The sequence below is a fragment of the Triticum urartu genome, chromosome 2A (genome assembly GCF_056163025.1).
Source record: "Triticum urartu cultivar PI428250 chromosome 2A, HENAU_Tu73, whole genome shotgun sequence".
In the NCBI taxonomy this organism is placed as follows: domain Eukaryota; kingdom Viridiplantae; phylum Streptophyta; class Magnoliopsida; order Poales; family Poaceae; genus Triticum; species Triticum urartu.
The window spans coordinates 488,806,840-488,878,928 of NC_141874.1; the positions used below are offsets into that span (position 1 = coordinate 488,806,840).

Here is a 72,089-nt window from a genome sequence, read left to right on the forward strand (position 1 = left end):
TGAGTAGGGATTGCCATGCAACGGATGCACTAGAGCTATAAGTGTATGAAAGCTCAACAAAAGAAACTAAGTGGTGTGCATCCAACTTGCTTGCTCACGAAGACCTAGGGCATTTTGAGGAAGCCCATCATTGTATATACAAGGCAAGTTCTATAATGAAAAATTCTCACTAGTTTATGAAAGTGACAACATAGGAGACTCTCTATCATGAAGATCATGGTGCTACTTTGAAGCACAAGTGTGGTAAAAGGATAGTAGCATTGCCCCTTCTCTCTTTTTCTCTCATTTTTTTGTTTTTTTTGTTTTTTGTTTTTTTGGGCCTTCTCCTTTTTTATGGCCTGTTTTTTCTCTTTTTTTAGTTTTCGTCCGGAGTCTCATCCCGACTTGTGGGGGAATCATAGTCTCCATCATCCTTTCCTCACTGGGACAATGCTCTAATAATGATGATCATCACACTTTTATTTACTTACAACTCAAAAAAAATTACAACTTGATACTTAGAACAGGATATGACTCTATATGAATGCCTCCGGCGGTCTACCGGGATGTGCAATGACTCATGAGTGACATGTATGAAAGAATTACGAATGGTGGCTTTGCCACAAATTCAATGTCAACTACATGATCATGCAAAGCAATATGACAATGATGGAGCGTGTCATAATAAACGGAATGGTGGAAAGTTGCATGGCAATATATCTCGGAATGGCTATGGAAATGTCATAATAGGTAGGTATGGTGGCTGTTTTGAGGAAGGTAAATGGTGGGTTTATGGTACTGGCGAAAGTTGCGCGGTACTAGAGAGGCTAGCAATGGTGGAAGGGTGAGAGTGCGTATAATCCATGGACTCAACATTAATCATAAAGAAGTCACATACTTATTGCAAAAATCTATTATTCATCGAAACAAAGTACTATGCGCATGCTCCTAGGGGGATAGATTGGTAGGAAAATACCATCGCTCATCCCCGACCGCCACTCATAAGGAAGACAATCAAAAAATAAACCATGCTCCGACTTCATCACATAACGGTTCACCATACGTGCATGCTACGGGAATCACAAACTTTAACACAAGTATCTCTCAAATTCACAACTACTCAACTAGCATGACTTTAATATCACCATCTTCATATCTCAAAACAATCATCAAGTATCAAACTTCTCATAGTATTCAATGCACTTTGTATGAAAGTTTTTATTATATCCCTCTTGGATGCCCATCATATTAGGACTAATTTCATGAACAAAGCAAAATTACCATGATGTTCTAAAGACTCCCAAAATTATATACGTGAATCATGAGAGTTCAACTATTTCTTCAAAATAAAACCACCGGCGTGCTCTAAAAGGATATAAGTGAAGCACTAGAGCAAATGACAAACTACTCCGAAAGATATAAGTGAAGATCAATGAGTAGTCGAATAATTATGCAAATATGTGAAGACTCTCTAACATTTAATAATTTCAGATCTTGGTATTTTATTCAAACAGAAAGCAAAACAAAAGAAAATAAAATGACGCTCCAAGCGAAACACATATCATGTGGTGAATAAAAATATAGCTCCAAGTAAAGTTACCGATGAACGAAGACGGAACAGGGGATGCCATCCGGGGCATCCCCAAGCTTACGCTCTTGGTTGTCCTTGAATATTACCTTGGGGTGCCTTGGGCATCCCCAATCTTAGGCTCTTGCCACTCCTTATTCCATAGTCCATCGAATCTTTACCCAAAACTTGAAAACTTCACGACACAAAACTTAACAGAAAACTCGTAAGCTCCGTTAGTATAAGAAAATAAATCACCACTTAGGTACTGTTGTGAACTCATTATAAATTCATATTGGTGTAATATCTACTGCATTCCAACTCATCTATGGTTCATACCCTCCGATACTACTCATAGATTCATCAAAATAAGCAAACAACACATAGAAAACAGAATATGTCAAAAACAGAACAGTCTGTAGTAATCTGTATCAAATGTATACTTCTGGAACTCATAAAATTCTCAACTAAATTGGTGGACCTGAGGAATTTTGTATATTAATCATATGCAAAAAGAATTAACTAAATAGCGCTCTCCATTAAAAAAATGGCAGCAAATCTCGTGAGCGCTAAAGTTTCTATTTTTTACAGCAAGATCGCAAAGACTTTCCCCAAGTCTTCCCAAAGGTTCTACTTGGCAAAAACACTAATTAAAACATAAAAACTCAATCATAACAGAGGGTAGATGAATTATTTATTACTAAACAGGAGAAAAAAGCAAGGAACAAAAATAAAGTTGGGTTGCCTCCCAACAAGCGCTATCGTTTAACGCCCCTAACTAGGCATGATGATTTCAATGATGCTCACATAAAAGATAAGAATTGAAACATAGAGAGAGCATAATGAAGCATATTACTAACACATTTTAGTCTAAACCACTTCCTATGCATAGGGATTTTGTGAGCAAACAACTTATGGGAACAATAATCAACTAGCTTAGGAAGGCAAAACAAGCATAACTTCAAGATTTTAAGCACATAGAGAGGAAACTTGATATTATTGCAATTCCTACAAGCATATACTCCTCCCTCATGAATGAATTCAACAATATAACTATCACATAAAGCACTATTTTCATGATGCACAAGCATATAATTTTTATTACTCTCCAGATAAGCAAATTTCTTCTCATGAATAGTAGAGGGAGCAAACTCAACAAAATAACTATCATGTGAGGCATAATCCAATTGAAAACTAAAATCATGATGACAAGTTTCATGGTTATCATTATTCTTTATAGCATACATGTCATCACAATAATCATCATAGATAGTAACTTTGTTCTCATAATCAATTGGAACCTCTTCCGAAATAGTGGATTCATCACTAAATAAAGTCATGACCTCTCCAAATCTACTTTGATCAATATAATCATCATAAATAGGAGGCATGCTTTCATCATAATAAATTTGCTCATCAAAACTTGGGAAACAAAAAATATCATCTTCATCAAACATAGCTTCCCCAAGCTTGTGGCATTGCATATCATTAGCATCATGGATATTCAAGGAATTCATACTAACAACATTGCAATCATGCTCATCATACAAAGATTTATTGCCAAACATTCTAATGCATTCTTCTTCTAACACTTTGGCACAATTATCGGAATCCTTATTTTCATGAAATATATTAAAAAGATGAAGCATATGAGGTACCCTCAATTCCATTTTTTTGTCATTTTCTTTTATAGACTAAACTAGTGATAAAACAAGAAACAAAAAGATTCGATTGCAAGATCTAAAGATATACCTTCAAGCGCTAACCTCCACGGCAACGGCGCCAGAAAAGAGCTTGATGTCTACTACACAACCTTCTTCTTGTAGACGTTGTTGGGCCTCCAAGTGCGGAGGTTTGTAGGATAGTAGCAAATTTCCCTCAAGTGGATGACCTAAGGTTTATCAATCCGTGGGAGGCGTAGGATGAAGATGGTCTCTCTCAAACAACCCTGCAACCAAATAACAAAGAGTATCTTGTGTCCCCAACACACCAATACAATGGTAAATTGTATAGGTGCACTAGTTCGGCGAAGAGATGGTGATACAAGTGCAATATGGATGGTAGATAAAGGTTTTTGTAATCTGAAAATATAAAAAAGCAAGGTAACTAATGATAAAAGTGAGTGTAAACGGTATTGCAATGCTAGGAAACAAGGCCTAGGGTTCATACTTTCACTAGTGCAAATTCTCTCAACAATAATAACATAATTGGATCATATAACTATCCCTCAACATGCAACAAAGAGTCACTCCAAAGTCACTAATAGCGGAGAACAAACGAAGAGATTATGGAAAGATATGAAACCACCTCAAAGTTATCCTTTCTGATTGATCTATTCAGAGTCCGTAGTAAAATAACATGAAGCTATTCTTTCCATTCAATCTATCATAGAGTTCGTACTAGAATAACACCTTAAGACACAAATCAACCAAAACCCTAGTGTCACCTAGATACTCCAATGTCACCTCAAGTATCCGTGGGTATGATTATACGATATGCATCACACAATCTCAGATTCATCTATTCAACCAACACAAAGAACTTCAAAGATTGCCCCAAAGTTTCTATCGGAGAGTCAAGACGAAAACGTGTGCCAACCCCTATGCATAAGTACACGAGGTCACGGAACTCGCAAGTTGATCACAAAAACATACATCAAGTGGATCACGTGATATCCCATTGTCACCACAGATAAGCACATGCAAGACATGCATCAAGTGTTCTCAAATCCTTAAAGACTCAATCTGATAAGATAACTTCAAAGGGAAAACTCAATTCATTACAAGAGAGTAGAGGGGGAGAAACATCATAAGATCCAACTATAATAGCAAAGCTCACGATACATCAAGATCGTGCCGACTCAAGAACACGAGAGAGAGAGAGAGAGATCAATCACATAGCTACTGGTACATACCCTCAGCCCCGAGGGTGAACTACTCCCTCCTCGACATGGAGAGCGCAGGGATGATGAAGATGGCCACCGGAGAGGGATTCCCCCCTCCGGCAGGGTGCCGGAACGGGTCTAGATTGGTTTTCGGTGGCTACGAAGGCTTCTGGCGGCGGAACTACCAATCTATTCTGTTTTCTGATGTTTCTAGGGTATATCGATATATATATATATAGGCGAAAGAAGTCGGTCGCGGGAGCCACGAGGGGCCCACGAGGGTGGGGGCACGCCTTGGGGGCAGGCGCGCCTCCCTGCCTCGTGGCCACCTCGAAGCTTCCCTGACTTCTACTCCAAATCTCCTGGATTGCTTCCGTTCCAAAAATAACTCTCCCGAAGTTTCATTCCGTTTGGACTCCGTTTGATATTCCTTTTCTTCAAAGCACTGAAATAGGCAAGAAAACAACAATTTGGGCTGGGCCTCCGGTTAATAGGCCAGTCCCAAAAATAATATAAAAGTGTATAATAAAGCCCATAAACATCCAAAACAGATAATATAATAGCATGGAACAATCAAAAATTATAGATACGTTGGAGATGTATCAACGTCCTCTACTTTGTTGTTGTAAGTTTTACGTGGCTGCTACGGGCTTCTAGTAAGAACCGTTCTTACCTACGCATCAAAACCACAATGATGATTTATCAAGTTTGTTGTTTTAACCTTCAACAAGGACCGGCCGCAGTCAAATTTGATTCAATTAAAGTTGGAGAAACAGACACCCGCCAGCCACCTTTATGTAAAACTAGTTGCATGTCTGTCGGTGGAACCGATCTCATGAACGTGGTCATGTAAGGTTGGTCCGGGCTGCTTCATCCAACAATACCGTCGAATCAAAATAAGACATTGGTGGTAAGCAGTATGATGATCACCGCTTACAACTCTTTGTGTTCTACTCGTGCATATCATCTACGCATAGACCTGGCTCGGGTGCCACTTTAGGGGAACATAGCATGCAATTTCAAAAAAAATCCTATGCTCATGCAAGATCTATCTAGGAGATGCATAGCAACGAGAAGGGGGAAGTGTGTCCAGTACCCTCGTAGACCGAAAGCAGAAGCGTTTGACAACGCGGTTGATGTAGTCGAACTTCTTCTCGTTCCGACCGATCAAGCACCGAACGTACGACACCTCCGAGTTCTGCACACGTTCAGCTCGATGACGTCCCTTGAACTCTTGATTCAGCAAACTGTCGAGGGAGAGTTTCGTCAGCACGACGGCGTGGTGACTGCTACGTCTTCAGCTTGTGTTGGTTTTCCCTGAAGAGGAAGGGATGATGCAGCAGAGTGGCGTAAGTATTTCTCTCAGTTTTTGAGAACCAAGGTATCAATCCAGTAGGAGGCCACGCTCAAGTCCCTCGTACCTACACAAAGCGATAGCAACTCGCAACCAACGCGATTAGGGGTTGTCAATCCCTTCACGGTCACTTACGAGAGTGAGATCTAATAGATATAATATTTTTGGTATTTTTGGTATAAAGATGAAAAGTAAAAAAGTAAAAGCAAAGTAAAAAAGCAAAGCAATATTAAAGTAATGGAGATTGATATGATGAGAATAGACCCGGGGGCCATAGGTTTCACTAGTGGCTTCTCTCAAGAGCATAAGTATTCTACGGTGGGTGAACAAATTACTGTTGAGCAATTGACAGAATTGAGCATAGTTATGAGAATATCTAGGCATGATCATGTATATAGGCATCACGTCCGTGACAAGTAGATCGAAACGATTCTGCATCTACTACTATTACTCCACTCATCGACCGCTATCCAGCATGCATCTAGAGTATTAAGTTAAAAACAGAGTAATGCCTTAAGCAAGATGACATGATGTAGAGAGATAAATTCATGCAATATGAAATAAACCCCATCTTGTTATCCTCGATGGCAACGATACAATACATGCCTTGCTGCCCCTTCTGTCACTGGGTAAGGACACCGCAAGATCGAACCCAAAGCTAAGCACTTCTCCCATGGCAAGAACTACCAATCCAGTTGGCCAAACCAAATGGATAATTCGAAGAGACTTGCAAAGATAACCAATCATACATAAAAGAATTCAGAGAAGATTCAAATATTATTCATAGATAGACTTGATCATAAACCCACAATTCATCGGTCTCAACAAACACACCGCAAAAAGAAGATTACATCAAATAGATCTCCACAAGAGAGTGGGAGAACTTTGTATTGAGATTCAAAGAGAGAGAAGAAGCCATCTAGCTACTAACCATGGACCCGAAGGTCTGAGGTAAACTACTCACACTTCATCGGAGAGGCTATGATGATGTAGAAACCCTCCGTGATGACGGCCCTCTTCCGGCGGAGCTCCGGAATAGGCCCCAAGATGGGATCTCGTGGATACAGAAAGTTGCGGCGGTGGAATTAGGTTTTTGGCTCCTGTTCTGATCGTTTGGGGGTACGTAGGTATATATAGGAGGAAGGAGTACGTCGGTGGAGCACCGAGGGGCCCACGAGGCAGGGGGCGCGCCCTAGGGGGGGCGCGCCCCCACCCTCGTGACCTCCTCTTTGACTCCCTGGAGTAGGGTCCAAGTTTCCTGGATCACGTTCGGTGAGAAAATCACGTTCCCGAAGATTTTATTCCGTTTGGAATCCGTTTGATATTCTGTTTCTCTGAAACATTGAAATAGGAAAAAAACAGCAATTCTGGGCTGGGCCTCCGGTTCATAGGTTAGTCCCAAAAATAATATAAAATTGGAAAATAAAGCCCAATGTAGTCCAAAACAGTAGATAATATAGCATGGAGTAATAAAAAATTATAGATACATTGGAGACGTATCAGGCATCCCCAAGCTTAATTCCTGCTCGTCCTCGAGTAGGTAAATGATAAAAAGAGAATTTTTGATGCGGAGTGCTACTTGGCATAATTTCAATGCAAATCTTCTTAATTGTGGTATGAATATTCAGATTAGAAAGATTCAAGACAAAAGTTTATATTGACATAAAAATAATAATACTTCAAGCATACTAACAAAGCAATCATGTCTTCTCAAAATAACATGGCCAAAGAAAGTTATCCCTACAAAATCATATAGTCTGGCTATGCTCCATCTTCACCACATAAAGTATTTAAATCATCCACAACCCCGCTGACAAGCCAAGCAATTGTTGCATACTCTAACTTTTTCAAAACTTTTTCAATCTTCACGCAATACATGAGCGTGAGCCATGGATATAGCACTATAGGTGGAATAGAAGGGTGGTTGTGGAGAAGACAAAAAGAAGGGGAAGATAGTCTCACATCAACTAGGCGTATCAACGGGCTATGGAGATGCCCATCAATAGATATCAATGTGAGTGAGTAGGGATTGCCATGCAACGGATGCACTATAGCTATAAATGTATGAAAGCTCAACAAAAGAAACTAAGTGGGTGTGCATCCAACTTGCTTGCTCACGAAGACCTAGGGCAATTTTGAGGAAGCCCATCATTGGAATATACAAGCCAAGTTCTATAATGAAAAATTCCCACTAGTATATAAAAGTGACAACATATGAGACTCGCTATATGAAGGACATGGTGCTACTTTGAAGCACAATATATGAGACTCGCTATATCATGGTGCTACTTTGAAGCACAAGTGTGGAAAAAAGGATAGTAGCATTGCCCCTTTTTATTTATTTTCTTTTTTTGGCCTTCTTTTTTTCTCTTTGGCCTTTATCTTTTTTTTATTTGGGTCAATGCTCTATTGAATGATGATCATCACACTTTTATTTATTTACAACTCAATGATTACAACTCAATTCTAAAACAAAGTATGACTCTATATGGATGCCTTCGGCGGTGTACCGGGATATGCAATGAATCAAGAGTGACAAGTATGAAGAAATTATGAACGGTGGCTTTGCCACAAATACTATGTCAACTGCATGATCATGCTAAGCAATATGACAATGATGAATGTGTCATGATGAACTAGATGGTGGAAAGTTTCATGGCAATATATCTCGGAATGGCTATGGAAATGCCATAATAGGTAGGTATGGTGGCTGTTTTGAGGAAGGTATATGGTAGGTGTATGATACCGGCGAAAGGTGCACGGTATTAGAGAGGCTAGCAAAGGTGGAAGGGTGAGAGTGTGTGTAATCCATGGACTCAACATTAGTCATAAAGAACTCATATACTTATTGCAAAAATCTAGAAGTTATCAAAGCAAAGTATTACGTGCATGCTCCTAGGGGGATAGATTGGTAGGAAAAGAACATCGCTCGTCCCCGACCGCCACTCATAAGGAAGACAATCAATAAATAAATCATGCTCCGACTTCGTCACATAACGGTTCACCATACGTGCATGCTACGGGAATCACAAACTTTAACACAAGTATTCTTTAAATTCACAACTACTCAACTAGCATGACTTTAATATTATCACCTCCATATCTCAAAACAATTATCATGCTTCAATCTTTTCTTAGTATTCAACACACTCAAAAGAAAGTTTCACAAATCTTGAATACCAAGCATATTATTATTAAGCAAATTACCATGCTATTAAGAGGCTCTCAAAATAATTTAAGTGAAGCATGAGAGATCAATAGTTTTCTTTAAAACAAATCCACCACCATGCTCTAAAATATCTAAGTGAAGCACATAGAGCAAAATTATAACACTCAAAAGATATAAGTGAAACACCTAGAGCAAAACTACTTAGCTCAAAAGATATAAGTGAAGCACATAGAGCAAAACTACATAGCTCAAAAGATATAAGTGAAGCACATAGATCAAAACTACATAGCTCAAAAAGATATAAGTGAAGCACATAGAGCAAAACTACATAACTCAAAAGATATAAGTGAAGCACATAGAGTATTCTATCAAATTTTAATTCATGTATGGCTCTCTCAAAAGGTGTGTACAGCAAGGATGATTGTGGAATACTAAGACACAAAGACACAAATAATACAAGACGCTCCAAGCAAAACACATATCATGTTGGTGAATAAAAATATAGCTCCAAGTAAATTACCGATGGAAGTGGACGAAAGAGGGGATGCCTTCCGGGGCATCCCCAAGCTTTGACTTTTTGGTGTCCTTGTATTATATTAGGGGTGCCATGGGCATACCCAAGCTTAGGTTCTTGCCATTCCTTGTTCCATGATCCATCAAAAGAATTCACCCAAAACTTGAAAACTTCACAACACAAAACTCAAAATAGAAAACTCGTGAGCTCCGTTAGCGAAAGAAAACAAAAGACCACTTCAAGTTACTGTAATGAACTCATTCTTAATTTATATTGGTGTTAAACCTACTGTATTCCAACTTCTATATGGATTATAAACTATTTTACTAGCCATAGATTCATCAAAATAAGCAAACAACACACGAAAAACAGAATCTGTCAAAAACAGAACAGTCTGTAGTAATCTGTAGCTAGCGCAAGATCTGGAACCCCAAAAATTCTAAAATAAATTGCTGGACGTGAGTAATTTATCTATTAATCATATTCAAAAATAATTAACTAAATAGCCCTCTTCAAGGAAAAATGACAGCAGTTCTCGTGAGCGCTAAAGTTTCTGTTTTTTACAGCAAGTTCAACAAGACTTTCCCCAAGTCCTCCCAACGGTTCTACTTGGCACAAACACTAATTAAACACAAAAAACACAACCAAAACAGTGTCTAAATAATTTATTTATTACTAAACAGGAGAAAAAAGCAAGGAATAAAAATAAAATTGGGTTGCCTCCCAACAAGCGCTACCGTTTAACGCCCCTAGCTAGGCATAAAAGCGAGGATAGATCTAGGTATTGCCATCTTTGGTAGGCAATTCTTCGATGATGCATCTATTTCCCTTAGGAATTTCTTTATTTCTAGTGATTATTAAACTTTTAGGCACAAGATCGAAAAATTCATTTGTAGCAATTGGTTCCTTAATGATATCAAAAAGATTGGGATGAATACTTATAGATTTAAGATCCGCAGTTTCCTTAGATGGTTCACCCTTATTTTTAGGAACATACATAAGCTTGGCAATTTTAGTAGGAGGACTTGGAGTATTCTTTACGGAAGATAAAGCGGTTCCCAAGTTTGTAATGATACCCTCAAGTTTATCAATTCTAGTAGAATCTAAGTTCATCTTCTCATTAACTATGGGTTCCTTTTCCTTAATATTTTTCAAAGTCATTCCTACCTTAGATCCATATTGAGTAATTTGATTGTGGATCTTTTTATCTAGATTTTCAATTTATTCAATAGTAGCAACTTTATTTTCAATAATTTCAAGTCTTTGCATAACATGCTCCAAAGCTAACATGGTTCCATTAACCAAAAGAGGTAGTGAGCCAAATAAATTTAGCATAGCATTATAAGAATCAAAATTATGGCTACCCAAGAAGTTCCCTCCGGTAATGGTATCGAGGATATATCTATACCAAGGATTAACACCTACATAAAAATTACGGAGAAGAACTAAGGTAGATTGCTTCTTGGTAGATCTATTTTGAGCATTGCAAATTCTATACCAAGCATCTTTTAGATTTTCTCCCTCCCTTTGTTTAAAATTTAGAACTTCACTCTCGGGAGACAACGGAGAAGATATGAGACTAGTCATGACGACAAGAAAACAAACTAGCACACAAGCAAACAAGAGCAAACGGGCAAAAGAGGCAAATAGAGAGAGAGGATAGAGAGAGAGGGCGAATAAAACGGCAAGGGTGAATTGGGGGGAGAGGAAAACGAGAGGCAAATGGCAAATAATGTAATGCGAGAGATAGGGATTGTGATGGGTACTTGGTATATTGACTTTTTGCGTAGACTCCCCGGCAACGGCGCCAAAAATCCTTCTTGCTACGTCTTGAGCTTGCGTTGGTTTTCCCTAAAGAGGAAGGAATGATGCAGCATAGTAGCGTAAGTATTTCCCTCAGTTTTTGAGAACCAAGGTATCAATCCAGTAGGAGGCCACGCTCAAGTCCCTCGTACCTGCACAAAGCGATAGCTACTCGCAACCAACGCGATTAGGGGTTGTCAATCCCTTCACGGTCACTTACGAGAGTGAGATCTGATAGATATAATATTTTTGATATTTTTGGTATAAAGATGCAAAGTAAAAAGTAAAAGCAAAGTAAAAAAGCAAAGCAAGATTAAAGTAATGGAGATTGATATGATGAGAATAGACCCGGGGGCCATAGGTTTCACTAGTGGCTTCTCTCAAGAGCATAAGTATTCTACGATGGGTGAACAAATTACTGTTGAGCAATTGACAGAATTGAGCATAGTTATGAGAATATCTAGGCATGATCATGTATATAGGCATCACGTCCGTGACAAGTAGATCGAAACGATTCTGCATCTACTACTATTACTCCACTCATCGACCGCTATCCAGCATGCATCTAGAGTATTAAGTTAAAAACAGAGTAACGCCTTAAGAAGGATGGCATGATGTAGAGAGATAAATTCATGCAATATGAAATAAACCCCATCTTGTTATCCTCGATGGCAACGATACAATACGTGCCTTGCTGCCCCTTCTGTCACTGGGTAAGGACACCGCAAGATCGAACCCAAAGCTAAGCACTTCTCCCATGGCAAGAACTACCAATCTAGTTGGCCAAACCAAACGGATAATTCGAAGAGACTTGCAAAGATAACCAATCATACATAAAAGAATTCAGAGAAGATTCAAATATTATTCATAGATAGACTTGATCATAAACCCACAATTCATCGGTCTCAACAAGAGAGGGGGAGAACTTTGTATTGAGATTCAAAGAGAGAGAAGAAGCCATCTAGCTACTAACTATGGACCCGAAGGTCTGAGGTAAACTACTCACACTTCATCGGAGAGGCTATGATGATGTAGAAACCCTCCGTGATGACGGCCCTCTTCCGGCGGAGCTCCGGAATAGGCCCCAAGATGGGATCTCGTGGATACAGAAAGTTGCGGCGGTGGAATTAGGTTTTTGGCTCCTGTTCTGATCGTTTGGGGGTACGTAGGTATATATAGGAGGAAGGAATACGTCGGTGGAGCACCGAGGGGCCCACAAGGCAGGGGGCGCGCCCTAGGGGGGGCGCCCCCACCCTCGTGACCTCCTCTTTGACTTCCTGGAGTAGGGTCCAAGTCTCCTGGATCACGTTCGGTGAGAAAGTCACGTTCCCGAAGATTTTATTCCGTTTGGACTCCGTTTGATATTCTGTTTCTCCGAAACACTGAAATAGGCAAAAAAACAGCAATTCTGGGCTAGGCCTCCGGTTAATAGGTTAGTCCCAAAAATAATATAAAAGTGAAAAATAAAGCCCAATATAGTCCAAAACAGTAGATAATATAGCATGGAGCAATCAAAAATTATAGATACGTTGGAGACGTATCAGTGACGGTGATGGTGAAGTGATCCACGCAGGGCTTCGCCTTCGCCTAAGCACTACGACAATATGACTGGAGGAGTAAACTGTGGATGGGGGCACCGCACACGGCTCACAGATGTTTGTGTGTCCTCTAGGCGCCCCCTCCCTACATATATATATTGGGTTGAGGGGGGAAGAGGCAGCCAGGGGGCGCCCAAGTAGGCCGAGTCCTACTTGGGCTCCCACCCCAATTCGCCCCCATTCATTGTTTTGGCACTAGGAGAAGGAAGGAGGAGGTGGCACCCTCCTTTCCTTTCTTCCTTGAGAAGGGGGAGGAAAGAGGGGCTAGCCCTCCTCCCTTGCCTTCCCTAGGGCTGGCCGACCTGATGGAGGGGCGCACCAGCCCCCTGTGGGTTGGTCTGTCCCTCCCTAGGCCCATTAAGCCCATATAGTTGGCCGGGGGTTGCCCGGAACCCCTTCCGATGACCCAATTCATACCCAGTACCCCCGGAACACTTCCGGTGTCCAAATACTATCGTCCTATATATGAATCTTTATATCTCGACCATTTTGAGACTCCTCGTCATGTCTGTGATCTCATCCGGGACTCCGAACAACATTCGGTCACCAAATCACATAACTCATATAATACAAATTGTCATCGAACGTTAAGCGTGCGGACCCTACGGGTTCGAGAACTATGTAGACATGGCCGAGACACCTCTCCGGTCAATAACCAACAGCGGAACCTGGATGCTCATATTGGTTCCTACATATTCTATGAAGATCTTTATCGGTCAAACCGTAATGACAACATACGTTATTCCCTTTGTCATCGGTATGTTACTTGACCGAGATTCGATCGTCGGTATCTTCATACCCAGTTCAATATCGTTACTGGCAAGTCTCTTTACTCGTTCCGTAATGCATCATCCCGCAACTAACTCATTAGTCACATTGCTTGCAAGGCTTATCATGATGTGCATTACCGAGAGGGCTTAGAGATACCTCTCCGATACTCGGAGTGACAAATCCTACTCTCGATCTATGCCAACCCAACAAACACCTTCGGAGATACCTGTAGAGCATCTTTATAATCACCCAGTTACGTTGTAACATTTGATAGCACACAAGGTATTCCTCCGGTATCAGGGAGTTGCATAATCTCATAGTAGTAGGAATACGTATTTGACATGAAGAAAGCAATAGCAGTAAAACTGATCGATCAACATGCTAAGCTAACGGATGGGTCTTGTCCATCACATCATTCTCCTAATGATGTGATCCCGTTCATCAAATGACAACACATGTCTATGGCTAGGGAACTTAACCATCTTTGATTAACGAGCTAGTCTAGTAGAGGCTTAATAGGGACACGGTGTTTTGTTTATGTATCCACACATCTATCAAGTTTCCGGTTTATACAATTCTAGCATGAATAATAAACATTTATCATGATATAAGGAAATATAAAATAGCAACTTTATTATTGCCTCTAGGGCATATTTCCTTCAGTGCCCTCATAAAGGAGCAAACCCGGGCGGTATGTGCCCCTTGCATATTATCCCCAAAGAGAAGGAGGCTGGTGGCGGTTCAGACAGCTCTGGCAGTGAGCAGACCCGGCTCGATTCATATTGCTTCTTTGACCGCTACTTCCGTGACGAAGATGGCGATGTCTAGGGCAACCGTAGGTGAACTTTCTCGATATCTCTAGTTTTTAGAAAATTAAAATTTCTTGCTAGTTCGATGGAATGTATGAGGAGACCCTATGCTATATGTGATCTAAGGGCAACTCTAACCGATCCCTTATAACCGGTTAGAGGAGTAAAACCTGGACCTAGCAGATTCCTTATCCTTCGTAAGGGAGTGAAATTGGTCTTGCTCTAGTGGCAAAGAATTGGTGAATTATTTACTCCAATGTCGTTGAATGAAATGTGTTTCGATGGTTGAGTATGTGACGCAAATGGGAATTTTATTTTATTCCACTAAGTTTAGGGGATCGGCTAGAAATGGTCAAAACTAAGTGGAGTAAATTTACTCCACCGTTTTACTCCTCTATTTATAAGGGATCGGTTAGAGTTGCTCTAAATGAGCTCGATAGTTCAAACCTTTAGAACATGCCAATTCTTGATAGTTTGATGGAATGTAGATGAATCCCCTCCGCTATATGTGATCTAAATGAACTACGTGTGTTTATTTTTACGCTGCGTGTGTTTATTTTACATTGCATGTTTATTTATATCGTTGCGTGTGTTCGTTTTACATTCCATGAGAGTGTATGAATTTAAGGCCCCGCTTGGATACGGTGTAAATTTATACACCTGGATTTAATCTACAGGTGTATTTTACCGGCTGCTGTGTTATTTCCTCCTAAATTGAAAACGACGGCTGGAGGTCTATTTTGATTACAGGGGTATTTAGGAGCAAACCGACAATCCAAGCAGAGCTTGCTATGAGGAAGACGGTTGTAGACTTGGACATATGAGATTTGAGGGGCGACTCACTTTTGACGGGTACGGTTGTAGATGCTTTAACAGGTCACCCGTAGTATAGTGTGGTCGCAGGATCATGAAAACTGAATCAAGGCACACAAAGAACAAGGAGTACTACATAACTGATGAACAAATTGCCAAATTTCTCCTTTTCAATTCAATGCCCATGTCCCGTCTCCAACACAGCACACGAATGAATTCAACATAAAACATCTCTATTTCCACCACACCACAGGAGAAAATCTCGAATTGGAACAGAATTACAAAATGAAAGGCGAGCTAGAGCTTAATCTGCGGCCCATATCCCATCCTTCACCTTAGGAGCAGTTTCTCAGGACTCGAATGGACATATACCAGAACCAACAGCAGTAATTTTCATACTAGTAGAAGCAGTAGTAGTATAGTTCGAGAAGAAGAGCGATGATTTGATAACCGGCCATTGATCGCGGAGTGCGCAGCTGCAACAATCCAAAGACGAGGCTAACTCGTCGCCACCGCCGATCCACCTGCCGTCGCGGATGCCGACATGATGGTTTTGCTGGACGTGGAGCTCGTCGGCCTCAGCGCCCTCATGGGGCTCGCCAGCGCCCACGCCCAGCCCCGGTGGCTCCGTGTGCCAGAAACCCTCGTGTTGCCGCCGGCGCTGGCGCTGCTCCCGCCACTGGGCGCGGAGAGCCAGTAGGAGGATGAGGCCGGGGGCGCGGCGCCGATGCCGCCGAAGAACCCGGCGCACTTGATCCTGTGCTGCTGCGTGTACTCGTAATCCTCGTCGCCGTCGCCGGCGTCGCGGGCGCCGCCAAGGTGGCCGAGCGCGCTTCCCTTGGGCTTGGGCTCGCGGTGGGACTCGACGCGCCGGAGCGCGCAGTCGCCGAAGCCGGTGGAGAGGCGCTCCAAGAAGTCCCCCGAGAAGCTGCGGCTGCCGCAGCCCACGGAGCGCGACCGCGCCACCTTTCTCCCGAACGACGAGGACGACGACCCCTCGCTGCGGCGGCCCGGGCTCTCAGGCTCCTCTATCGCCTCCAGCCTCCGCCCCAGCGACGCCGACGTCGCCGAAGCCACCGACACCGACTTCCTCCTCGTGGACGCGGCGCCCTCCCCACTGGCCAGAGACGACGACCCGCTCCGGTGGCCGCTGGAGGAGGAGGGGTAGAGGAAAGACCAGAAGCTCTTCTTGCGGGGGCTGTCAGAGGTGATCCCGGACGACAGCTGCGGCTCTTCCGGCCGCGGCGCCACGGACTTGCTCCTCCTGAGCCCGCTGGCCACCGGGGCGGGCGCCGAGGAAGATGTCTTGCCCTTGTGCGGCGGGATCGCCATGGCAGAGGCGGTGGAAGGATAAAGATTTTCGGTGGCGAGCCTGTTGGGCGGAGGGGTGGTCGGCGTGACGGAGGAAGGCGGCGGGTGGAAGGGGCTGGACTTGGAGGAGGAGACCAGCATGCCAAGCTTCTCCTGCAGGCAGAAGGCGCAGATGCCACTGCCGGCAGCCACCCCCGCGGCCGCCGCGGCGCCGGGCGGGTAGGGGTGCTCGCTACAGTAGGCCACTTCTTGATCCACCGCAACCGCCGCTGCCGGGGCCGCCACCGTCTCCGCCGCTTTCTCCTCCATGCCCGCCCTCCTCACCTCCTGTGCTACGATCTTGGTAATGCTGTGCCGGATCTTGTCTCAGTTGCTCTCCTGATGCCGATCTGCCGCGGCGGCCGGGCCGAAGGTGGAGGCGCGCGGACGGGAGCGGGGAGCTTGGGGGACGGAGAGGGGCACGAGCGCGCAAGCGGATGCGGATGCGGTGGCAGAGGAGAGCATGGATGGGAGTGGCAGGGGGCGGCGTGGGGGTGCGCCTTATTTTAGCGCCACTCCCGCCTGCGTCTTTTTGTCCGGTTCGCGCGGCCCTAGCCGTGACAAGGCTCGGTCATCGCACCGCACGTAGAAGAAGGAAAAAAAACAAGGGCTCGGTCAGGGCGGGCACGTGGGGGTGGGCAACCCTCTGCGACCGCGCGCGTGGCTCCACTCCACTTGATGCGCGCTCTGCCTCTCTCCACTGGTAACAACGGGTCTTAAGCAGAGTGTCAAGTAAAAACAACTCGGAATTACTGGTGCCGTGCCACTGGGACGAGACGAGACCATGCGTGATTGCACGTGCGATGTAGCAGTACATCTATCCTGCGATAGGTTGATGAAAATTACTACTGGATAATCGTGGTGCGCAGTGGGAAAAGGGTTTACGTTACGCTTCCCGCCAAAACATATTACACGGCACGCGATGCCGAATCAGGAGCCGCGCCTCTGTTCCATTGACATTGTTCATTCATCGGTGTCGTCGTCGGCCGATGCCCTTGCCTGTTTTAACCGGCAGTGATTGCTACACGTACGATGGTCATGGTTCTTGTCCGACGTGTGTCCGTTCCATGATTCCGTTTTCTAGCGCGACAGACGGGGCCGGACGTGTTTCCCCTGTTCCAAGAGAATGTACAGCCAGCTACAGAGCTACTCCACCATCACCATGGTAGATCCAGCACAAACTCAGCAGCGTCCCATGCCTGCTGTTTGCGAGCAGTGATCAGAGCACGACGGACGGCACATGACATGAGGCCTGTACACTGTAGTAGTTTTGTTCTTAACTCTCTCCACATCACAGCTGGAGCTGGTGATGGTATATAACACGCAACAGCCGGCCATGTTGCTGCTGTGAGTGAGGAGTGGATCGATGAACCATGTGCCAGCATGAGCATCCGAGGTCACTTTCACTGGCTTCATTTAGAAATCTCGAGCTCAAGAGTATACTACTTGATCTCCGTAACAGACGGCAATACGTTGTGACAGAGGGGCGGCTTCCTCTGATCAAGCAGATGATCTGGAATGGAAACGTCTAGTCTACTATCCTTGGTCAAACATACGCGCCTGAAGAATCTCCAGCTCGGGGGAGGGCTTTATCTCTCGGTAGCACCAGGGTGGCAGATCGATCCCATGATTTTGGTACTAGCCTACTAGAGCGCTCGTTAACATGTTCGTTCAGCCTTGCGTGGATGGGCATGGACGACGATGTGCTGCTGGAGGCCGCGAGTAATTTGCGGTCGGCATGCCTTCCCGCAACCGCAAATCCATGCCATGGGCACGACGCGCGCACATGGCTCCGCACGGCGTCCATCCATGCTCCGCCCGTTCGCATCAAATGCACCTGTACCTTGCACACATCGCCTGCATTTTATTTTTATACCGAGGATGAGGAGGATGAGGAAGGGTGCTACGCGCGGATCTGATTGAAGCGGCCCATGGCTCCATGCACATCGGGGGAGGCACCCGTCTGATGGACTTGTCGTTACCGCCGGGGGGGCACCTCCACTACCTGCTGCCGCGGCGGCACCGCACCGGCGTACTAGTACGTGCGTGCGGTGGTGCCGGCACTCATCATGCCCGCTGGGCTTGGGCTTGCACTTGCACGCGTGCGGTGGTGCCGTGCGTCCACTCTTCCCGGTGCCGGTGCGGTCAGCTCCTGCAAACATTTTGGTGGATCTTGCCAGGGATCGTGCATGCATGGCTCCGCTCCGGGTGACAACAGCGTAAAAGTAAGCAGCAGGAGTGCAGGATGGCAGGTGGCAATTTGAATTGAATTCAATTCAATCCAGTGGTCTGCTCTGACATATGGATAACCATCAATCATAACCTTGATAACCCGCCTGCTTTCGTTTGAGCACGGCCAATGAATTTGGCCCCTCAAATGTCACAGACGCGTCCTATTAGTGTTTGGGCGATTCAGATTCGCTGACTCGCCGTGGCAAAGGTAGCGAAGCTACTGTACCGCTACCTTTGCCCGGTCTCGTTCGTCGGATTGAAAAGTGGCGGATCAGATCGGATGCTAGTGTGACCAACAGTGATTTGTGTGAACAGTTGTTTATGTGAACAGTAATCAGAACAGTGATTTGGCTAATCTCAGCCTTCGATTCTTGATCCTACGGCAAAGTCAGCGGGGACTTGCTGTGGCTAAGTCAGCGAATCCGAATCCGTGTTTGGGTGTGTTTGTTTTTAAGCCTCTGTGTTGTTCATGCATGCAGCCATACGTCCACTTTTCTCCCTGTATATCTGGTCATATGCATCTTACCGATGAGATGGAGAGAGAAAGAAAAAAAGAATTTAAAAAATGTAGCATAGTGAGCGGACACGCCCAGTCATCACATATCCTCTCATGTATCGGCTGGGTAGGAAGGTAAAATATTTATTCTATGGAGAGCCATAACCCGAACAGGACCATTGTTCAAGTTGTTATTTTTTTGAGGAAAAAGTTGCTATATTTTACTATGGACATTTGATAGGATTTAAAACGCCAGCACAAGTAGGTAGCTTAAATTGGAAAGTATATCTGCAGCTGTGATGATTTTTTTAATGTTATTTGACACGTCAACCGAAAGGTTTTTCGATGATTAATTCCACCCTAAGTGAGGTTTCCCACTTGATATGTACACTTAAATTATTATTAAATCTGCTTCCAATTTACTACTACCTCTCTCTCAGTTTACAGGACGTGCGCGTGCCCCTAGATCGTCAATTTGACCAACCTAATACAAGTCATATATTACAAAAAATATATCAATATAAACTTCAGATGTTCTATTTTCAAACCGTATAATTTTTGTGTTATATAGTTTATATTAAGGTGATAAAATTGGTAACCTAGATATACGCGTAGGACTTGTAAACTGAAAGGGAGGTAGTAGTATGCATAGCACCGCTATAAATTTGATTTTTCAATGGGTAATCTTGTCTCATCTATCATTGATTGAAGAAGGATTGCAACTGAACCGTATCACTGACATTTCTCAGTTGCTGATCCTTTTGCTGTTTATGTGGATTCCTAGTATCTGTTGATATAACTGCGCTATGAACTAGTGTGAGTTCGCCCTTACATGTACCATCCCCCATTCCCATCAATACCAATTCTACCAATTGCCCCAGCAAAAAATAAAAATAAAACTACCAAGCGCGTACTGAAATATGCAACTATTTCGGGAGAAGGTGCAGGTACTACTGATTTTTTTTTCACTGGTCAATACGTCTGTTGTCACAAGAGACTTAAATCTTACAAGCACAATAATGCTCTTATACTTTATACACGGACATGATATCTAACACTTTTTTTAGGAAAGACCTGCTATCTACCACTTGACCACTGAACTTTCTAGCTGCGTGTTTAGTGAAAATAATACAAATAATATAACACTGGTATCATTTTTATGCCAAATCTACTAACATTCAGCAACTCCTATTCAGTAACGTTTTTTTTACATCAACAAATTAGAGGTGGCATCTAACACAAAGCAGGTCTGTTCAGTCTAGTTCGATAGTTATCTCGCAACAAATATATTCCCAGTATTGCACGGTGTAAATCTCTGATCATATTCATTTTCTCTGATCATATTTGTTTTCATTTTCATTTTCAAATCTCTGATCATACTCAAATCAAGAGCTCACACTCAACGAGGATAAATGTAACTCAATGATCTTATGAACCTACAACATTTACAATCATTATTGCAAGCCAAAAATAAGATCTAATGAGTCAGGAAAGTATTCTTGCCTTTGCTACTGTGGTAAGGTGACTTGTTCGCCAGCGCTTCTATAGGTACATTGAGCTGCGTAGCCTTCCTGTGCATGAGGTAGCGCAGTGCTCCAGTCGGCATTCTTGCCAACCATCCGTTAGCACAACAGAGCTTAATGCATTTTTGAAACAAGAGTACAAAACACACCACACATACTAAGAATGATAACCACAGATAATACACACGTCAGGCAGTATATCGCGGCACAGAAACATGCATTTGTGCATGTGCAATTGCTACAAATAGAATAAATAACAATACAACTAGATCATTTTGTAACAATTAGCGGCTCAGCACAAGCATAATGTATACTCCCTCCGTCCGAAAATACTTGTCATCAAAATGGATAAAAAAAGGATGTATCTAGAACTAAAATACATCTAGATACATCTCCCTTTATCCATTTTGATGACAAGTATTTCCAGACGGAGGGAGTATATAACATTGAAATTTCTTTTAATTCATCTTCAATGTTCTTATAATACTCCTGCATGCCCCTCATATTTGATTTCCCTGGACAGTATGAATCTCGGCAATTAAAATATAGCCCTGACATGCGATCCAAAATTTCCATTACTCATAATTCGTCAGTAGTCAGTAAACCCCGCAGTTCTACACTGTTATTTACGTCCCCAAGCATTGTGGGTGGTCATGAACGAAGTAGTTTGGGGCCAGAATTTGAAGCTACCCATGAAACAATTACATCCACAAGTGCATTGACATCCTCGGGTACTTGTGTTCGCAGAACGCCAGAGTCAGTGCCAAAAGTGGTACCTACCTCCTTAGCAACAGCCTCCCATGGTGTGCCTGTTGTGAGATTTGCCAGGAGTTCACCTCCACGGCTCACTGCATCAGCCATTCCTGGTGGAACGTCAGGAAGTACCTGAACCAACAACACACAATTACTTTGCTGAAACCAGAGCAACAACTCATACAACGACTTCTAATCTTCAGCAGAACTATTAATATTTCGTCTGGCATATATGGCTTTGTCGAGGAGTCCAAAACAGTACTTGTATGAATCCCGACAGAGAAAAAAAGCACCTGTTGCAATGGAAGGCCATGATCCCCAGGAAGTGAGCGAATCGACATATCAAGCTGTGAGCTAATGGCAGATTCAGAGCTTAGCACTTGTGCAATGATAGAGGTTTCATCAATTTGGTCATCTTCGAACTTTACTAGGAGATTTCGAGATATTCCGTAGTAGGATTTTATCTGTCCAAAAAAGTGGTGAATCAGCAAGTATATAGCAGTTGTAAAATGACGAGTTCAAACATCTACGTACAACATATCATGTACTCCCTCCGTCTGAAAATACTTGTCATCAAAATGGATAAAAAGGGATGTATCTAGAACTAAAATACATCTAGATACATCCCCTTTTATTCATTTTGATGACAACTATTTCCGGACAGAGGGAGTAGTTTACTAAAAGTAAAATTCGAAGTTTCAGAATTAACAAAATGTCCAACTCAAACTTGTGGATATTGTATACTCCCTCCGTCCGGAAATACTTGTCATAGAAATGGATACAAATGGGTGTATCTAAAACTAAAATACATCTAGATACATCCATTCTTTGGACAAGTATTTCCGGACGGAGGGAGTATTAGACAAATGCTAAAATTAGGACCATCATTTTGGAGAATTGTTGATTCCTTGTAAAAGTTTCTGGACACCATATATGTGGCCTACATTGTACATTGTTGTAAACAAAACTTCTTCTGCTTACTGCTAAGATAATAAAATTAATGTTTTGTCAGATAATTCACAATTGCAAATCGACAGCTACTGATAAGGATGCCTCCAGTGTCATACAACAACGGAGACATTATGAAATAATGTTAGCAAATTTCATCTCTACGTGATGTAATTTATGTATTTCTATGAAGTATAAAGTTAATAAAAAGCATCATGTTAGAAGGGACTTACTATATACTTTTCACTACCTAACCTAAATTTAATGCAAACAGTTCAAATGCTATAACAGAAGAGTTTGAACATACCAGCCGGCGTGTCTCCTCTGGTTTTGGGATGAAGTCTTCTCGGCCCTTTACCAAGTCCATATACAGTGGAGGAAGTTGTTGAATTAAGGGAAGAAGTTGCTTAACAACAGGAGGGCCTAGATTCTCAATTTGCTTAATAGCCGCTTCAGCCTGTTTGTAAGAATTATGATCAATTTAGCTCAAATGTTTAGAAAGAGGGAATGACATGATATCTACCCAACTATTCTTAATGTGAAAAAGCAGCATGTGTTGTGTATTTGGGAGTGTGGCACTAACAAAAATATTTAAGAAAATAGCTCAAATGATACATACACCATCATGCTTATTATAATATTCTTGATTCCTTGTTAATTGTTTAGACTTCCTGTGTTAGCATATGCTATTCTTGTACTTCCTTAGTACGATGGCCTTCACGGTACGGAAGAAAAGTTTGCTTTCCTCAAAACAAATATACAACAACAACAAAGCCTTTAGTCCCAAACAAGTTGGGTAAGGCTAGAGGTGAAACCCATAAGATCTCGCGACCAACTCATGGCTCTGGCACATGGATAGTGTTAGAGTTATAATATAAGTCATGTACCCCTTTGTATTTATCCCGTTGTATGAGGGGTTTCCTGCATATGTTCCACACCTGTACATGTATATATATATCGGCCTATGGCCTCATGGGAATACAAGTTGCATATTCCTAACATGGTATTAGAGCTAGGTCAATTTTTTGCACGCTGCAACTCGTGCATTTGATCTGTTCGCTCGATCTCCTCTCCGTCTCTCGATCGAAGCAGGGGGTTCGTCTCAGCCGCCCCCACTCTCCTCTCCAGCCGCCGGGCGTCCTCCACGCCGCCCATCCCGCCGGCGCCTCTCCAGCCGCCGGGAGTCCTCCACGCCGCCCAGGGAGCCCGGCTGCCGGCCCGTCCCGCGGCTGCCCACCATCCCGCACGCCCGTCCCGCGGCTGCCTGCTCGCCCGTCCCGCGGGTGCCCAGGGAGCCCGTCCCGCAGGCTCCCAGGGAGCTCGTCCCAGGTGTCTCGCCCGATCTGGTTCCCTCTCCAGCCGGCTTCCGAAGCTCCCGTAGCCTGCGCCTGATCCCGATCTGGTTGTTCTCGCCGGATCCCAAAAAAAAAAAAAAAATTGTCTGCTGCATCGGGTTTTGTTGCTGTCCCTCGCTGTCCGGTGATCTTTGATGGTACTAACTACACCGAGTTCACTGGCTTCATGCGCATTCACATGCGTGGCATTCGTCTTTGGGGTGTTCTTTCTGGCGAGGTCTGCTGTCCGCCACGTCCAGTTCCTCCGGTGGCCCCTACTCCGCCCACTCCATCGGTTCTTCCCACGGATGCTAATCAGGCCGCCAAGGATGCGGCTAAGGTTGCTGATGAGGCTGCTGATCGTGCTTATGATGAGAGGGTTTTGGCTTATGAGGAGGCTCTTCAGTTGTATCATGGTGCTCTGTCTGCTTACACCCAGTGGCTTGATGATGATGCTCGTGCTGCCGCTGTTCTCACTGCTAGTGTTCTGCCTCAGTTTGCTTCTGAATTTCTGGGTCTTTCTACTGTCTTTGAGATGTGGACCCGTCTTCGTGAGCGCTATCAGCCCTCTGGTGATGCCTTATACCTCTCTGTGATCCGTCAGGAGCATGCTCTTCAGCAGGGTGACTCTACTGTTGATGACTTCTATGCCCAGAGTTCTGCTATCTGGCGTCAGCTTGATTCTCTCCGTAGTGCTGGGTGTCGTACCTGCCCCTGTTGCCAGGCTGTCCAGGCCAATTTGGAGTTTCATCGCGTCTATGAGTTTTTGTCTCGGCTCCGTAAGGAATTTGAGCCCCGGCGTGCTCAGTTGTTTGCTCGTGGCCGTATTTCTCTCATGGAGGCGCTTTCTGAGATTCGTGCAGAGGAGACTCGCTTACGTGGTGCTGGTTTGCTGGAGGTTCCCTCTGTGCTTGCTACTCGTGCTCCTACGCCACCTGCTCCATCGACCACTTCTCGCTCGAGTGCTCCGCCGCTCTTGCCCACTCCTTCTGGAGGCTCAGGTCGCCCCCGTCCACACTGCGCCTATTGCAACAATGATGGTCATCTTGAGTCTCAGTGCTACACGAAGAAGAAACACCTGCGCAAGGCTCGATCATCATCTTCAGGGACTTCGTCGTCTACCTCGACAGCCTCAGCCATTGCTTTGACTGAGCAGGATATTCTGAGACTTAAGCGTCTGCTCGCGGCTTCAGGTTCTTCCTCGACGGGTGCTGCCGGTTCTGTGACTGATGCTTCCCGCACTGCGCACTCACCCTCTCCACAGTCAGGTACATCCCCATGGGTTCTGGACTCTGGAGCTTCTTTTCATATGTCTTCTCATTCTTCCACTTTGTCCTCTCTTCGATCACTCGATTCTCCTATTCATGTCCTCACTGCTGATGGTACTCCCCTTTCTGTTGCTAGTAGAGGCAATCTTACTACTCCTTATTCTGTTCCTGATGTTGCTCATGTTCCTCGCCTTACCATGAATTTATTTTCTGCTGGACAACTTACGGATTCTGGTTGTCGCGTCATCCTTGACGTTGACTCTTGTTCTGTCCAGGACCGTCACACGCACACTCTGGTTGGGGCTGGCCCTCGCCGCCGTGATTCTCAGGGTCTTTGGGAGTTGGACTGGCTTCATGTTCCTTCTGCTGCCACCACCATCGCCAGTTCTCCCGCTTCTGTTGCCTCCGTCACTGGTTCCTTCCAGCAGTGGCATCATCGACTTGGTCATCTGTGTGGTTCTCGGTTGTCTTCTTTAGTTCGTCGAGGCCTTCTGGGGTCTGTCTCAGGAGATGTCTCTTTAGAGTGTCAGGGTTGTCGTCTTGGCAAGCAGATTCAGTTACCATATTCACATAGTGAGTCCGTGTCTAAGCGTCCTTTCGATTTAGTCCATTCTGATGTCTGGGGTCCGGCCCCTTTCGCTTCGAAAGGTGGTCATAAGTACTATATTATTTTTATAGATGATTTCTCTCGTTACACATGGCTTTATTTCATGACTTCTCGTTCTGAGGTTTTGTCTATTTATAAGCGTTTTGCTGCCATGGTTCATACTCAGTTCTCTTCACCCATTCGTGTTTTGCGTGCTGACTCTGCTGGCGAGTATATCTCTAAGATGTTGCGTGGTGTTCTTGCTGAGCACGGGACTCTCTCTCAATTCTCTTGTCCTGGTGCTCATGCTCAGAATGGTGTGGCTGAGCGAAAGCATCGACATCTTCTTGAGACGGCTCGTGCATTGATGATTGCTGCCTCTCTCCCGCCTCATTTTTGGGCTGAGGCCGTCTCCACATCCACCTATCTTATCAATATACAGCCTTCCGCTGCTCTACAAGGTGGTGTTCCTTTCGAGCGACTTTTTGATCGTTCTCCCGATTATTCGCTGCTTCGCTCGTTTGGTTGTGTTTGCTATGTTCTTCTTGCCCCTCGTGAACGCACCAAACTGACCGCTCAGTCTGTTGAGTGTGTCTTCTTAGGCTACAGTGATGAGCATAAGGGGTATCGTTGTTGGGATCCTCTTGGTCGTCGGATGCGTATCTCTCGAGATGTGACTTTTGAAGAGTCTCGTCCCTTCTACCCACGCCCATCTTCCTCGACTTTTTCAGTGCAGGATATCTCTTTCCTCACTTTTCCTGACTCCCTTCTCACCCCTGCTGACACTGTACCTCTCCGTTCCACTTCCTCTCCTTCTCCACATCTAGTTGACTTGCAGCCACCATCCTCCCCGGTCTCCTCGCCTAGCATGTCACCGGGTTCTCCACCCTCATCTCCGGTGACTTCCTCCCCGGTCTCCTCTCCCAGTCTGTCACCGGATTCTACACCTTCATCTCCGGTGACTTCTTCGTCACCACCCCCTGATTCTACCTTGCCGATTCCTCCTTCTATTATTCCATCTCTTCCTCAGTATTACACTCGTCGTCCACGACCGGTTGATGCCTCTGTGGATGGGTCGTCATCTTCCTCTCAGCCTACTTATGGCTTGCGTTCTCGTCCTCGTCCGCCTGTTGATCGCTTTGGCTTTCCCACCGCTGGTGCTGCTGTTCTTGAGCCAACTTCTTACCGTCAGGCTGTTGTTCATCCTGAATGGCAGTTTGCGATGGCAGAGGAGATTGCTGCTCTTGAACGCACTGGTACTTGGGATCTTGTTTCTCTTCCTTCCGGAGTCCGTCCGATCACTTGTAAGTGGGTCTACAAGGTTAAGACTCGCTCCGATGGTTCTCTTGAGCGTCACAAAGCTCGTCTTGTGGCTCGTGGTTTTCAGCAGGAGCATGGTCGTGATTATGACGAGACTTTTGCTCCTGTGGCTCATATGACCACTGTTCGTACCCTTCTTGCTGTTGCCTCTGCACGCCACTGGTCTATATCTCAGCTTGATGTTAAGAATGCCTTTCTTAATGGTGAGCTGCGTGAGGAGGTGTACATGCAGCCACCACCTGGGTATTCTGTTCCTGATGGCATGGTATGTCGTCTTCGTCGCTCTCTCTATGGCCTTAAGCAAGCCCCCCGCGCCTGGTTTGAGCGCTTTGCCTCTATGATCACTGCTGCTGGTTTTTTAGCAAGTGCTCATGATCCCGCATTGTTTATTCACCTTTCTCCTCGTGGTCGGACACTTCTTCTTTATGTTGATGACATGATCATCACGGGGGATGACCCCGAGTATATTGCCTTTGTAAAGGCCCGTCTTAGTGAGCAGTTTCTTATGTCTGATCTTGGACCTCTTCGTTACTTTCTTGGGATTGAAGTCTCTTCTACCTCTGATGGCTTTTTTATATCCCAGGAAAAGTATATCCAGGATCTTCTTGCTCGTGCTGCTCTTACTGACGAGCGCGTTGTTGAGACTCCTATGGAGCTCAATGTTCACCTCTGTGCTACTGATGGTGATCCTCTCCCTGATCCGACGCGTTATCGTCATCTTGTTGGCAGTCTTGTCTATCTAGCTGTCACTCGTCCGGACATATCTTATCCGGTTCATATTCTGAGTCAGTTTGTCTCTGCCCCCACCTCGGTTCACTATAGTCATCTCCTTCGTGTTCTTCGATATCTTCGAGGCACGATCTCTCATCGTCTATTCTTTCCTCGCTCCAGTTCTTTACAGCTCCAGGCCTATTCGGATGCTACGTGGGCTAGTGATCCTTCCGATCGCCGTTCACTTTCTGCTTACTGTGTTTTTCTTGGTGGTTCTCTCATTGCCTGGAAGACGAAGAAACAGCTTGCAGTTTCCCGTTCGAGTGCCGAGGCTGAGTTGCGAGCAATGGCTCTTTTGACGGCAGAGGTGACTTGGTTACGGTGGTTACTTCAGGATTTTGGTGTTTCTGTCACTACACCGACTCTGATTCTATCTGACAGTACAGGTGCTATCAGCATTGCACGCGATCCTGTGAAGCATGAGCTCACCAAGCATATTGGTGTTGATGCTTTCTATGTGCGTGCTGTTGTGCAGGATCAGGTTATTGCTCTTCAGTATGTGCCTTCCGAGTTACAGTTGGCGGATTTCCTGACGAAGGCTCAGACTAGAGCACAACATGGCTTTTATCTCTCCAAACTCAGTGTTGTTCATCCACCATGAGTTTGAGGGGGGGTGTTAGAGTTATAATATAAGTCATGTACCCCTTTGTATTTATCCCGTTGTATGAGGGGTTTCCTGCATATGTTCCACACCTGTACATGTATATATATATCGGCCTATGGCCTCATGGGAATACAAGTTGCATATTCCTAACAGATAGCAAGCTTCCACGCACCCCTATCCATAGCTAGTTCTTTGGTGATACTCCAAACCTTCAAGTCTCTCTTAACGGACTCCTCCCATGTCAAATTCGGTCTACCCCGCCCTCTCTTGACATTCTCCGCACGCTTTAGCCGTCCGCTATGCACTGGAGCTTCTGGAGGCCTGCGCTGAATATGCCCAGACCATCTCGACGATGTTGGCAAGCTTCTCTTCAATTGGTGTTACCCCAACTCTATCTCGTATATCATCAATTGGTGTCACATCTTCATCAATACCCCCATGCTCCTGTAGCATTGACCACAAATATCAAAAGGTAAGGTGTCCTTCTGAGGTACCACCTGCCCATCACGTCTAACCTCCTCCTCACGCCTAGTAGTACTGAAACCACACATCATGTACTCGGTTTTAGTTCTACTAAGCCTAAACCCTTTCGATTCCAAGGTTTGTCTCCACAACTCTAACTTCCTATTTACCCCCGTCCGACTATCGTCAACTAGCACCACATCGTCCGCAAACAGCATACACCATGGGATATCTCCTTGTATATCCCTTGTGACCTCATCCATCACCAAGGCAAAAAGATAAGGGCTCAAAGCTGACACCTGATGCAGTCCTATCTTAATCGGGAAGTCATCAGTGTCGACATCACTTGTTCGAACACTTGTCACAACATAGTCGTACATGTCCTTGATGAGGGCAATGTACTTTGCTGGGACTTTGTGTTTCTCCAAGGCCCACCACATGACATTCCACGGTATCTTATCATAGGCCTTCTCCAAGTCAATGAACACCATATGCAAGTCCTTCTTTTGCTCCCTGTATCTCTCCATAAGTTGTCGTACCAAGAAAATGGCTTCCATGGTCGACCTCCCAGGCATGAAACCAAACTGATTTTTGGTCACGCTTGTCATTCTTCTTAAGCGGTGCTCAATGACTCTCTCCCATAGCTTCATTGTATGGCTCATCAGCTTAATTCCACGGTAATTAGTACAACTCTGAACATCTCCCTTGTTCTTGAAGATTGGTACTCCCTCCGTCCAGAAATACCTGTCCTAAAAATGGATAAAATGGATGTATCTATAACTAAAATAAGTCTAGATACAACCATTTCTAGGACAAGTATTTCCGGACGGAGGGAGTACTAATATACTCAGTCTCCATTCTTCTGGCATCTTGTTTGCCCGAAAAATGAGGTTGAAAAGCTTGGTTAGCCATACTATCGCTATGGCACCGAGGCCTCTCCACACCTCAATGGGGATACAATCAGGGCCCATCGCCTTGCCTCATTTCATCCTTTTTAAAGCCTCCATGACCTCAGACTCCCGGATTCGCCGCACAAAACGCATGCTGGTCTCATCAAAGGAGTCGTCCAGTTCAATGGTAGAACTCTCATTCTCCCCATTGAACAGCTTGTCGTAGTACTCCCGCCATCTATGCTTAATCTCCTCGTCCTTCACCAAGAGTTGGTCTGCTCCGTCCTTGATGCATTTGATTTGGCCAATATCCCTCGTCTTCCTATCTCGGATCTTGGCCATCTTATAGATATCCCTTTCGCCTTCCTCCGTGCCTAACCGTTGGTAGAGGTCCTCATATGCCCGACCCTTGCTTCACTGACAGCTCGCCTTGTGTCCTTCTTCGCTATCTTGTACTTCTCTATGTTGTCTGCACTCCTATCCAGGTATAGGCATCTGAAGCGATCTTTCTTCTCTTTAATCGCCTTCTGGACATCATCATTCCACCACCAGGTATCCTTACCTTCGCTTCTCCTTCCCCTGGACACTCCAAACTCCTTCGAGGCCACCTTACGAATGCAAGTTGCCATCTTCATCCACACATTGTCCGCATCCCCTCCTTCCTCCCAAGGGCCCTCCTTAATGACCCTCTCCTTGAACGCCTGAGCTACCTCCCTCTTGAGCTTCCACCACTTCGTTCTAGCGACTTTGGCACACTTATCTTGCTGGACACGAGTCCGAAAGCGGAAATCAGTAACCACCAGAACACTCTCTCCAGGTATCACCTTACAGTCTAGGCACGCACGCCTATCTTCTCTTCTCGAGAGGATGAAATCGATCTGGCTAGAGTGTTGGCCACTACTAAAAGTCACCAGATGTGATTCTCTCTTTCTAAAGAGGGTGTTAGCTACAATCATGTCGTAGGCTAGAGCAAAGCTTAAGACATCTCCTTCTTGATTCCTGATGCCATAGCCAAAACCCCCATGCGCCCCTTCAAAACCTGTGTTAGATGAACCCACGTGGCCATTGAGGTCTCCTCCTATGAAGAGCTTCTCGCCAATTGGTACACTCCTAACCATGTCTTCCAGGCCTTCTCAGAACTCCCTCTCGGTGTTCTCATTGTGGCCTACTTGCGGGGCATACGCGCTGATAACATTGAGAACTAAGTCCCCAACTATTGACCAGGATAATCCGGTCCCCGCGTCTCTTGACGTCTACCACTCCATACTTGAGGCTCTTGTTGATCAAGATGCCTACGCCATTTCTGTTTGCAGCGGTCCCCGTGTACCACAACTTGAAGCTGGTATCCTCCACCTCCTTCGCCTTCTGTCCCCTCCATTTGGTTTCTTGGACGCAAAGGATATCAACACCTCTCCTCACCACTGCATCAACTAGCTCCCGAAGCTTCCCTGTCAGAGACCCTACGTTCCATCTACCTAAGCGAATCCTCCTAGGCTCGGCTAGCTTCCTTACCCTTCGCACTCGTCGAGTCAAATGCAAAGACTCTTGCTCATTTTCCACTACATCCGGGCGCCAATGTAGCGCGCCACTGAGGATGCCACGACCCGATCCTCGCTCACTTGCCACCGTATCCGGATCAAGATATGGCACGCCACCAGGGGGTGACGGCCCGGCCCTTGCCCATTTGCCACCACATCCGGGTTCCGATGTGGCGCGTCACTGAGAGGGTTACGCCCCAACGAAAATCTTTTGGGTTTCATCTCCATAAAAGTGGCTGAGTTTTTACGTTGGCTTGCCAAGCCTATCACAACCCTCCTCCTTTACCCGGGCTTGGGACCGGCTATGTTGAGACAACATAGGCGGAGTTTTTCCTCAAAACAAATATAAGGTCATCATAAGTCCAGAATATAGGAGACTGTTGTACTAAAAGTTGTGAAATACATAAAACCATATAACATCCCAAAATTACCTATTCTATAAACTTGGGGTATGTTTTATTTTGGGGGGCTCTGTTCTCTGCAGAAATGTCACATTAATTGAAAAAAAGGGGAAAAAATAGAAGCCATCCATCTGGTGGGACCAAGTCACAATGGTGTAGATTTGCAGAAAAATAAATCAGAAAGTTATCCCATAATTCAGAAGTATTCAGAACTGATACGTATAAGAGAGTAAATTCCAGTTTGAACCACATTTTTTGCACCGTGACAGTTTGAACCAGATTTATTTTTTATGACACACTGAACCAGATTTAAAACTAAGCCTATGTCGTCTCAACATAGCCGTTCTCATGCCCGGGTAAAGGAGGAGGGTTGCGTTAGGCTTGGCGAGCCAACGTCAAAACTCATGCGAAAATTCCAGTTCGAACCAGAGAGTAAATTCCAGATTTAAAAGCCAAAATTCCAGTTTGAACCAGCTTTAGCATATGATTGCCATGTCAAAAGATTTGCTTTACTTGCCAGGCAACTCAGGCCTACTATGCAGTGAGTCGGCATCCATTTGTCAACGTGGGCATCATGTACGATGCAGCTTTTGACAAAATGTGTTAATGTGGAATTTGCATCTAATCAACTCTTTGAATTTGCATTTAATCAACTCTTCAATAAAACAATGTTCAAGCACCACTTCATGTTGGGTGATGTGGCATCTTAGTCGCTGCCACATCGGCCTGCATGTGGGCTCGGTATTTGAGATTTTTGGTGCTTAAATCTCGTTCAATGTGTCACAAAAAATATATCTGATTCAAACTCCTACAGGGCGGAAACTATGTGGTTCAGAGTCAAATTTACTCAAAAGATAAAAATGCAGTGGTATGCGGCCAGGATGAAGCTGGATGAATCAATATATGCAAACTCTATGTATATATGGTAGTATATGTGTCGGATGAAAGTCACGCACACTTGCAAGCCATGCATGTATACACATACAAGAAAGTATTTTGCTTAAATAGCTGCTTATATCAAGAAACAGCTACTTAAAAAGGTCCATGGAGCTTGTTCACATGAGATGCCGATGTAACATAGGCAGTGGGTCTCCAAAACAATACAGTGATGACGAGGTGGCAACTGACAGTGTACACATGGAAATAAAACAGTGCATTGTATGTAATTCCATAGACATACATGAAAAGATTGACTTGAAAAACAGGAACACGTCATACCCCAAAACGAATTGTTGGAGATGATGTCAGCTGGGATAATATTGGGCCAAAACTCTGTGCCATGGGAACGATTACAGGTGAAAATAATGGAATCGCCAGGCTTGCCTCCTGTAAATGAATAATAGCAATATTACAGGCAGTTAGTCTTTTTATTTGAGTGGCACGATTTTACAGAATGACAGATTGAGAAGAACAAAAACACTTGGCACCACCTTCGTTGATTTTAAGTAGGAAAACGAGATTCCATCGAACGTGAAGTGGTTTGTAGCATTAAGATTTTCATGCCATGTTCAAGTAACTCATCACATACTAAACATCTGATATGCAACGTTCTCACTTAAGTTTGGCATTTGTATCTCTTGATGGATGACTAGCCAGTAGAAAATAGGCAGGACAATGTTGTCAAGTAAAATGACTAAATCTGGAGTATCTGCGTAACTTATGAATAGTTTCAAACTATTCCCAAAAAAAAAAAGGAGTTCAGGTCGGATGTCTATGGCCCTACACTCTAAACTTATGGAGATTTCATAGAAGGACGGGTAGACTGAAAAAACTATGTGTCATATTAACGCACCTTGTTATTGAATGACATCAGTATGTTTCCACTTCGCTGCACAGCATATCTTGATCCTGGAACAGGAAGGAGCGTAAGCCACATAATGGGCAATTAATTGAAGGGAATGAGAGGTCACGGTTGAATGAGTGTTACTTCATAGACAATCATCAGATTAATTGAAGTTCAATCCATGCTAGACTCTTACCAATCAGAAGATGGATGACGGATCCCAGCGAGTGTCCAACACCAAATGTGGGAAGGTCATTTACCTGAATAAAATTTCACATGCTTAGAATGGTGGACAAAACCTTGCGTTGATAGTTGAAGTGTACTACTTACAGGTTCTACCAAGTTTCTCAAGCACCTGTCAAACTTAAATTGAACTTGGTCTGCAATGAAGAAATGATCGAAGCCACTAGCATATGGTGTAGCAATCACCAAAGCTCCCCTGAATTTGAAACTGGTAAATCAGCATTTGTAGAAGTGGGATACCAAGCCAAGAGAAAGTATACAGGAAACAATAACTGCTGATGTAGGATATCAAGAGCTCAATGTAGAATATCAAGAGAACGTATACAGCAAACTGAAAGTATATAGCTAGTACTAGAGGCAGTTCAGAATTACACCATGACATGAGGTAACTGGAGTTCAACGTCTTATGAGATTGTCGCCTCCTCGGTGTATTTCAAACATGAAAATGCATATTTATTGTGGAACTAGAGGATACTGAGTATTTACTAATTAAATGTCGCTCTGCATTCAAAAGTACAACTAAGAATCTCATTAATTCATTCGTTAAACAGAGTAACATTGCTTATGAACGTACTTGTCTGCGAGACGCTCGAGGAAGTAGCGGTATGTGACCTGCGGCGCGGCCCCGACGAAAATCCCACCAATGAAATGAACGACAAACGAGGGCTCCGAGGACTTGGGCCTCAACACCCACGCCCCCTGCAAGCAATCACCAGGGATCAACCCAATCCAACTAAACACAGGCAGAAGGCGGTCGCAATTCGCAATAGAGGTGAGAGCCTACCGAAAGGTACCTCGATTTCGGTCCAATCTCCGGTGGAGCTCCAACCCTGGTTGGACTGCTTCGCCGCCTCCGTGATCACCCTGCGCGCCAGCCGCCGCAGCAGCGAAATGTTACTAGACTAGGAAGAGAGTCCGTGGTGAAGAGATAGGGAACAACGGGAATTATCGACCACCTACTTCTCGATCTGGGAGTAGAGCTGTATCGATCCGTCGGAAGGAGCCGTGGGAGCCGGAGCCGGAGCCGCCGCGCCGCGGGCCCCCTCCCGGTCGTCAGACGCGCAGCAGGAGATGGCGTTCCTCCTCCTCCTCCCACCTGTCGCCGCGACCCTACTTCCGGACCCCCTGGCCCTGAAGGGGCACGCGGAGGAGGAGGAGGCGGCGGAGCTGCGTAGCTGCACGGCGGACGGAGGCCGCGGAGACGCCGCCCTTATCATCTCTCGCGCTCGTCTTCTCCGATTCTCCCTCGCACTGTCACACCCAGGTACACACACAAGAGAATTCTGCACGGGACTGCTGTTCCGTCCCCGCTTCAACTACCGCGAGTGCGCGGCTATCACGCGGCCCACGCCCGCAACCGGCGAAGCATGAGAGCCGCACGATGCCGCACAAGACCACGAGCGCCGGCCGTTGGATATATCGGTCAAACATCTTCGTGCCCGTTGGGCGTTGGCCGTTGGCTTACGACGCACACCAGTGGGCAGTACTCGAGTACTCCTCCACCTCCGGCCCCCACGCGCTTGCTTGCCTCGTTTCTGCTCGTTGCTTGCTTGCTTGCTTGCCTCGTTTCTGCTCGTTGCTTGCGCTCCCTGCGCACCGACGAGTCGAGAGTAGCAGCGCATCAGCGATGCGGCCGTGGGAGCGCCGGGACCGGGACACGGACGACGGGGAGGAAGACGACGAGGCTGCCTGCTCCAACGCGGGCGCTAACACCAGCAGTGCGAATGCGAGCACGAGCTCGAGCACCGCTCCTAGCAGCGGCGGGAGGAGGACCGGGGGTGGTGCGGCGGCGGCGGGCGGGTGGGGGAGCAGCCCCGCGTCGGGGGCGACCATCAACCTCAGCCAGGAGTACACGCTCGCCATCCAGACCAGCTCCTACAACGAGATCTGGGGCAAGATCCACGTGGTCGTGGACGGCCAACGGATTGACGGCGGCGACCAAGACGAGGACGAGGAGGACAGGAGCACCCTCGCCGGCGTGCTCCGTCCGGAGGACGCGGTGGTGGAGCGCGCGCTCGGGGACGCGCCGGACACCGAGCTCACCCGCCTCGCCGCGGACTACCTCCGCAGCACGCACAACGCGTCGCTGCACTGCCTCCTCCTCCGCCGGGCGCTGCGCCGCGCGCGGGCGCTGTACGGGCCCATCGCGGACGTCCTCGCGCTGATCCCGCACGCCACGCCGCTCGCCGTGCCGCACTGCGACTGCGCGTTCGACGCCTTCCTCCTGTTCGACAAAATACCCAACCCGTTCCTGCCCCCCGCGGCCAGCTTCCAGGGCATGCATCGGAGCTTTGCTGGCCTCAAAACCCATCTAGACCTCCGCCTCCTCAAGGCCCGGCGGAGACGCCGGCTGCTGCGGTGCGCGACGCGCGGGTCTGGCATCTGCCTCATCGGCTGCGCGACGGGGGCTGCGATCGCCGGCCTCGTGATCGCCACCCACGCCGTTACCGCGTTGTTGGCCGCGGCTCCTGCCTGCGCAGCGTGGCGTGGCTCCTGCTGCTCAACCCCCGCTTGGATGAAACGCCTGCAGCAACACATGGACCGGCTTGACGCCGCGGCCAGGGGCGCCTATGTGCTCAACAATGACGTGGACACCATTGAACGGCTGGTGGGCAGGCTCCACGCCACTGTCGAGAGTGACAAGATCTTGGTAAGGCTAGGGCTTGAGCGCGGGAGGGGGCAGCACCACACCATCGAAGAGGTGGTGCGGCAGCTCCGGAAGAACCATCCTAGCCTGCTACGCCAGCTCGCCGACCTCGAGGAACACATCTGTCTCTACTTTGCAGCCGTTAACCGTGCACGGCTGTTCCTTGTGCACCACCTCAATGCCCAGTCTGATCCCAACGCTGAGTTGCCTCTCTAGTGATTTACTGATTTATTAGTCAACAGCAGTTCACAATTCAAGAGTAGTTTCATTTTTCATGTCGGTGACCTTGTAAGGTGCCAAGTGAATTAATTATACTGCAGCCACTCTGCTGCGATTTTTTTTGTTCCAAGCAAGGTATTACGCATTCATTGTCTATTGCTTGACATAATTTGTTAGCAAATTTACTCAGTTTAACACTAGTTTTTTAGATGAAAGGCACTCAGTGCCTGACTTTAACAACCTTACACGTAGCCATATTTTTACTTTCACAATCATTACTACAGTGGGATAGTAAATCTATGATTCTGAATTCACTGTGCTCGTTCTAGTCTTTAATCTGTAAAGTTGAACTCCTGCTGTTAGAGAATCATGATGCTTAAAGTTAATTACTTACGGAAAACTTTGGGAAGTTCTATTTTGGCCCGTAATTGATATCTTTCTCTGATCAAAATTGTATTGATTTGGAATTAGAACGGTTGCTTGCATACCACAGTTAAAGATACACAAGAAGCAATGTGTTGCGTGCAACTACTCGCAGCTGCCACAAAATACTTTAATCTTGATGCTGAAACGTGAAATTCAACATCGATAATTGTGGGAAGTTTATTATGGAAAACTCAAGGTCGCTTAGTATTCTAACGAATCGCCTGAGATCATTCTTACAAAGATTGTTTTAACCGATAAAGGTTTGGTCCAAGTTCGATATTACTTTATTTTTCACACATGTATCCTGTTGTTTCTTTCTTTCTGGCAGGCACACTGATTCTAGAAGACTATACGCATGTTGCGAGATACTAGAAGCTGTCCTGTATGCTTGCAAAGAGGGGCTGGAGATTGCTATACAGAAAAGTATGTTGCCCATTCAAGTTGAGGTGAATTCTGCCACTGCGGCAATGTTGTTAAAAAGTGAAGTGGATGATAGATCAAGGTTCGCGTTCCTCGTGCGCCGCGATGTTAAGAAGTTACTTAGAAGCAATAATTCTTGTATTACTCATGTATCTAATACTCAGAATTTAGCTAGTATCTCTTTGGCAATTTTTGCTAGAGGCGGCAGTAGAACAATGACCTGGGTTGGGTCTGGACCACCGGAGGTCCTTCAGGCTGCTGCAATTGATTGTAAGGATACTACTATTGAGTAATACAAGTTCTTTTCCGCAAAAAAAACACACCTGATTCTATAAACAACAGGAAGGACTTATGCTGATATGGTTCCAAATGATGCTTTGATGGATTTGACAGCAAAACATGGCCTTGGAAAGAGCAGTATGCTATGTTTATAATTGATACTCAAAGTGTTATCTCTGTGATTATCTACAAGTCTTGTAATGATTTAAAGGTTGAACGCTATTACTTGCTGCTTAGCTAGAACAGCAGACTTCTCTAATTGCTACCAAAATAAACTGAGGGGAGTAGAAATGTTATGTTCTTGTGTCCCAAACTCTGATGATACAATGTTCATTTCCATGTACAAGTAGGTTTATCTTTCGGCTCATTGGAGATTGGCAGCTGGAGCACAATGTTGTTTTGGTATTCATTTGAGTTACATCTCCAAAGATAAGATTTACACTTGGAATTTGCATGTCATTGATTATGAATGATAAATCGTAACCAGATACTACTCCCTCGTCACAACATAAGAGGCATCTCGACTCCCCCCCCCCCCCCCCCAAGCCCATTTTCTATCGCCGGCTCAAAAAAATCGGCCCACTTGCGTCCCAAGAAGCCCAATTTTCGCCGGTTAGGGCCGAAATTGGCGCCAGCGGACCCAGGTCGAACCTGCCACGCTGGGGGCGCCCGGGGCACTGGGGGGACGTTTTTGGCGCGAAAGCCTGATGGGCCCGTCGAGTCAGGACTAGGCGACACCGAGAATCTTCGTCGTCCTCATCGCCTCAGTTCCCCGCGGGAATCAATGCAAAGGCTGCCGCCGATCAGCCTTCCATTGATTCACGGGCAACGCAGTGAAGGCGCACTGCCGCCGCGCGCCCCGCCCCCTCTTGCCACGCGTCCACACCGTTGCCGCCCACTCGCCGCCATAAAATCCACACACCCTCGCCGCTGGCCGCACACTTGCTCGCCACAACCCCTCTCTCTCGTCGCCAACGCCCCTCTCTTCTTCGCCGCCGACGCCCTCTCTCTCCCCGTCTCAAGCCACGATCATGTCCGAGTGCTTCCTCGGCGCCGGAGCGGCGGCCAATGGCTTCGGCCGTCACCACCTGTGCGAGGCGGAGGCTCGCCTCCTCTACGAGGTGGACTACTCGGCGCCGCCCGACATGCGGGTGCCAGGCTCATGGAGGCTCAACGTCGGCAGAGTCCCGGTGCCACCGCCGCCCTCTGGTGTTGAATGGCGCGCCGAGATCGCGCGGATCCGGTGGTCTCTATCGGAGAACGTGCGGCAGCAGCCGAGATACGCCCTCGACAGCCACAATCTGTGAACGGCATACTTCGAGCGCCACCACGCCGAACAACTCGCCTCAACGAACAGCGCTCCACCATCCGCGGGCACCATAACTCCGAGGGCCGGCGGGAATGGTGGGGCATCCCCGAGCACACTCTCGAGGCCGTCCTCGAGCACAATGAGGGCGGCAACTCGTCGTGGATGGAGTATCCGGCGCCGTCCTTCTCGCGTCGGAGCGGCGCCTTGTGGCAGCCAAGGCGCATTGCGGGCACGTCGTCTTCATACTCCGGCGCACGGACGCCGCTCGTTGCCATGAAGGCCGAGCCCCAAGATACATCCGGCGTAGCGACAACCTCGTCATAAACGAGAGTTGCCGCCGCCAACGTGAAGGAAATATGCCCTAGAGGCAATAATAAAGTTATTATTTTATATTTCCTTATATCATGATAAATGTTTATTATTCATGCTAGAATTGTATTAACCGGAAACTTGATACATGTGTGGATACATAGACAAAACACAGTGTCTCTAGTAAGCCTCTACTAGACTAGCTCGTTAATCAAAGATGGTTAAGTTTCCTAACCATAGACATGTGTTGTCATTTGATGAACGAGATCACATCATTAGGAGACTAATGTGATGGACAAGACCCATCCGTTAGCTTAGCATATTGACCGTTCAGTTTTATTGCTATAGCTATCTTCATGTCATATATATATATATATATATATATATATATATATATATATATATATATATATACATACATACATATTCCTTTGACTATGAGATTATACGACTCCTGGATACCGGAGGAATACCTTGTGTGCTATCAAACGTCACAATGTAACTGGGTGATTATAAAGATGCTCTACAAGTATCTCCGAAGTTGTTTGTTGGGTTGGCATAGATCAAGATTAGGATTTGTCACTCCGAGTATCGGAGAGGTATCTCTAGGCCCTCTCGGTAATACACACCATAAGAAGCCTTGCAAGCAATGTGACTAATGAGTTAGTTGCGGGATGATGTATTACGAAACGAGTAAAGAGACTTGCCGTTAACGAGATTGAACTAGGTATGAAGATACCGACAATCGAATCTCGGGCAAGTAACATACCGATGACAAAGGGAATAACGTATGTTGTCATTACGATACGACTGACAAAGACCTTCGTCGAATATGTGGGAACCAATATGAGCATCCAGGTTCCGTTGTTGGTTATTGACCGGAGAGGTGTCTCGGTCATGTCTACATAGTTCTCAAACCCGTAGGGTCCGCACGCTTAACGTTCGATGACGATTTTGTATTATATGAGTAGTGTGATTTGGTGACCGAATGTTGTTCGGAGTCCCGAATGAGATCACGGACATGACGAGGAGTCTCAAAATGGTCGAGAGGTAAAGATTCATATATAGGACGATGATATTCGGACAACGGAAGTGTCCTGGGGGTACCGGGTACATATCGTGTCAACAGAAGGGGTTCCGGGCATCCCCCCGGCAACTACATGGGCCTAATGGGCCAAGAAGGGGACAGTGCGCCCCATGTAGGCCGAAATAGGAGGGAAGGAAAGAGGGGAAGAGAGAAAGGAAGGGGAGCAATTCGGCCTCCCCCTTCCTTCTCTCCTCCCTCCTCCTTCCTTCCCCCTCCGAATGAATATGGAAGGGGGGAGGCCGCATTGGGTGGTGCCCAAGTAGGATTCCTCCTACTTGGGGCGCACCCTTGGCTACCTCTCCTCCCCTCCAACATATATATATATATATATATATATATATATATATATATATATGAGGGGGGGCACCGCTAGAACGCAGATCAACAGTTGTTAGCCGTGTGCGGCGCCCCCCTCCACAGTTTACGCCTCCGGTCATATTGTCGTAGTGCTTAGGCAAAGCCTTCCGTGGATCACTTCACCATCACCGTCACCACGCCATCGTGCTGACGTAACTCTCCCTCGACACTTTGCTGGATCAAGAGTTCGAGGGACGTCATCGAGTTGAACGTGTGCGGAACTCAGAGGTGTCATACGTTCGATGCTTGATCGGTTAGAACGAGAGGAAGTTTGACTACATCAACCGCGTTGTCAAACGCTTCCGCTTTCGGTCTACGAGGGTACGTGGACACACTCTCCCCCTCTCATTGCCATGCATCTCCTAGATAGATCTTGCGTGAGCGTAGGAATTTTTTTGAAAAGGCATGCTAGGTTCCCCAACAGTGGCATTCGAGCTAGGTCTACGCGTAGATGATATGCACGAGTAGAACACAAAGAGTTGTGGGCGGTGATCGTCATACTGCTTACCACCAATGCCTCTTTTTGATTCGGCGGTATTGTTGGATCAAGCGGCCTAGACCAACCTTACATGACCACGTTCATGAGACCAGTTCCACCGACAGATATGCAACTAGTTTTGCGTAAAGGTGGCTGGCGGGTGTCTGTTTCCCCAACTTTAGTTGAATCGAATTTGACTACGGTTGGTCCTTGTTGGAGGTTAAAAAAGAAAACTTGATAAATCACCGTTGTTGTTTTGATGTGTAGGTAAGAACGGTTCTTGCTAGAAGCCCGTAGCAGCCACGTAAAACTTGCAATAACAAAGTAGAGGACGTCTAACTTGTTTTTGCAGGGCATGTTGTGATGTGATATTATCAAGACATGATGTGATATACGTTATTGTATTAGATGATCATGTTTTGTATAAGTTACTGGTAACCGGCAGGAGCCTTATGGTTGTCTCTTTATTGTATGAAATGCAAACGCCATGTAATTGCTTTAATTTATCACTATGCGTTAGCGATAATTGTAGAAGCAATAGTTGGCGAGATGACCACGACGCTACGATGGAGATCAAAGTGTCATGCCAGTGACGATGGAGATCGTGACAATGCTTTGGAGATGAAGATCAGAAGCACAAGATGATGATGGCCATATCATGTCACATATTTTGATTGCATGTGATGTTTATCTTTTATGCATCTTATTTTGCTTAGTATGGTGGTAGCATTATAAGATGATACCTTACTAAAATTTCAAGGTATAAGTGTTCTCCCTGAGTATGCACCGTTGCGACAGTTCGTCATGCTGATGCACCACGTGATGATCGGGTGTGATAAGCTTTACGTTCACATACAACGGGTGCAAGATAATTTTGCACATGCGGAATACTCAGGTTAAACTTGACGAGCCTAGCATGTACAGACATGGCCTCGGAACACTAGAGACCGAAAGGTCGAACGTGAATCATATACTAGATATGATCAACATAGAGATGTTCATCATTGAAAACTACTCCATCTCACGTGATGATCGGACATGGTTTAGTTGATATGGATCATGTGATCATTTAGATAACTCAAGGGATGTCTATATAAGTGGGAGTTCTTAAGTAATATGATTAATTGAACTTAATTTATCATGAACTTAGTCCTGATAGTATTTGCAAATTATTTTGTAGATCAATAGCTCGCGTTGTAGCCCCCGATGTTTTTTGATATGTTCCTAGAGAAAACTAAGTTGAAAGATGATAGTAGCAATGATGCGGACTGGGTCCGTGATATGAGGATTATCCTCATTGCTGCACAGAAGAATTATGTCCTTGATGCACCACTAGGTGACAGACCTATTGCAGGAGCAGATGCAGACATTATGAACGTTTGGCAAGCTTGATGTGATGACTACTTGATAGTTTAGTGCGCCATGCTTCACAGCTTAGAACTGGGACTTCAAAAATGTTTTGAATGCCACAGAGCATAATGAGATGTTCCAAGAGCTGAAATTGGTATTTCAAACTCATGCCCGTGTCGAGAGGTATGAGACCTCTGACAAGTTCTTTGCCTACAAGATGGAGGAGAATAGCTAAACCAGTGAGCATGTGCTCAGAATGTCTGGGTACTGAAATCGCTTGAATCAAGTGGGAGTTAATCTTCCAGATAAGATAGTGATTGATAGAATTCTCTAGTCACTATCACCAAGTTACTAGAACTTCGTGGTGAACTATAATGTGCAAGGGATGACGAAAATGATTCCCAAGCTCTTCGCGATGCTGAAATCGGTGAAGGTAGAAATTAAGAAATAGCATCAAGTGTTGATGGTTAACAAGACCACAAGTTTCAAGAAAAAGGGCAAGGGAAAGAAAGGGAACTTCAAGAAGAATGGAAAGCAAGTTGCCACTCCCGTGAAGAAGCCCAAAGATGGACCCAAGCATAAAACTGAGTGTTTCTAATGCAAAGGAAATGGTCACTCGAAGTGGAACTTGTTCCCCAACAGAACTGCCCCAAATATTTGGTGGATAAGAAGGATGGCAAAGTGAACAAAGGTATATTTGATATAGAAATTATTGATCTGTACCTTACTAGTGTTCGTAGTAGCCCCTGGGTATTTGATACAATTTCGGTTGCTAAGTTAGTAACTCGAAACAGTAGTTGCAGAATGAACAGAGACTACTTAAGGGCAAGGTGATGATGTGTGTTGGAAGTGATTCCAAGGTTGATAAGATCACCATCACACACTCCCTCTACCTTCGAGATTAGTGTTGAACCTAAATAAATGTTATTTGGTGTATGCGTTGAGCATGAATATGATTGGATCATGTTTATTGCAATACGACTATTCATTTAAGTCAGAGAATAATTGTTGTTTTGTTTACATGAATAAAACCTTCTATGGTCATACACCCAACATAAATGGTTTATTGAATTTCGATCGTAGTGATACACATATTCATAATATTGATGCCAAAAGATGCAAAGTTGATAACGATAGTGCAACATATTTGTGGCACTGCTGTTTAGGTCATATTGGTGTAAAGCGCATGAAGAAACTCCATGCAGATGTGCTTTTGGAATCACTTGATTATGAATCATTTGATACTTGCGAACCATGCCTCATGGGAAAGATTACTAAAACTCCGTTCTACGGAACAATGGAGCGAGCTAATGACTTATTGTAAATAATACATACCAATGTATACGGTCCGATGAGTATTGAGGCTCGCGGCGGGTATCGTTATTTTCTGACCTTCACAGATGATTTGAGCAGATATGGGTATATCTACTTAATGAAACACAAGTCTGAAACATTTGAAAAGTTCAAAGAATTTCAGAGTGAAGTGGAGAATCATCGTAACAAAAAAATGAAGTTTCTATGATCTGATCGCGGAGGCAAATATTTGATTTACGAGTTTGGCCTTCGTTTAAAACAATGTGGAATAGTTTCACAACTCACGCCACATGGAACACCACAACATAATGGTGTGTCCGAATGTCGCAACCGTACTTTATTAGATATGGTGTGATCTATGATGTCTCTTACCGATTTACCACTATCATTTTGGGGTTATGCATTAGAGACAGCTGCATTCACTTTAAATAGGGCACCATCTAAATCCATTGAGACGACACCGTATGAACTGTGGTTTGGCAAGAAACCTAAGCTATCATTTCTTAAAGTTTGGGGTTGCGATGCTTATTTGAAAAAGCTTCACCCTGATAAGCTTGAACCCAAATCGGAGAAGTGCGTCTTCATAGGATACCCAAAAGAAATTGTTGGGTACATCTTGTATCACAGATCCGAAGGCAAGATCTTTGTTGCTAAGAATGGATCCTTTCTAGAGAAGGAGTTTCTCTCGAAAGAAGTGAGTGGGAGGAAAGTAGAACTTGATGAGGTAATTGTACCTTCTCTCGAATTGGAAAGTAGCTCATCACATAAATCAGTTCCAGTGATGCCTACACTAACTAGAGAGGAAACTAATGATAATGATCATGAAACTTCAAATCAAGTTACTATTGAACCTTGTAGGTCAACCAGAATGTTCCGCACCTGAGTGGTACGGTAATCCTGTTCTGTAAGTCATGTTACTAGACCATGACAAATCTACGAACTATGAGGAAGCTATGATGAGCCCAGATTCCAATAAATGGCTTGAGGCCATGAAATCTTAGATAGGATCCATGTATGAGAACAAAGTGTGGCCTTTGGTTGACTTGCTCGATGATCGGCAAGCCATAGAGAATAAATGGATCTTCAATAAGAAGATTGACGCTGATGGTAATGTTACTGTCTACAAAGCTCGACTTGTTGCGAAAGTTTTTTGACAAGTTCAAGGAGTTGACTACGATGAGACTTTTTCACCCGTAGCGATGCTTAAGTCTGTCTGAATCATGTTAGCAATTGCCGCATTTTATGATTATGAAATCCGGCAAATAGAGGTCAAAACTGCATTCCTTAATGGATTTTTCAAAGAAGAGTTGTATATGATGCAACCAGAAGGTTTTGTCGATCCTAAAGGTGCTAACAAAGTGTGCAAACTCCAGCGATCCATCTATGGACTGGTGTGGGCATCTCAGAGTTGGAATATACACTTTGATAAGATGATCAAAGTATATGGTATTTACAAGAAAGTGAGTGGGAGCTTTGTAGCATTTCTAATATTATATGTAGATGACATATTGTTGATTGGAAATGATATAGAATTTCTGGATAGCATAAAAGGATACTTGAATAAAAGTTTTTCAATGAAAGACCTCGGTGAAGCTACTTATATATTGGGCATTAAGATCTATAGAGATAGATCAAGACGCTTAATTAGACTTTCACAAAGCACATACCTTGATAAAGTTTTGAAGAAGTTCAAAATCGAGCAGTCAAAGAAAGGGTTCTTGCATGTATTACAGGGTGTGAAGTTGAGTCAGACTCAATGCCCGACCACGACAGAAGATAGAGAAAGAATGAAGGGGGGTAAAATAGTGATCCAGGAGTAGATCACTAGACAACAGTCAAAATTATCCTTAGGTACCTAAATAGGACTAAGGAAATGTTTCTCGGTTATGGAGGTGACAAAGAGTTCGTCGTAAAGGGTTACATCGATGCAAGCTTCGACACTGATCCGGATGACTCTGAGTCTCAATCTGGATACATATTGAAAGTGGGAGCAATTAGCTAGAGTAGCTCCATACAAAGCATTGTAGACATAGAAATTTGCAAAATACATATGGATCTGAATGTGGCAGACCTGTTGGCTAAACTTCTCTCACAAGCAAAACATGATCACACCTTAGTACTCTTTGGGTATTAATCACATAGCGATGTGAACTAGATTGTTAACTCTAGTAAACCATTCGGGTGTTGGTCACATGGCGATGTGAACTATGGGTGTTATTCACACAAAGATGTTAAATATTGGTGTTAAATCACATGGCGATGTGAACTAGATTATTGACTCTAGTGCAAGTGGAAGACTGGAGGAAATATGCCCTAGAGACAATAATAAAGTTGTTATTTTATATTTCCTTATATCATGATAAATGTTTATTATTCATGCTGGAATTGTATTAACCAGAAACTTGATATATGTGTGGATACATAGACAAAACACGCTGTATCTAGTAAGCCTCTACTAGACTAGCTCGTTAATCAAAGATGGTTAAGTTTCCTAACCATAGACATGTGTTGTCATTTGATGAATGAGATCACATCATTAGGAGAATGATGTGATGGACAAGACACATCCGCTAGCTTAGCATATTGATCGTTCAGTTTTATTGCTATAGCTTTCTTCATGTCGTATATATACATATTCCTTTGACTATGAGATTATGCAACTCCTGGATACCGGAGGAATACCTTGTGTGCTATCAAACGTCACAACGTAATTGGGTGATTATAAAGACGCTCTACAAGTATCTCCGAAGGTGTTTGTTGGGTTGGCACAAATCGAGATTAGGATTTGTCACTCCGAGTATCGGAGAGGTATCTCTAGGCCCTCTCAGTAATACACATCATAAGAAGCCTTGCAAGCAATGTGAATAATGAGTTAGTTGCGGGATGATGTATTACAAAACGAGTAAAGATACTTGCCGGTAACGAGATTGAACTAGGTATGAAGATACGGACGACCGAATCTCGGGCAAGTAACATACTGATGACAAAGGGAATAACGTATGTTGTCATTACGGTACGACTGACAAAGACCTTCGTAGAATAGGTGGGAACCAATATGAGCATCCAGGTTCCGCTATTGGTTATTGACCGGAGAGGTGTCTCGGTCATGTCTACATAGTTCTGGAACCCATAGGGTCCGCACACTTAACGTTCGATGACGATTTTGTATTATATGAGTTATGTGATTTGGTGACCGAATGTTGTTCATAGTCTCGGATGAGATCATGGACATGGCGAGGAGTCTCAAAATGGCCGAGAGGTAAATATTCATATATAGGACGATGATATTCGGACAACGGAAGTGTCCCGGGGGTACCGGGCACATATCGGGTCACCGAAAGGGGTTCCGAGCATCCCCCCGGCAACTACATGCGGCTAATGGGCCAAGAAGGGGACAGACCAGCCCCTAGGGGGCTGGTGCACCCCATGCAGGCCGAAATAGGGGGGAAGGAAAGAGGGGAAGAGAGAAAGGAAGGGGAGCAATTCGGCCTCCCCCTTTCTTCTCTCCTCCCTTCTCCTTCCTTCCCCCTCCGGATGAATATGGAAGGGGGGAGGCCGAATTGGGTGGCACCCAAGTAGGATTCCTCCTACTTGGGGCGCCCCCTTGGCTGCCTCTCCTCCCCTCCAACCTATATATATGAGGGGGGCACCGCTAGAACACAGATCAACAGTTGGTAGCCATGTGCGGCGCCCCCCTCCACAGTTTACGCCTCCGGTCATATTGTCGTAGTGCTTAGGCGAAGCCTTGCGCGGATCACTTCACCATCACCATCACCACGCCGTCGTGCTGACGTAACTCTCCCTCGACACTTTGCTGGATCAAGAGTTAGAGGGACGTCATCGAGCTGAACGTGTGCAGAACTCAGAGGTGTCGTACGTTCGGTGCTTGATCGGTCAGAACGAGAGGAAGTTCGACTACATCAACCGCGTTGTCAAACGCTTCCGCTTTCGGTCTACGAGGGTACATGGACACACTCTCCCCCTCTCGTTGCTATGCATCTCCTAGATAGATCTTGCGTGAGTGTAGGATTTTTTTGAAAAGGCATGCTACGTTCCCCAACACAACGTTCCCCCACCCGGCGGCCATCTTCGCCTGGTCAGGGCGGAGAAGGAGCCAACGACGTCGCTAGTCATCATCAAGCAGGAGCACCTCAACATGGCCACCAATGAGGAGACCGGCCTCAAATGGACGCGGGACAACTACGTCCGGGAGGAGATGGAGCGCCAACGCCGCGCCCTCAAGGAGATCGCCACTCGGCGCCGCGGCCGCGACGAGGGCGGCATCGTCATCCTCGACGACAACGACGAGGAGGTGCCCGGGCCGTCCAACCCTGTCCACCATGGTGACCTAGGGCAGGGCTGCAGCAAGGATGGCAGCGGTGTGCAGGACAACGACGACGATGACGGCGACGACTACACCAACTTCTACAGGCTCCTCGGCATGTAGAAGTCTCAAGGCGGCGGTGATACGTCTCCAACATATCTATAATTTATGAAGTATTCATGCTGTTATATTATCATTCTTGGATGTTTTACAATCATTTTAGCAACTTTATATCATTTTTTGTGACTAACCTATTGACCCTGTGCCCGGTGCCAGTTGTTGTTTTTTGCTTGTTTTTTACATCGGAGGAAATCAATATCAAACGGAGTCCAAACATCGCGAAACTTTTTGTGGATTTTTTATGGACCAAAAGACACCCAATGGGCCAAAGCGGCACCTGGGGGGTGCCCCGAGGGGGCACAACCCACCAGGGCGCGCCTGGGGGCCCAGGCGCGCCCAGGTGGGTTGTGCCCACCTCGGTGGCCTCCCGTACCCCCTCTTTGCCCAATAAATAGTCAAATATTCCAAAAACCCTCGGGGTAACCCTAGATCAGAAGTTCCACCGCCGCAAGGCTCTGTAGCCACGAGAAACCAATCTAAACCCCGTTCCGGCACTCCGTCGGAGGGGGAATCATCACCGGTGGCCATCTTCATCATCCCGGCGGCTACCACGATGAGGAGGGAGTAGTCCACCCTCAGGGCTGAGGGTTTGTACCAGTAGCTATGTGTTTATTCTCTCTCTCTCTCTCTCGTGTTCTTGATGTCACGATCTTGATGCATCGGGGGCTTTGTTAATATAGTTGGATCATATGGTGTTTCCCCCTCTCTATCTTGTTGTTATGAATTGAGTTTTCCCTTTGAGATTTCGTTTTATTGGATTGAATACTTTTATGGATTTGAGAACACTTGATATATGTCTTGCATATGAATACTCAGGTGACAATGGGGTATTATTTTGATTCACTTGATATATATATTTTGGCACTCAACTCGCGGATTCCCGAGGTGACATTGGGGTAATCTACGCATAGGGGTTGATGCATGTTCTTGTCTTTGTTTCTTCGGTAGAAATCTTGGGGCACTCTTTGAGGTTCTTTGTGTTGGATTGAGTATTATGAATCTGAAATTATTTGGTGTTATTTTTGTACGAACTCTTGGATAGATCGATTGGAAAGAATAGCTTCGAGGTGGTTTCGTACCCTACAAATGATTTCGTCTTATGTTCTCCGCTAGATAAGAACTTTGGAGTGATTCTTCATCGCACGTGAGGGATGGTTATATGATCCAATTATATTAGCATTGTTGAGAGATTGCACTAGCAAAAGTACGGACCCTAGGCCTCATTTTAAAGAATTGCAATACCGTTTGTGCTCACTTTTATCGTTTGCTACCTTGCTGTTTTTATTTATTCAGATTATAAAAATATATTTCTACCATCCATATTACACTTTTATCACCATCTCTTCGCCGAACTAGTGCACCTATACAACAGAAGATTTCTTGTATTTGGTTGCAGGGTTTTTTGAGAGAGACCATCTTCATCCTACACCTCCCACGGATTGATAAACCTTAGGTCATCCACTTGAGGGAAAATTGCTACTGTCCTACAAAACTCTGCGCTTGGAGGCCCAACACGAGTCTACAAGAATAAAGTTGCGTAGTAGCGTCAAGCTCTTTTCTGGCGCCGCTGCCGGGGAGGTGAGTGCTTGAAGGTATATCTTTAGATCTTGCAATTGAATCTTTAGTTTCTTGTTTTATCACTAGTTTGGTCTATAATTAGAAAACTACAAAAAAATGGAGATTGGGTTACCTCAGGTTGTTCTTTATCTTTATAATGTCTATCTTGAGAATAAGGATTCCGATAATTGTGCTCAATTTCTAGAAAAAGAATTCAACAAAATTTATGGCATAAAAACGTTGGATGACGGGCATGATTGCAATATTGCTAGTTTGAATTCTTTGAATATCCATGATGTTAATGATGATTGCATTAGTCATGATAATGATGTCTCCTATAAGAATGCCAATTTTTGCGGAGTGAATTGGGAGTGCAAATGCACACCAAAAAGGGAAAATAGATTTTGTAAGAAGCATAAATATTTAGAAACGGAAAAGTTGCAAGAGAGGCTAGATGATTGTGCTGAAAGATTTATTTTTTTCGCCATCCTTGTGAACTTTGCAATGAACGTGGTCATTTAAATCTCCAATGCAAATTGTTTCATGATCAAATCGTGTCCAAAAATTGTGATAACTTAATTGCTCTTGAGCATCATAAAGAGCCTAGTCTTCTTTTGGGGTATTAAGAAATGAAACATATAACTAAGGGTATTTCAAAATTTAATCTCGAGAGATTTCTTGATTTTGATCTAGAGGAAATTTATATGTTTTGTTTGGTAAATTGCATTGAGAATCCTTATATTGCCAACTATCTAAAGACAAGAAAACAAATAGAATATGAAGGGAGTAATAATGAAAGGGAAAATGTTTCCCAATACCCTCCTAGTGTTTATTATGATGAATCAGGTAACGAGGAGGAGCTTCCTGTCCAATCAATCTCTTCAATAAGAAGCTCAAAAAAATGATTAAACCCATACGTGAGGTGGTGAAGAAGAAAAGGAAAAGAAGAAAGAAAGAGGTAAAAAGGCATCTCTCCCAAATAATGTTGCTCCTATTATTGTTGTGCCTCATGAAAATGAATCAAAAATAATTGTGGAAGATGATGCACTTGATGATGATATTGCTTCTATGTCTTATGGCACAATGTCCGAGAGCACTATTGATGATGATTTTGTTATGCCTATTGCTTGTTGTGACGATTATGATTGGGAAGATAATGATACTTCTTATAATCTTGGAAATCTTTTTGGCACCAAATTGGGAAATCATGATGATAGCAATTGTTATACCGCTGGTGCTATTCATACTATTAATGATGAGAGTGATTATGCTTATGATATGCCAAGCCACAAGCTTGGGGATGCTATGTTTGATGAGAATGACATGTTTGAGAATTTATTTGCTGCAATCAATGTTTGTCCCAAGCTTGGGGATGCTATGTTTAATGAAGATGATCTTTTTAGTACCCCTACTCTGGATGATCAAATTTGCTATGATGACTGCATGCCTCCTATCTATGATAAGAACAAACTAGCTACTTATGATGATTATTGTGATGATACTTATGTTATAAAAAGTAGTGATGATTATATTTATAAAACTTGTCATAGTTATGATTACCCTTTTCCTGAACATTACTCTTTTAATGTGGAAACAATTTATAGTATTCGAGTTTCATATGATACTCCCACCATTGTGAATGAGAAGACATTTTCTTATGTGGAGAGTAATAAAATTTCTATGCTTGTGGATCATGAAAAGAATGTTTTATGTGATGGTTATATTTGATGAATCTATTCATGATGCTACTTAAAATTATTATGAGAGAGGAACTTATGATTCATGACGCTCTCTTTATGTTTCAATTCTTATCTTTTATGCGAGCATCATTGAAATCATCATGCCTAGCTAAAAGGCATTAAAGAAAAGTGCTTGTTGGGAGACAACCCAACACTTTTACCTAGTGTTTTGTGTGTTTTAACATGATTAGGCTACTGTAGTGATCATGTTTTATTGTTTTTGTTTCAGTAACGTGCCAAGTAAGACCTTTGGGATGGTCTATGGTGATAGTTGATTTGATCTTGCTGAAAAACAGAAACTTTTGCGCTCAGGAAAATAATTCTCATTCTTAACATAAGCGTGATAAAATACCGATTCTTTTTACAAAAGATTAATACACAAATTTCCCAGGTTGTCCTATTTTTTCAAAAAAATGGAGTAGCAGAAGTATGGTTGGAGTACAGATTACTACACACTGTTCTGTTTTCGACAGATTCTGTTTTCAATGAATAGTTTGCTTGTTTTCTAGTTTCTATGGCTTATCTTGCTCAATATAAAATTTGGAAATTATATGCTACAGTAGGAATTGTGTGAGAACAATTATGAATCTTGTATTTGACAGTACCAAAAGTGAATGGTTTGCTCTTTATCATACTAACCTATCTCACGAAGTTCCGTTAAATTTTGTGTGATTGCAATTTTCAAATTTTGGGTGAGATATCGATATGAGGAGAATAAGGAGTGACAAGACCCTAATCTTGGGGATGCCCAAAGCACCCCCAAGGTAATATTCAAGTAAATATCCAAGCAACTAAGCTTGGGGATGCCCCGGAAGGCATCCCCTCTTTCATCTCCAACATCATCGGTAACCTTACTTGAGGCTATATTTTTATTCATCACATGATGTGTGTTTTGCTTGGAGCGTCATTTTATTTTGCTAGGATTTGCTTTATGTTCTTTAGAATAATGTTTCGCATCTTTTATTTCATTAAAAATGTCAAGTATAGCCTTTGCCATGCTTATTTTGCAAGTCTATATGTGGCTGTTTGAAAACAGAAAGTTTATCGCTGTTGCAAAAATTCCCTAGAAAATTCAGAATGTGATAAAATGTTGAAACTTTTTGCAAAATAAGCTATGATAAATTTTCTAAAGTGTCGTAAATTTTCAGAATTTTTGGAGTTAAAGAAGTATTGATACTCTTGCATTATTTACAGACTGTACTGTTTTGGCAGATTGCTGTTATGTTTGCATTGTTTGCATATGTTTGCTTGTTTAATGATTCTATTTGAGGATAGGAGTATTAAATATACAGAGGCATTTAGTATGCAATGTTGAATAATATTTTTTGGCGATTTGCTACAGTAGAGAATGATAATGTTTTGCATTGACTTATAATAACTTATCTCACGAGTTCTTGTTGAGTTTTGTGTGGATGAAGTTTTTGAGATTTAGGAGAACCGTGATATGAAAGGAATTAAGGAGACACAAAAGCTCAAGCTTGGGGATTCCCAAGGCACCCAAGATAATATTTCAAGAAGTCTCAAGAATCTGAGCTTGGGGATGCCCCAGTAGGCATCCCACCTTTCTTCTTCAACAATTATCGGTTAGTATCGGTTGAGCCTAAGTTTCTGCTTCTTCACATGATGTGTGCTATTCTTGAAATGTAATTTTGTTTTGTTTTTCTTTCTATTTTAATAAAATACTTAGATCTTAAACTTTTAAATAAGAGAGAGTCCTCAAATAGCTACCCATTTACATAACTACTCGCTTGATCTTCACTTATATCTTTTTGGAGTAGCTTGTCATTTACTCTTGTGCTTCACTTATATTCTATGAGTAAATTGTTGAATGAATTGAATATCATGAAGTTGAAATTATATGTTCATATCATGCCTAGTGGTAGCTTCACATTGGGTTTAGAATCTTTTGAAGCTTGACAATCACAATATTGGTCATACAAGCAATTCCTGACTGATTACCATAAGGAAGAGAACTTTCACATGCAAAAACACTATCTTGGAAATATTTTGTGATTGTGAGTCCCCATTAAAATATTATATGCCAAAATTGTTGACCTTGGACAAGGAAGACAATGTAATGGTTTATGTTTGTTCATATTCACATAGAAGTTATATTGTCATAGATCCTTCAACATGTGGTGCTTGCCCCCCATCTTTGATAGCCAAAAATTCCGCACCAAGTAGAGAAACTACTTGTGCATCAAAAAACCCTTAGACCCAAATCCTATTTTCAAGAGTCCACCATACCTACCTAAGGATTGGGTAAGATCCTTCAAGTAAGTTGTCATAGGTGCAATAAGGCAATAAAAATTGCTTCTAAAAGTGTTAGATCATTTAGTGTAAGATAAAATTGAGCATTGTACGAACTTGTGATGGCAAAGAATAAAAGCAACAGACTGCATAATAAAGGTTGCTATCATAAGGGGCAATATAACGTGACGTTCTTTTGCACTAAGGGGTTGAGCATACAAACAAAAAGTGCATCGCAACCTCTGCTTCCCTCTGCGAAGGGCCTACCTTTTACTTTTATGTATTTACTTTCATGCAAGAGTCAAAGTTTTTCTCTCTATTCCTTTTTATTTTTCTCTTTTGGCAAGCATCATGTGGTGAGAATAGATCTAGGCACATATATCCAGTTGGATATGGGTAGCATGAGTTATTATTGTTGACATTACCCTTGAGGTGAATACGTTGGGAGGCGAAATTATAAGCCCCTATCTTTCTATGTGTCCGATTGAAACGTTTTGCTCATGTGTATGCGGTGAGTGTTAGCAATCATAGAAGACTATATGATGGTTGATTATGTGGAGCTCTTACTTAGACTCTGTTGAATAAGTTGAATTGCAACTGCTTGGTGACTGAGAACATAGGTTGTTGAGTTTCAAGAGAATTCGTTGTTTGAACCTTAACATGTGAATTGGTTGCTACTTTAACATGATAAGTCTTATAGAAAAGAATTGTTGTTATGATGCTAGGAAAAGTGATTGAAATTGTCATTTATCAAACTTGTGCACTTTGCTAGCATTCACACTTCATAAATTATTTATTTTATCATTTACCTACTCGACGACGAGTAGGAATAAAGCTTGGGGATGCTGATACGTCTCCAACATATCTATAATTTATGAGAAGTATTCATTCTGTTATATTATCATTCTTGGATGTTTTACAATCATTTTATAGCAACTTTATACCATTTTTTGGGACTAACCTATTGACCAAGTGCCCAGTGTTAGTTGCTGTTTTTTGCTTATTTTTTACATCACAGGAAATCAATATCAAACGGAGTCCAAATACCGCGAAACTTTTTGTGGTTTTTTTATGGACTAGAAGACATCCAATGGGCCAGAGCAGCACCTTGGGGGTGCCTTGAGGGGGGCACAACCCCCCAGGCGTGCCCAGGTGGGTTGTGCCCACCTCGATGGCCTCCCATACCCCTCTTTGCCCTATAAATAGTCAAATATTCCAAAAACCCTCGGGGTAACCCTAGATCAGAAGTTCCGCCGCTGCAAGGCTCTGTATCCACGAGAAACCAATCTAGACCCTGTTCCAGCACTCCATTGGAGGGGGCAATCATCACCGGTGGCCATCTTCATCATCCCGACGGCTACCACGATGAGGAGGGAGTAGTCCACCCTCGGGATTAAGGGGTTTTACCAGTAGCTATGTGTTTAATCTCTCTCTCTCTCATGTTCTTGATGGCACGATCTTGATGTATCAGGGGCTTTGTTAATATAGTTGGATCACATGGTGTTTTCCCCTCTCTATCTTGTTGTGATGAATTGAGTTTTCCCTTTGAGATTTCGTTTTATCAGATTGAATACTTTTATGGATTTGAGAACACTTGATATATGTCTTGCATATGAATACCCATGGTGACAATGGGGTATTATTTTCATTCACTTGATATATGTTTTGGCACTCAACTCGCGGATTCCCGAGGTGACATTGGGGTAATCTACGCATAGGGTTTGATGCACGTTCTTGTCTTTGTTTCTCCAATAGAAATCTTGGGGCACTCTTTGAGGTTCTTTGTGTTGGATTGAGTATTATTAATCTGAAATTATTTGGTGTTATTTTAGTAAGAACTCTTGGATAGATCGATATGAAATAATAGCTTTGATGTGGTTTCGTACCTTAGAAATGATTTCTTCTTATGTTCTCCGCTAGATAAGAACTTTGGAGTGATTCTTCATCGCACATGAGGGATGGTAATATGATCCAATTATATTAGCATTGTTGAGAGATTGCACTAGCGAAAGTACAGACCCTAGGCCTCATTTTCAAGAATTGCAATACTGTTTGTGCTCACTTTTATCGTTTGATACCTTACTGTTTTTATTTATTCAGATTGTAAAAATATACTTCTACCATCCATATTACACTTTTATCACCATCTCTTCGTCGAACTACTGCACCTATAAAATTTTCCATTGTATTAGGTGTGTTGGGGACACAAGAGATTTCTTGTATTTGGTTACAGGGTTCTTTGAGAGATACCATCTGTTGGGGAACGCAGTATTTCAAAAAAATTCCTATGATCACGCAAGATCTATCTAGGAGATGCATATCAACGGGAGGGGAGAGTGTGTCTACGTACCCTCGTAGACCGAAAGCGGAACCGTTTAGTAACGCGGTTGATGTAGTCAAACGTCTTTGCGATCCAACCGATCAAGTACCAAACGCATGGCACCTCCGTGATCTGCACACGTTCAACTCAGCGACGTCCCTCGAACTCTAGATCCAGCTGAGGCCGAGGGAGAGTTTCATCAGCACAACGGCATGATGACGGTGATGATGAAGTTACCGACGCAGGGCTTCGCCTAAGGACTACGACAATATGACCGAGGTGGAAATCTCTGGAGGTGGGCATAATCTCATAGTCATAGGAACATGTATAAGCCATGAAGAAAGCAATAGCAATAAACTAAACGATCATAGTGCTAAGCTAACGGATGGGTCTTGTCCATCACATCATTCTCTAATGATGTGATCCTGTTCATCAAATGATAACACATGTCTATGGCTAGGAAACTTAACCATCTTTGATTAACGAGCTAGTCTAGTAGAGGCATACTGGGGACACTCTGTTTGTCTATGTATTCACACATGTACTAAGTTTTCGGTTAATACAATTCTAGCATGAATAATAAACATTTATCATGATATAAGGAAATATAAATAACAACTTTATTATTGCCTCTAGGGCATATTTCCTTCAGTCTCCCACTTGCACTAGAGTCAATAATCTAGTTCACATCGTCATGTGATTTAACACCAATAGTTCACATCTTTATGTGATTAGTTCACATCGCCATGTGACTAATACCCAAAGGGTTTTACTAGAGTCAAGAATCTAGTTCACATCGCTATGTGATTAACACCCAAAGAGTACTAAGGTGTGATCATGTTTTGCTTGTGAGAGAAGCTTAGTCAATGAGTCTGTCACATTCAGAGCCGTATGTATTTTGCGAATTTTCTATGTCTACAATGCTCTACATGGAGCTACTCTAGCTAGTTGCTCCCACTTTCAATATGTATCCATATTGAGACTCAGGTCATCTGGATCGGTGTAAAAGCTTGCATCAACATAACTCTTTACGACGAACTCTTTATCACCTCCATAACCGAGAAACATATCGTTATTCTACTAAGGATAACTTTGACCGCTGTCCAGTTATCCACTCATGGATCACTATTGTACCCTCTTGCCAAACTCATGGTGAGGTACACAATAGGTATGGTACACAGCATAGCATACTTTATAGAACCTATGAATTCAGGCATAGGGAATGACTTTTCATTCTCTTTCTATTTTCTGTCGTGGTCGGGTTTTGAGTCTTTACTCAACTTCACACCTTGCAACATAGGCAATAACTCCTTCTTTGACTGTTTCATTTTGAACTACATCAAAATCTTGTCAAGGTATGTACTCATTGAAAAAAAACTTATCAAGCATCTTGATCTATCTCTATAGATATTGATGCTCAATATGTAAGCAGCATCACCGAGGTCTTTATTTTAAAAACTCCTTTCAAACACTCCTTTATGCTTTCCAGAAAATTCTACATTATTTCCGATCAACAATATGTCATTCACATATACTTATCAGAAAGGTTGTAGTACTCCCACTCACTTTCTTGTAAATACAGGCTTCACCGCAAATGTGTATAAAACTATATGCTTTGATCAACTCATCAAAGCGTATATTCCAACTCCGAGATGCTTGCACCAGTCCATAGATGGATTGTTGGAGCTTGCACACTTTGTTAGAACCTTTAGGATTGAGAAAACCTTCTGGTTGCATCATATACAACTCTTCTTTAATAAATCTATTAAGGAATGCAGTTTTGACATCCATTTGCCAGATTTCATAAAATGCGGCAATTGCTAACATGATTCGGACAGACTCTAAGCATCGATACGAGTGAAAAAATCTCATCGTAGTCAACATCTTGAACTTGTCGAAAACCTTTTGCGACAATTCAATTGTTCTCATACATGGACCCCATCTCAGATTTCATGGCTTCAAGCCATTTCACAGAATCTAGGCTCATCATCGCTTCCTCATAGTTTGTAGGTTCGTCATGGTCAAGTAACATGACCTCCAGAATAGGATTACTGTACCACTCTGGGGCAGATTGTACTCTGGTTGACCTACGAGGTTCGGTAGTAACTTGATCTGAAGTTTCATGATCATCATCATTAGCTTCCTCACTAATTGGTGTAGGAATCACTGGAATTGATTTCTGCGATGAACTACTTTCCAATTCGGGAGAAGGTACAGTTACCTCATCAAGTTCTACTTTCCTCCCACTCACTTCTTTCGAGAGAAACTCCTTCTCTAGAAAGGATCCATTCTTAGTGACGAATATCTTGCCTTTGGATCTGTGATAGAAGGTGTACCCAATAGTTTCTTTTGGGTATCTGAAGACACACTTCTCCGATTTGGGTTCGAGCTTATCAGTTTGAAACTTTTTCACATAAGCATCGCAACCCCAAACTTTAAGAAACGACAACTTGGGTTTCTTGCCAAACCATAGTTCATATGGTGTCGTCTCAACAGATTTTTATGGTGCCCTATTTAACGTGAATGCAGCCGTCTCTAAAGAATAACCCCAAAACTGTAGCGGTAAATCAGTAAGAGACATCATAGATCGCACCATATCTAATAAAGTGCGGTTACGACGTTCAGACACACCATTACGCTGTGGTGTTCCAGGTGATGTGAGTTGCAAAACTATTCCGCATTGTTTCAAATGAAGACCAAACTCATAACTCAAATATTCACCTCCACGATCAGATCGTAGAAACTTAATTTTCTTGTTACGATGATTTTCTACTTCACTCTGAAATTCTTTGAACTTTTCAAATGTTTCAGACTTATGTTTCATTAAGTAGATATACACATATCTGCTCAAATCATCTGTGAAGGTCAGAAAATAACGATACCCGCCGCGAGCATCAACACTCATCGGACCGCATACATCCGTATGTATTATTTCCAACAAGTCCGTTGCTCGCTCCATTGTTCCGGAGAACGGAGTCTTAGTCATCATGCCCATGAGGCATGGTTCGCAAGCATCAAGTGATTCATAATCAAGTGATTCCAAAATCCCATCAGCATGGAGTTTCTTCATGCTTTTTACACCAATATGACCCAAACGGCAGTGCCACAAATAAGTTGCACTATCATTATTAACTTTGCATCTTTTGGCTTCAACATTATGAATATGTGTATAACCACGATCGAGATTCAACAAACTATTCACATTGGGTGTATGACCATTGAAGGTTTTATTCATGTAAAAAGAAAAACAATTATTCTCTGACTTAAATGAATAACCATATTACAATAAACATGATCCAATCATATTCATGCTCAACGCAAACACCAAATAACATTTATTTAGGTTCAACACTAATCCCAAAGGTAGAGGGAGTATGCGATGATGATCTTATCAACCTTGGAATCACTTCCAACACACATCGTTGCCTCACCCTCAACTAGTCTCTGTTCATTTTGTAAATCCTGTTTCGAGTTACTAATCTTAGAAACTGAACCGGTATCAAATACCCTGGGGTTACTATGAACACTAGTAAAGTACACATCAATAACATGTATATCAAATATACCTTTCACTTTGCCATCCTTCTTATCCGCCAAATACTTGGGGCAGTTCCGCTTCCAGTGACCCGTCCCTTTGCAGTAGAAGTACTCAGTTTGAGGCTTATGTCCAGACTTGGGCTTCTTCCCGGGAGTAGCAACTTGCTTGCTATTCTTCTTGAAGTTCCCCTTCTTCCCTTTGTCTTTTTTCTTGAAACTAGTGGTCTTGTTAACCATCAACACTTGATGCTGCTTTTGTTTTCTACCTCCGCGGCCTTTAGCATTGCGAAGAGCTCGGGAATTGTCTTATCCATCCCTTGCATATTATAGTTCGTCACGAAGCTTTTGTAGCTTGGTGGAAGTGATTGGAGAACTCTGTCAATGACACTATCATCAGGAAGATTAACTCCCAGTTGAGTCATGTGGTTGTGGTACCCAGACATTCTGAGTATATGTTCACTGACAGAACTATTCTCCTCCATCTTGCAGCTGTAGAACTTATTGGAGACTTCATATCTCTCAATCCGGGCATTTGCTTTAATTATTAACTTCAACTCCTAGAACATATCATGTGCTCCATGACGTTCAAAACGTCATTGAAGTCCCGGTTCTAAGCCTTAAAGCATGGCACACTGAACTATGGAGTAGTCATCATCTTTACTCTGCCATACGTTCTTAACATCATCAGCAGTATCTGCAGTAGGCCTAGCACCTAGCGGTGCTTCCAGGACATAATTCTTCTGTGCATCAATGAGGATAATCCTCAAGTTACGGACCCAGTCCGTGTAGTTGCTACCATCATCTTTCAACTTAGCTTTCAATGGGAACACATTAAAATTCAGGAGCAGTAGCACGGGCCATTTATCTACAACAACATAGACATGCAAAATACTATCAGGTACTAAGTTCATGATAAATTAAAGTTCAATTAATCATATTACTTACGAACTCCCACTTAGATAGACATCCCTCTAATCATCTAAGTGATCACGTGATCCATATCAACTAAACCATGTCCGATCATCACGTGAGATGGAGTAGTTTTCAATGGTGAACATCTCTATGTTGATCATATCTACTATCTGATTCACGTTCGACCTTTCGGTCTCCAGTGTTCCGAGGCCATATCTACGTATGCTAGGCTCGTCAAGTTTAACCCGAGTATTCTGCATGTGCAAAACTGGCTTGCACCCGTTGGATGTGAACATAGAGCTTATCACACCCGATCATCACGTGGTGTCTCGGCATGATGAACTATCGCAACGGTGCATACTCAGGGAGAAAACTTATACCTTGAAATTTAGTGAGAGATCATCTTATAATGCTACCGCCGTACTAAGCAAAATAAGATGCATAAAGGATAAACATCACATGCAATCAATATAACTGATATGATATGTCCATCATCATCTTGTGCCTTTGATCTCCATCTCCAAAGCACTGTCATGATCACCATCGTCACTGGCTTGACACCTTGATCTCCATCGTAGCAACATTGTCGTCTCACCAACTATTGCTGCTACGACTATCGCTACAGCTTAGTGATAAAGTAAAGCAATTACATGGCGATTGCATTTCATACAATAAAGCGGCAACCATATGGCTCCTGCCAGTTGCCGATAACTGTGTTACAAAACATGATCATATCACACAACAATTTATATAATCATGTCTTGACCATATCACATCACAACATGCCCTGCAAAAACAAGTTAGACGTCCTCTACTTTGTTGTTGAAAGTTTTACGTGGCTGCTACGGGCTTAGCAAGAACCGTTCTTACCTACGCATCAAAAAACCACAATGATTTTTCGTCAAGTGTGTTGTTTTAACCTTCAACAAGGACCGGGCATAGTCACAATCAATTCAACTAAAGCTGGAGAAATAGACACCCACTAGCCACCTGTGTGTGAAGGACGTCGTTAGAACAAGTCTCATGAACACGGTCATGTAATGTCGGTCTGTGCCGCTTCATCCAAGAGTACCGCCGAATCAAAGTATGACATGCTGGTAAGCAGTATGACTATTATCGCCCATAACTCTTTGTGTTCTACTCATGCATATAACATCTAAGCATAGACCTGGCTCGGATGCCACTGTTGGGGAACGTAGTATTTCAAAAAAATCCTACGATCATGCAAGATCTGTCGAGGAGATGCATAGCAACGGGAGGGGAGAGTGTGTCTACGTACCCTCGTAGACCGAAAGAGGAAGCGTTTAGTAACACGGTTGATGTAGCCAAACGTCTTTGCGATCCAACCGATCAAGTACCGAACGCACGACACCTCCGTGATGTGCACACGTTCAGCTCGGTGGCGTCCCTCGAACTCTAGATCCAACTGAGGCCGAGGGAGAGTTTCGTCAGCACGACGGCGTGGTGACGGTGATGATGAAGTTACCACGTAGGGCTTCGCCTAAGCACTACGACAATACGACCGAGGTGGAAATATATGGAGGGGGCACCGCACATGGCTAAGAAATCAAATTGTGAGTCTATGGGGTGCCCCCCTCCCCCGTATATAAAGGAGGGGAGGAGGGGGCCGATCGGCCTCAAGGGGCGCGCCCCAAGGGGGGGGGGATCCTACTCCTACTAGGAGTAGGTTCCCCCCTTTCCTAGTCCAACAAGGAGGGGAAGGAAGGAGGAAGGGGAGAGAAGGAAGGAGGGGGCGCTGATACGTCTCCGTCGTATCTATAATTTTTCATTGTTCCATGCCAATATTATACAACTTTCATATACTTTTGGCAACTTTTGTACTATTTTTGGGACTAACATATTGATCTAGTGCCCAGTGCCACTTCCTATTTGTTGCATGTTTTTTGTTTTGCAGAAAATCCATATCAAATGGAGTCTAAACGGGATAAAAACTTACGGAGATTTTTTGGAATATATGTGATTTTTGGGAAGAAGAATCAACGCGAGACGATGCCCGAGGGGGCCACGAGGCAGGGGGGCGCGTCCCTGACCCTCGTGGCCACCCCATAAGGCCGTTGGTGCCCTTCTTTCACCGCAAGAAAGCCAATATCCGGATACAAATCGTGTTAAAATTTCAGCCCAATCGGAGTTACAGATCTCCGAGAATATAAGAAATGGTGAAAGGCCAGAATGTGGAACACGGAAACAGAGAGAGACAGAGAGACAGATCCAATCTCGGAGGGGCTCTCGCCCCTCTGCCGCCATGGAAGCCATGGACCAGAGGGGAAACCCTTCTCCCATCTAGGGAGAAGGTTAAGGAAGAAGAAGGGGACTCTCTCCCCCTCTCTCCCGGTGGCGCCGTTACGCCGTCGGGGCCATCATCGTGTGACGACGATCTACACCAACACCTCTGTCATCTTCACCAACGTCTTCATCACCTTCCCTCATCTATCTACAGCGGTCCACTCTGTTGCAACCTGCTGTACCCTCTACTTGAACATGGTGCTTTATGCTTCATATTATTATCCAATGATGTGTTGCCATCCTATGATGTCTGAGTAGATTTTCGTTGTCCTATCGGTAATTGGTGAATTGCTATGATTTGTTTAATTTGCTTGTGGTTATGTTGCTGTCCTTTGGTGCCCATCATATGAGCGCATGCATGGATCACACCATAGGGTTAGTTGTATGTTGATAGGACTATGTATTGGAGGGCAAGAGTGACAGAAGCTTCAACCTAGCATAGAAATTAATCCATACGGGATTGAAGGGGGACCAATATATCTTAATGCTATGGTTGGGTTTTACCTTAATGAACGTTAGTAGTTGCGGATGCTTTCTAATAGTTCCAATCATAAGTGCATAGAATTCCAAGTCAGGGATGACATGCTAGCAGTGGCCTCTCCCACATAAAACTTGCTATCGGTCTAGTAAAGTAGTCAATTGCTTAGGGACAATTCCGCAACTCCTACCACCACTTTTCCACACTCGCTATACTAACTTTATTGCTACTTTACCTAAAACAGCCCCTAGTTTTTATTTATGTGCTCTTTATATTCTTGCAAACCTATCCCGTTACACCTACAAAGTACTTCTAGTTTCATACTTGTTCTAGGCAAAGCGAACGTTAAGCGTGCGTAGAGTTGTATCGGTGGTTGATAGAACTTGAGGGAATATTTTTTCTACCTTTAGCTCCTCGTTAGGTTCGACACTCTTACTTATAGAAAGAGGCTATAATCGATCCCCTATACTTGTGGGTTATTAGGCGCCGCCCCCACCCCTTGCCCAATTCGGACTGGGGGGCGCGCGCCACCTCCTGGCCGGCCCTCTCTCCTCTAAGGCCCATGGTGGCCCATTAACTTCCGGGGGGAGGGGGGTTCCGGTAACCCTCCGACACTCCGGTTTTATCTGAAACTCTCCGGAACACTCCCGGTGTCCGAATAACATGGTCCAATATATCAATATTTATGTCTCGACCATTTCGAGACTCCTCGTCATGTCCGTGATCACATCCGGGACTCCGAACAACCTTCGGTACATCAAATCACATAACTCATAATACAAATCGTCATCGAACGTTAAGCGTGCAGACCCTACGGGTTCGAGAACTATGTAGACACGACCGAGACACATCTCCGGTCAATAACCAATACCGGAACCTGGATGCTCATATTGGTTCCTACATATTCTACGATGATCTTTATCGGTCAAACCGCACAACAACATACATTGTTCCCTTTGGCATCGGTATGTTACTTGCCCGAGATTCGATCATCGGTATCATCATACCTAGTTCAATCTCGTTACCGACAAGTCTCTTTACTCGTTCCATAATGCATCATCCTGCAATTAACTCATTAGTCACATTGCTTGCAAGACTTATAGTGATGTGCATTACCGAGAGGGCCCAGAGATACCTCTCCAACAATCGGAGTGACAAATCCTAATCTCGATCTATGCCAACTCAACAAACACTATTGGAGACACCTGTAGAGCATATTTATAATCACCCAGTTACATTGTGACTTTGATAGCACACTAAGTGTTCCTTCGGTATTCGGGAATTGCATAATCTCATAGTCATAGGAACATGTATAAGTCATGAAGAAAGCAATAGCAATAAACTAAACGATCATAGTGCTAAGCTAACGGATGGGTCTTGTCCATCACATCATTCTCTAATGATGTGACCCCGTTCATCAAATGACAACACATGTCTATGGCTAGGAAACTTAACCATCTTTGATTAACAAGCTAGTCTAGTAGGGGCATACTAGGGACACTCTATTTGTCTATGTATTCACACATGTACTAAGTTTCTGGTTAATACAATTCTAGCATGAATAATAAACATTTATCATGATATAAGGAAATATAAATAACAACTTTATTATTGCCTCTAGGGCATATTTCCTTCACCATCTTCATCCTACACTTCCCACGGATTGATAAACCTTAGGTCATCCACTTCAGGGAAAATTGCTAATGTCCTACAAAACTCTGCGCTTGTAGGCCCAACACGAGTCTACAAGAATGAAGCTGCATAGTAGACATGAGGCGGCGGCGTAGTAGTAGTTTTTAGTTTAGTTTTAAAATTATGTTTTGAGTTTGTATAAATATCAATGAAAATGCCTTAATTTTCTCCAAATTTGTGTCATTTTGTACGAAGTTTGGCCAAATTTGGTTTTCAAAAAGCGGCGTCTGGGCCAGCTTGGGGCGGCGGTTGGGAACCCGACCGCCCCCATGCCGATTCTATCGTCGGTTGGTCCCAAGGTGGCGTATTTCAAGCCCCTGGGGGCGCCGAACGGCTTGAGATGCTCTAAGTGTCGTTCCTTTAGTACCAAGTTTTACTAAATCGGTGACACTTATTTTGAGACGGAGGGGGTAATTGTTGAGAATTGTTCCATGGAAAATATTTTTTTTCTACGCACACGCGATGATCTATCCATGGAGATGCATAGCAACGAGGGGGAGAGTATGTTTACGTACCCTCGTAGACCGTAAGCGGAAACGTTTCGCAACGCGACTGATGTAGTCGAACTTCTTCTCACGTCAACCGATCAAGTACCGAGCGCGCGACACCTCCGCATTCTGCACACATTCAGCTCGGTGACGTCCCTCGCCTTCTTGATCCAGCAAGTCGTCGAGGTAGTAGATGAGTTTCGTCAGCATGACGGCGTGGTGATGGTGATGGTGAAGTGATCCTCGTAGGGCTTCGCCTAAGCACTACGAAAATATGACCGGGGGTGTAAACGGTGGAGGGGGATGCCACACACGGCTAACAATTGATCTGGTGTGTGCTAGGAGCCCCCCATATATATATATATGTGTGTGTGTGTGTGTGTGGGGGGGGGGGGGGAGGGGAGGGGAGACGCTAGGAGGCGCCCCAAGTAGGACCGAGTCCTACTTGGGCTCGTCCCAAGCCGTGCGACCCTGCCATGTATATCAGAGGGGGAAGAAAAGAGGGGGAGGGGAGAAGGAAGGGGGGATCCTATTCCCTTTCTTTCCTTTCCTCCTTCCCCTTTCCTTCTCCACCTTGGACGGCCCATATGGGGGGCACACCAGCCCCTTGTGGCTGGTGCGTTTCCCCTCTTGGCCCATAAGGCCCATATCTTTTGTCAGGGGTGCCCGAAACCCCTTCCGGTGATCCGATATGTACCCGATACCCCCCGGAACACTTCCGGTGTCCGAATACCATCGTCCTATATACCAATATTTACCTCTCGACCATTTCGAGACTCCTCGTCATGTCCATGATCTCATCCGGGACACCGAACAACATTCGGTCACCAAATCACATAACTCATATAATACTATATCGTCACCGAACGTTAAGCGTGCGGACCCTACGGGTTCAATAACTATGTAGGTATGACCGATACACCTCTCCGGTCAATAACCAATAGCAGAACCTGGATGCCCATATTGGCTCCTACATACGTAATTCCCTTTATCCATCGGTATGTTACTTGCCCAAGATTCAATCGTCGGTATCTTCATACCTAGTTCAATCTCATTACCGGAAAGTCTCTTTACTCGTTCCGTAATACATCACCTTGTGACGTGTATTTGATACGTCTCCAACGTATCTATAATTTTTGATTGTTCCATGTTGTTATATTATCATTCTTGGATGTTTTATAATCATTTATAGTCATTTTATATCATTTTTGGTACTAACCTATTGACATAGTGCCAAGTGCCAGTTGCTATTTTTCGCATGTATTTTACATCGTAGGAAATCAATACCAAACGGAGTCCAAACGCAGCGAATCTTTTTATGGATTTTTTATGGACCGGAAGACATCCAGTGGGCCGAAGAAGCACCTGGGGGGGGGGGCTCCGACCCACCATGGCGTGCCTGGAGGCCCAGGCGCGCCCTGGTGGGTTGTGCCCACCTCGGGTGCCCCCAGACCACCTCTTTACTCTATAAATACCACAATATACCAGAAACCCTAGGGGAGTCGACGAAAATTAACTCCAGCCACTGCAAGTTCCAGAAACACCAGATCCAATATAGACACCATCACGGAGGGGTTCATCATGTCCATTGGTGCCGCCGCTCCGATGATACATGCGTAGTCTTTTGTAGACCTACGTGTGACGCTCGGATAATTATGCTACAGTAACCCTCTCCTAATGATTCCACGTCACCACGGTTACTAATGTTAATCTCACGGTGATTCAAATCCCGCTCGAATTTAAATTCAAAATCGAGTCAAACCGTAAAGTTTTCAGATGATAAAACTAAAATGTTTTGGATGTGACAAATAATTCATAAGTAATATTGGTGGAGAAACCAACCTCTTTGAAAGTGTTTGATTGCCCTAAAGTAAACAAAACAATAGGAAAACAATTAATTAAATGTCTTTTCCAATTAATAAAATATTAAAATATTTTATCTAGTTGCCCAAGTTTTTGTGGCATTAGAATATGTAGTAACACTATTTTAGAAACTAATTTTATATTTTATAAAACTATAGTAAATAGAAAATAAATAAAAAGAGCAGACAAAACAGAAAAGTAAAATAAAACAAAAGGTAAACGTCTGGCCCAACTGGGCTTTAGCCCAGCCGGCCCACCCGCGCCCCTGGCCTATATGGCCTGCAGTACCCAACCCTAGCTCGACCAACACCCCACAACCCCCACTCCACCTCGCTCTCTTCCCCCCCAAACTGGATCGAGATCAAGGGCTCGCCTCGGTGCTCGATGACGCCGCAGCCCGGATCGCCCACCTCGCCGGACGCCATCGTCGCCTCCTACCCTGCGTCGAACCGTCCCCTCGTCCTCCCCACGCCCCGCTGCCCTAGTCCCTACGCCCTCCGGTGAGGCCCCCGACCGCTCCTTCCGCTCGCCCCTGCTCCTGCTACTGCTGCTCCTCCCCTTGCAGCCGCCCGCTACGCCGCTCGCCGTCGCCTGCGGCCGCCACTACGCCGTTCCCGAAGCCTCTCCCGCCCGTCCACACGCGCTCGCGCCGCCCACTATGGTGCTCAACGCTCCCGCGTTCCCCCTGCCCCACACGCACGCATCGGCCTCGTCGCGACCCAGGCTGGCTGCGCCCGGGGATGGCACCCATGCACATGCATGTCCTGCACCCCGTGCTGTACCCCTACACCGCATCGCCTCCGCATCACCGCTGGCGCCCCGACCACCCCACGTCGCCGTGCGTGCCGTCCTCCCTCTGCCTTGCGTGCCTTGCTACCTCTTGAGCACTGCGTTGGTTTTCCCTTGAAGAGGAAAGGGTGGTGCAGTAAAGCAGTGTAAGTATTTCCCTCGGTTTTTGAGAACCAAGGTATCAATCCAGTAGGAGACCACGCGCGAGTCACCTCGTACCTACACAAACAAATAAGAACCTTGCAACCAACACGATAAAGGGGTTGTCAATCCCTTCACGGCCACTTGCAAGAGTGAGATCTGATAGAGATGATAATAATAAGATAAGTATTTTTGGTACTTTTATGATATAGATTGAAAGTAAAAGATAGCAAAATAAAGTAGATGGGAAACTTATATGATGGAGAATAGACCCGGGGCCATAGGTTTCACTAGTGGCTTCTCTCAAGATAGCATACTTATTACCGTGGGTCATAAACAAATTACCGTCGAGCAATTGATAGAAAAGCGAACAATTATGAGAATATCTAGCCATGATCATGTATATAGGCATCACATCCGTGACAAGTAGACCGAAACAATTCTGCATCTACTACTATTACTCCACACATCGACCGCTATCCAGCATGCATCTAGAGTATTATGTTCATAAGAACAGAGTAACACCTTAAGTAAGATGACATGATGTAGAGGGATAAACTAATGCAATATGATGTAAACCCCATCTTTTTATCCTCGATGGAAACAATACAATACATGTCGTTTCCCTTTCTGTCACTGGGATCGAGCACCGTAAGATTGAACCCAAAGCTAAGCACTTCTCCCATTGCAAGAAAGATCAATCTAGTAGGCCAAACCAAACTGATAATTTGAAGAGACTTGCAAAGATAAACCAATCATACATAAATGAATTTAGAGAAGATTCAAATATTGTTCATAGATAAACTTGATCATAAACCCACAATTCATCGGATCTCAACGAACACACCGCAAAAGAGGATTACATCGAATAGATCTCCAAGAGAATCGAGGAGAACTTTGTATTGAGATCCAAAGAGAGAAAAGAAGCCATCTGATACTAGCTATGGACCCGAAGGTCTAAGGTAAACTACTCACACATCATCGAAGAGGCCATGGAGTTGATGTAGAGGCCCTCCGTGATCGATGCCCCCTCCAGCGGAGCTCTGGACAAGGCCTCAAGATGGGATCTCTTGGGTACAGAAGGTTGCGGCGGTGGAATTAGGTTTCCGTGGTGCTCCTGGATGTTTGCGGGGTATATGGATATATATAGGAGGAAGAAGTAGGTCGGTGGAGCAACGAGGGGCCCACGAGGGTGGAGGGCGCGCCCAGGGAGGCGCCCCCTGCCTCGTGGCCTCCTCAATTGTTTCTTGACGTCCACTCCAAGTCTCCTGGATCACGTTTGTTCCAAAAATAACGCTCCAGAGGGTTTCATTCTGTCTGGACTCCGTTTGATATTCCTTTTCGGCGAAACACTAAAATAGGCAAAAAACAATTTGGGCTGGGCCTCCAGCTAATAGGTTAGTCCCAAAAATAATATAAAAGTGTAAAAATAAGCCGATTAACATCCAAAACAGATAATATAATAGCATGGAACAATCAAAAATTATAGATACGTTGGAGACGTATCAGCATCCCCAAGCTTAATTCCTGCTCGTCCTCGAGTAGGTAAATGATAAAAACGGAATTTTTTATGTGGAATGCTTCCTAACATATTTCTCAATGTATTTTTTCTTTATTGTGGCATGAATGTTCAGATCCAAAAGATTCAAGATAAAAGTTTAATATTGACATAGAAATAATAATACTTCAAGCATACTAACTAAGCAATCATGTCTTCTCAAAATAACATGGCCAAAGGAAGTTATCCCTACAAAATCATTTAGTCTGGCTATGCTCTATCTTCATCACACAAAATATTAAATCATGCACAATCCCAATGACAAGCCAAGCAATTGTTTCATACTTTTGATGTTCTCAAACTTTTTCAATCTTCACGCAATATATGAGCGTGAGCCATGGATATAGCACTATGGTGGAATAGAATGGTGGTTGTGGAGAAGACAAAAAAGGAGAAGATAGTCTCACATCAACTAGGCGTATCAATGGGCTATGGAGATGCCCATCAATAGATATCAATGTGAGTGAGTAGGGATTGCCATGCAACGGATGCACTAGAGCTATAAGTGTATGAAAGCTCAACAAAAGAAACTAAGTGGGTGTGCGTCCAACTTGCTTGCTCACGAAGACCTAGGGCAATTTGAGGAAGCCCATCATTGGAATATACAAGCCAAGTTCTATAATGTAAAATTCCCACTAGTTTATGAAAGTGACAACATAAGAGACTTCTATCATGAAGATCATGGTGCTACTTTGAAGCACAAACGTGGAAAAGGGATAGTAACATTGTCCCTTCTCTCTTTTTCTCTCATTTAATTTTTTTATTTGGGCCTTTTTTTGGCCTCTTTTTTTCGTCCGGAGTCTCATCCCGACTTGTGGGGGAATCATAGTCTCCATCATCCTTTCCTCACTGAGACAATTCTCTAATAATGATGATCATCACACTTTTTTTTACTTACAACTCAAGAATTACAAGTCAATACTTAGAACAAAATATGACTCTATGTGAATGCCTCCGTCAGTGTACCAGGATATGCAATGAATCAAGAGTGACATGTATGAAAGAATTATGAACGATGGCTTTGCCACAAATACGATGTAAACTACATAATCATGCAAAGAAATATGACAATAATGAAGCGTGTCATAACAGACAGAAAAGTGGAAAGTTGCATGGCAATATATCTCGGAATGGCGATGGAAATGCCATAATAGGTAGGTATGGTGGCTGTTTTCAGGAAGGTATATGGTGGGTGTATGATACCGGTGAAAGGTGCGCGGTAATAGAGAGGCTAGCAATTGTGAAAGGGTGAGGGTGCGTATAATACATGGACTCAACATTAGTCATAAAGAACTCACATACTTATTGCAAAAATCTATTAGTTATCAAAACAAAGTACTATGCGCATGCTCCTAGGGGGATAGATTGGAGGAAAAGACCATCGCTCGTCCCCGACCGCCACGCATAAGGAAGGCAATCAATAAGTAAATCATGCTCTGACTTCATCACATAACGGTTCACCATACGTGCATGCTACGGGAATCACAAACTTCAACACACGTATTTCTCAAGTTCACAACTACTCAACTAGCATGACTCTAATATCACCATCTCCATATCTCAAAACAATCATCAAGTATCAAACTTCTCATAGTATTCAATGCACTTATATGAAAGTTTTTATTATACCTAAAAGCAAATTGCCATGTTGTTCTAAAGGACTCTAAAAATAATACAAGTGAAGCATTAGAGATCAATTATTTCTATAAAATAGAACCACCATCGTGCTCTAAAAGATATAAGTGAAGCACTGGAGCAAAAACTATATAGCTCAAAAGATATAAGTGAAGCACATAGAGTATTCTAATAAATTCTAATTCATGTGTGTCTCTCTCAAAAGGTGTGTACAACAAGGATGATTGTGGTAAACTAAAAAGGAAAGACTCAAATCATAGAAGACGCTCCAAGCAAAATACATATCATGTGGCGAATAAAAATATAGCTCCAAGTAAAGTTACCGATGAACGAAGACAAAAGAGGGGGTGCCTTCCGGGGCATCCCCAAGCTTAGGATTTTTGGTGTCCTTGTATTTTACCTTGGGGTGCCATGGGCATCCCCA

At 44.1% G+C, this 72,089-nt stretch overlaps 4 protein-coding genes across 4 annotated transcripts; 2 read left to right on the top strand and 2 right to left on the bottom strand.

Annotated features, from left to right (window-relative positions):
* Positions 1-15,386: 15,386 nt before the first annotated feature.
* LOC125538003 (uncharacterized) lies at positions 15,387-17,817 on the bottom strand. The gene has a single exon (XM_048701314.2). The coding sequence runs from the start codon at positions 16,879-16,881 to the stop codon at positions 15,760-15,762; it is 1,122 nt and encodes a 373-aa protein (XP_048557271.1). The 5' UTR covers positions 16,882-17,817; the 3' UTR covers positions 15,387-15,759.
* Positions 17,818-21,419: 3,602 nt separating this feature from the next.
* LOC125538002 (Gut esterase (DUF1350)) lies at positions 21,420-35,069 on the bottom strand. Its single transcript, XM_048701313.2, has 10 exons — positions 34,724-35,069; positions 34,558-34,627; positions 34,338-34,462; positions 33,851-33,959; positions 33,717-33,780; positions 33,530-33,585; positions 32,956-33,063; positions 22,871-23,020; positions 21,909-22,079; positions 21,420-21,747 (listed from the first exon to the last, which is right to left on the bottom strand). Exons 1-10 carry the CDS (start codon positions 34,978-34,980, stop codon positions 21,514-21,516), a joined length of 1,344 nt encoding a protein of 447 aa, XP_048557270.1. The 5' UTR covers positions 34,981-35,069; the 3' UTR covers positions 21,420-21,513.
* Positions 23,528-31,232, top strand: LOC147985570 (uncharacterized). Its single transcript, XM_087545668.1, has 8 exons — positions 23,528-23,566; positions 23,656-23,892; positions 23,992-26,375; positions 26,782-27,007; positions 27,247-27,336; positions 28,075-28,337; positions 30,284-30,350; positions 31,023-31,232. Exons 1-8 carry the CDS (start codon positions 23,528-23,530, stop codon positions 31,230-31,232), a joined length of 3,516 nt encoding a protein of 1,171 aa, XP_087401794.1.
* A 7-nt stretch (positions 35,070-35,076) lies between the features above and the next one.
* LOC147985571 (UPF0496 protein At3g19330-like) lies at positions 35,077-36,767 on the top strand. The gene has a single exon (XM_087544145.1). It carries the CDS (start codon positions 35,145-35,147, stop codon positions 36,624-36,626), a length of 1,482 nt encoding a protein of 493 aa, XP_087400271.1. The 5' UTR covers positions 35,077-35,144; the 3' UTR covers positions 36,627-36,767.
* Positions 36,768-72,089: the final 35,322 nt, after the last annotated feature.

Bases quoted from the DNA above. Each gene is read 5' to 3' on its own strand.
- LOC147985571 (XM_087544145.1), top strand. From the start codon at position 35,145: ATGCCGCACAAGACCACGAGCGCCGGCCGTTGGATATATCGGTCAAAC.
- LOC147985570 (XM_087545668.1), top strand. From the start codon at position 23,528: ATGGCCTCATGGGAATACAAGTTGCATATTCCTAACATG. The intron at 27,008-27,246 runs GTACTTGGGATC...TCTATATCTCAG, and splicing joins TGCTGCTCTTGAACGCACTG to CTTGATGTTAAGAATGCCTT. The intron at 28,338-30,283 runs GTATGTGCCTTC...ACTCCTATCCAG, and splicing joins GATCAGGTTATTGCTCTTCA to GTATAGGCATCTGAAGCGAT.
- LOC125538002 (XM_048701313.2), bottom strand. From the start codon at position 34,980: ATGATAAGGGCGGCGTCTCCGCGGCCTCCGTCCGCCGTGCAGCTACGC. The intron at 34,628-34,723 runs GTAGGTGGTCGA...GCTGGCGCGCAG, and splicing joins CTCTACTCCCAGATCGAGAA to GGTGATCACGGAGGCGGCGA. The intron at 21,748-21,908 runs GTGCTTTTTTTC...TTGTTGGTTCAG, and splicing joins ATGGCCTTCCATTGCAACAG to GTACTTCCTGACGTTCCACC.
- LOC125538003 (XM_048701314.2), bottom strand. From the start codon at position 16,881: ATGGAGGAGAAAGCGGCGGAGACGGTGGCGGCCCCGGCAGCGGCGGTT.